This window comes from Vigna unguiculata, chromosome 9 (genome assembly GCF_037176805.1).
Source record: "Vigna unguiculata cultivar grain cowpea cultivar isolate G323 ecotype 2 chromosome 9, ASM3717680v1, whole genome shotgun sequence".
NCBI lineage: Eukaryota > Viridiplantae > Streptophyta > Magnoliopsida > Fabales > Fabaceae > Vigna > Vigna unguiculata.
In genome coordinates, this window is record NC_140800.1 from 30,902,824 (window position 1) to 30,974,912 (window position 72,089).

General features: G+C 33.1%; 5 protein-coding genes and 1 pseudogene across 6 annotated transcripts in view; 1 reads left to right on the forward strand and 5 right to left on the reverse strand.

Moving 5' to 3' along the window:
* LOC114164334 (Chaperone DnaJ-domain superfamily protein) overlaps nt 1–8,105 on the reverse strand; it is a 10,162-nt gene extending 2,057 nt beyond the window's left edge. The window contains exons 1-5 of the mRNA XM_028048969.2: nt 7,478–8,105; nt 3,617–3,911; nt 3,362–3,394; nt 2,039–2,137; nt 315–405 (exon numbers count right to left, since the gene is read on the reverse strand). Coding sequence (XP_027904770.2) covers nt 315–405; nt 2,039–2,137; nt 3,362–3,394; nt 3,617–3,742 — 349 coding nt within the window. The 5' untranslated portion in view covers nt 3,743–3,911; nt 7,478–8,105. The remainder of the gene's footprint in view (nt 1–314; nt 406–2,038; nt 2,138–3,361; nt 3,395–3,616; nt 3,912–7,477) is intronic.
* An 8,673-nt stretch (nt 8,106–16,778) lies between these two features.
* LOC146883888 (uncharacterized) lies at nt 16,779–18,230 on the reverse strand. Its single transcript, XM_085666763.1, has 4 exons — nt 18,113–18,230; nt 17,529–17,932; nt 17,027–17,342; nt 16,779–16,789 (listed from the first exon to the last, which is right to left on the reverse strand). The coding sequence occupies exons 1-4, from the start codon at nt 18,228–18,230 to the stop codon at nt 16,779–16,781; spliced, it is 849 nt and encodes a 282-aa protein (XP_085522889.1).
* A 2,498-nt stretch (nt 18,231–20,728) lies between these two features.
* On the reverse strand, nt 20,729–21,352 carry LOC146883889 (uncharacterized). Its single transcript, XM_085666765.1, has one exon. It carries the CDS (start codon nt 21,350–21,352, stop codon nt 20,729–20,731), a length of 624 nt encoding a protein of 207 aa, XP_085522891.1.
* Nucleotides 21,353–42,879: 21,527 nt separating this feature from the next.
* LOC114162287 (WAT1-related protein At5g64700-like) lies at nt 42,880–46,625 on the reverse strand. The gene is made up of 7 exons (XM_028046118.2): nt 46,355–46,625; nt 46,200–46,262; nt 45,887–46,003; nt 43,955–44,204; nt 43,703–43,861; nt 43,457–43,608; nt 42,880–43,289 (listed from the first exon to the last, which is right to left on the reverse strand). The coding sequence occupies exons 1-7, from the start codon at nt 46,525–46,527 to the stop codon at nt 43,175–43,177; spliced, it is 1,029 nt and encodes a 342-aa protein (XP_027901919.2). The 5' UTR covers nt 46,528–46,625; the 3' UTR covers nt 42,880–43,174.
* Nucleotides 46,626–56,230: 9,605 nt separating this feature from the next.
* On the reverse strand, nt 56,231–67,108 carry LOC114162729 (WAT1-related protein At5g64700-like). Its single transcript, XM_028046692.2, has 7 exons — nt 66,814–67,108; nt 66,652–66,714; nt 66,439–66,555; nt 66,065–66,299; nt 65,783–65,941; nt 65,534–65,685; nt 56,231–56,630 (listed from the first exon to the last, which is right to left on the reverse strand). The coding sequence occupies exons 1-7, from the start codon at nt 67,005–67,007 to the stop codon at nt 56,450–56,452; spliced, it is 1,101 nt and encodes a 366-aa protein (XP_027902493.1). The 5' UTR covers nt 67,008–67,108; the 3' UTR covers nt 56,231–56,449.
* Nucleotides 67,109–71,231: 4,123 nt separating this feature from the next.
* The window catches only part of LOC114162583 (uncharacterized), a 3,583-nt pseudogene continuing 2,725 nt past the window's right edge, over nt 71,232–72,089 (forward strand). The window contains exon 1 of the transcript XR_014984468.1: nt 71,232–71,938. The product of XR_014984468.1 is annotated as an uncharacterized LOC114162583 (transcript). The remainder of the gene's footprint in view (nt 71,939–72,089) is intronic.

Sequence of the window (72,089 nt, forward strand, 5' to 3'; positions counted from 1 at the left end):
TTATAGGAGTACAATCGTTGACAACGAAATAATAGGGGCTCGCTTTTAGTATTAAAATTTATAATAAAAAAAATTATAATAAAAGGTTTTAGTAATCTATCCCTTTGCCACACGTGTATATAATATTTCAAAATCTGAATGTTCTATGTGTTTCCCCCAGAATAATTTGCTACCAGACTGTCAATTTATCACTAGAACAAGAAACTCTAACAAGCACAGACATGCAGTTGAGGGTGGGTTGAGGAAGAAATGATGAGAAAATTTGAAAAGAAATGACGGAATACACTATAAACTTGAGCTGAAAAAGAACTCACGTTTAGTTTTCTTTTGTGGCTTTCGACCAGACCGCTGACCAGACTTTGGTTGACCTTTATTAGAAGGCCTACCTAGGCCTTCATACTTGTCCTAGAAGAATGTACGCCATAAAACATTGTCATCATAAGTTGACAGTTAGCAATTGTAATAATAACAAATAGAACACAGTGTAACGTATTAAGTACAAGCAAAAGCAACTTGGAAATGCATGGAGTGGCCTTTCTTGATTAATGTAATTTCATTCCTTAACCTCACTATGATGTTAGCTAAAGAGGGAGAGAGTAATTCGGCAGCAACTCCTCGTGGCATATTAGAGAAAGAGGTCTTATTCTATTTCTAAAATGGATTAAAATTGATGAAAACAATACTCAACATGTAGGTTTCAACTAGTTTTAACAGCGACTAGAGTAATGGGCCTTGTTAATCTTCCAAAAATTCATAGAACATCAACATAAAAATACCCACCATCAAATAACCAAAACTCAATTTCAAGGGTAAACAGATCATAAAATGTTGACATTTGACACCTTTCTGGATAGTATATTAGTTTTATATTATGTTTGAATAGGGAACTTTATAATTCTAAGCAATTCAAACACATTAAATCTGAATTGCTTTCATTTCAAATTGTTTAGTTTCTCAAATAATTTGTTTGGACAAGACAGTTCAAACTTATTGAATTTTAATTTTTTTTATATAAAGTATTTTAATTACCACCAAATAATACTATTGGTGTTAGTAAAAAATCCTTGTAGACATTGATAAAAGATAACCATTATAAACTTCAGCTGAAAAAATATAACTAACATCTACCGAGAAATACTCCCACCAACATTAGTGCAAAAAACCCTAATAAACATCAACCAAGAAATATTCATGCCTTCATCAACGAATAAATAATCTCAATAATATCAACCAGAAACTAACTCCTACCAACATCAATAACATTAGTTGAAAACCAGTTCCCCCATGGTTTGTTGAGAAAACCCTTATTAACTTTGATCAATAAATGATTCTAACTAGGATTCTAATCGACGTTAGTTGAAAGACAACCTTGACTAACATCAATTAAAAATAATTTTGATTGACGTAGATAAATATGTTTAACATCAGTAAAGAAAAAAAAAACTGCTAATGTTAACAAAGAAAACTATAACTATCTAACTAAAGTCAGTGAGAAATAACACTGACATATATAAAATAAACTTAGAAATGGAGAGAAAAAATTCATGATAGATTTCAACTTAAAACAAACTCCTACCAACATCAACTGAAAAAACGATAGTGAGCCATCGGCACCCCGGCCTAGAGCTAATTGATGGTATTTTAACCAAAACTGGCCCGACGATGACACAACTGAGGCTGAGGTGAAGAAAGACTATAATGAGAAGAAATATAGATTTGAAAGGGAAGTATGAAGAATTCCAAATTCTTATTTTGTAGGCAGAATTTGAAATTCTTTAGTTTTAAGTAATCAAATTACTCCCATAAATTCATAGAAAGTACGATCTAAAGAGTGCAAAAGTTTTAATCCAAAAAACCAGCTTGTTCACGCACTTGCAGTGCATCCCTCTTTCTAATCCAGACTTTCACCACACAAATCCTTACCCAGAAAATTTTAAGCAAACACAGGGACAGTAACAAATAAAAAGGAATTATTAATATAATAACAACGCCAAAGAACAAAGTTTCTCAACATAATCAAAGATCTTGGAAAGCATACCTCAAATGAAAATTTAGAGGATCCACTATTGTAAAGAAGACTATTCAGAGCTTTCTTTGCATCAGCACGCTTTTGACGGGTAATGAATTTGATTTGACTCTGAAATCACTTTTCCATCATGAGTAAAGCAACTCACTAATAATTATATTGATGTCAAAGAAACAGGGTTTTCACAATTATAGCAGTATAAAGAAACACAAGGAGAAAAAACTATGTCAGTGCTAAACTACACGCTTAATAGATTTCTATCTACATTTGTTATGAATCGCATGTCGCTAGAAAATTCCACTGCATCTCATAGTTAAAAATTCCTTCAGCTTCAGAAATGAGAAATCAATAAATTCTGAGTACGAGTGAAACACACTCTAATACACACAAGACTAAATATTTGCAAGGCAATAAATGAAGCTTGCACTTAATTTGAGTCATCGGCTATTGTTTGTTTATAAATTATAACTTATATCACCACAAAAGTATCATTAACAATAACATTAGAACAATTGAATTTGAAAGTCATGGGGTTTATAAAACAGAATGCCATATCTTAACTAAGCACACTAATGTAATCAAAGAAAACAGTAAAAACTGAAGAATGTGGTACAACTTGTAATATGAATCTTTCCTCCTCTCAACCCTTCTCTGATTCTCTTTATAATTAGGACTTGAATCGATTACCTACAAAGGTTAAATGATAATAGCAATTTCACCGCATGCGTAACTTAAGGTGTAGAAAACCTTCACCTTACATAAAAAGCTTAACAGGTTCCGGTCAACTTAGGGATTAACATGTGTGAATATGTACAAATGGCATTCAAATAGAAGTGCCTAAATTGCTCTATTCATCATAAATTGTTGCCCTCCATTTGTTTAGTTCAGACTTTAGATATTTTCATATTAGGAAATTCTGTAAAACCTAAGATCTATAACTCTCACAAGCTATTTGTCATTGTCCTAAATATATGACGATTAGAAAATGATTCCAGTACTGTTCACAAGTGGAATGTACAAAAAATTCACCATTGGCTGCTGGAAACCAGTAGAAATAAAATCTTTGCATTGCAGTTAAACTTTTTCTCCAACTCAGAATGCAGGAGGCTTCATCATCATCATATTCATATGATAAAGCTTTTGACTTGTATAAAACTAGTTAAAAGGTAAACTAGCCATTCTATTACAGGAGAAATTTAAACTACCAAAATACGCTGCTTTGAATAATACTTCATAATTTTACAATCCGTAAAAGGCACGGTTTAATAAATTTCCTACAATTACCGACAAAATGCAGAAATATATGGGCTAAAGTTATATGCTCCAAATGTATACCTTTGATGGTTGATGTTGACCATTTCCTATATGCTGCAGGGGAAAATATAAAGCCTTGTATTAATTTCCAAACTTTCTCATAGGTAGTAAAGTGCAAATAAGTCGTCCAAGAAGAAACGAGAACATAAACAACACAAACAGAAAGAGATGATACATAAACAACCCAAACTCAATATAATATCGAGAAAAAGAAAAACGGAGCCCAACACGAAGAAAAAATCGTCTTTTGAAATCAGCAAAAGAAAAAAAACTCACAGAGCTGAATTTGTTCTTCCAATTTTGACAAGTACAAGGAGTGGAATGAAACTCGGAGAAATGCGTGAGTGAGGGAATAACGCGAGTCTTCAAAGACGACAAGGTTCGCCATCGTGCTAATTGCATGTCGGGGATTAGAGAGCGTCCAAAGTTGAAGGATTTGCAGTATCGACGTTGTTTGAAGAGAACAGTTCTTGGGTGTTTGATGTTAGACCACAACCGCGCCGAGGTTGTCTCGCTGGCCTCTGCCTCCCCTGTATCGCAGGAATCACGGAATGCCCAAACAACACATGCTCTGAAGAAAGTTTATGGGCCCTACTATTAGCACCCCTTACTTTTTAATATTTAAACTTCCTAATCAAGTGAAAAAAAAAACTATATTCTCTTTATTTTTGTTTTTGCAGATCATACAGAAACCTGTTTTTTGCATTACAAACTATTTTCAACCACAAAAAGTCTACTCAACTAAGTGAAGACAAATATTTAAATGTATTCAGTAATATAAATTTAGTTGTGGATATTAGACTTATAAGTCAATGGTTATATACCTTAAATAGGTTTGGAATTTGTTAAATTTTCAAATTGATACATTTTTATATATAATTTTCAAAATGAATAGATATAATTATCTTAATCCAACGACCGTAATTTCTTTTAGTATTAAATGGTGTTTCGGTTTAACCTTTGAGCTAGAATATATAAGACAATAACCACTCAAAAGGTCCTTTGACATCTGAAAACAATTTAACACAATTGGGTTAGGAAGACTATATTTATTAATTTTTGGGTTAAATGTGTTTATAGTATTTGAACTTTTACACGAAATTGGAATTCTTCCTTGTCCGAAACTTTGACACATTTTGGTTCTCAAACTTTAAAAATAAACAGTTTTAGTTGTTTACACCATTTAACATGTTTCCGCTTCATTGTTAGCTGGGAAACACGTTTGATACATAAAAAAAGTTTAACGTAATTGGGTTAAAAGGACAATATTCATTCATTTTTAAAGTTTGGGATCAAAATGTATCAAAGTTTTGGATATGGACTAATTATAATTTCATGTCAAAGTTCAAGCAAGGACTAAAAACACATTTAACCCTTTATTTTCAAAAAGGAAAAAATCGCAACGAAACAACGAACATAAAAGAAGCATCTTTTTAAAATATAATTTTTATAAAGGGAGTTGCTACCATAGTTTTGAAAAACTATGGAAAACCTGAAAAATGTTCTGCGAAACCGGATTAGGTTCAAGAGTCGGTTATGTATGGGGAAGATATTAGCATCCCACACATCTGTCCTAAGACAGCAGTTACCTTTAATCAAGTGTACAAAACTAATGTAATTTTAATATATTTATTCTTCTCAAAAATCAAACAAAACATACTAATATGAATGAAGAAAACATTTTTTGAAATTTTATATTTGGGTCCGACAAGGTGTTTGACCTTACTCTTACGTATTCTCATTCAACATGAAAGATCAAGGTTACATAATTCTCTTTAAAACAAATTAAAACAAAACTTCAATTTGATTAATAACTTTTCTCAAATTTAAATTTTAACGTATTTGTATTATTTATCAAGTGAATATGACACTCAACATGATAAAGAGTTACCAACAAAAAAGTCTAAAACTAGACATGATGATTATTTTTTTACTATGAAATATTTAATTATCAAGTAAGTCTGAAACTTAACATAATAATTAATTTTATTTAAGAATTTAGATTTAACTATCAAGTAAATCTGAGACTTAACATGATAATTAATTTTATTTAAGATCGAATAAAAATTATAATTATCGAGTAAGTTCGAAACTTAACATGATAATTAAATCTTATTTAAATCGAATGAAAATTATAATTATAAAGTAAGTCTAAGACTTAACATGATAATCAAATCTAATTTAAATCGAATGAAAATTATAATTATCAAGTAAGTCCGAAACTTAATACGATAATTAATAATTTTCGATTTTTAAAAAAATTGAACAAGCAAGGAGAAAATGATTTTATATAAAAACATATATCGTCAACGAGGGTTGTAAATATCAAAATAGGGGTATGAAGAATATAAATCTTTAATTAATGATAGAGGGTGCAAGCATGAACCCAAGTATAAATGTAATTCATAAAAAAATGAGATGTAGTAAGATACTATCCCACCCAAATTAAAACGAAAGAATAAAGCATATATTGTAAAAATAGCGGTGTAAAAAAAATAATGAGTCAAATCTATGTTTCACTAACTCCTATTTTCAGAAAAAACATTTCATTCTTCTTTTAAATTTTTCTTAAACATGATAAAAGAACGAAAATGATATTCGAACATTTTTTTTAAACTCAAATTTGACATGACTGGCACGACATTTTTAATTCCTACATTAACTTTCTTTTAATGTAAGGAAACCGTTGTACGTGGGGGAGTTAAAAATTATTTTTTGCCAAAACCAAAGGATGCAGAGATGGAGAGAGAGAAAAAGCACAATGAGTAAAGTGTTGTTGTGAGAAGCAAAGTAAACAGTTTCTTTCTCTGTTTCTCTAACACCAATACTTTACTCACTGTACCTTTTCTCTCTCTGTCTCTACATGCTTTGGTTTTGGAAAAAAAAAAAAAATTAACTCCCACAGGTTTAGCAATTTCCTTACATTAAAAGAAAGTTAATGTAAAAATTAAAAATGTCGTACCACGTCGGCATGTCAAAGTTGAGTTAAAGAAAATGTTTGAATATAATTTCCATATTAAAAAATATAATCACCCTCCACATCCATTGATATCTCTCTTTCATTCAATTTTCTTTTCTCAAATGACAGTAAGTACAAAATAAAATATGAACATGCATCCAATAAATATCTACAACCATGAATTCCAAATCTACAAATAAACCCATAAAACTCATCATGCAAAATAAGGAAAGTTAAACTATGCAATTGTATATGACAGAACAATAATAGAATCTACGTTCTCCATTCCAATAACCCATGAATACTGATCTTAACCACAAAATTATACGATCATGTATTATTCTAAGACAAGTCTTACGGTAAATACATCTATAAACCATGATTTAATATAAGCATGAAAAGAACCAAAAATAGAAACTATAATTCAAGTGCATACCGGATGTTTCTAACAATCCTTCTCATCTTCCTGCCTTAACTAAACAGTCCGCAAAAAATTTTAAGAGACAAAATAAACATCACACAATTCAATTACTCAAAAGTTCAAGTTCCAAGAAATTAAAATTTCATATACTAACTTTCCTTTTCTTGTTCCAGTTTCAGCTTTATAATATCATAACATAATCCAACAATCTCAAATGCTAGAACTACATTCGTAACATCAAGAACATAAACCATCATCGAATAGAAGGTGTCAACAAGAATCTAAAATCAAATACTTTGAAACTTAAACTATAGTCACCATCGCATTTCAGTTTTAACAATTCTGATAATAGTCAACAATTCAATTAACATCCTCACAATAAAACCCAATTTTCACGTCCGATCTAACGCCAGAATACAAAAAATTAATCAATGTCATCATATTCATCTAAATTCGTGTTCAAACCAAATGCAAAACGCCAACATACTCAACGCATTCAAACCATAAAACCATAAACAACATCCAATTAAATCCAAACAGAGGTTAGGTTGTACGATTTCTTCAACCCCAGAATTTCAATCATCAAATCCAAACTAATCTATAGACACATCAATTCAATTTGGTTCCAACATCTCCTAACTCAATCAAATACAATCTACATCGAGAATTAAATCCAAATTAACACAAATAACTGAGGAAGAGGGAAAACCTCGAAGGCTAACAACAAGAGTTTAAGGTTGTGCTCGTAGTGACTTACATGAGGGAGTTCCAACGGTGAGAACGACAGCCAGGTTCGACGAGCGTTTGGAGGTGAATGCCAGTGGTCGCGGCTGGTTAATGATGGTTCCTGTCAACAACGCTGGTAGGGTTCCAAACCTCGTCAACGCCAATGGCCTCGCCGGAGATGCCCGAGTGGTTACGCGCGGAAGATCGAAGCTAAAAGAAAATTGGGGGAGAGGACTTGCGTGGAAGATCCCACTCTCTTTCTCCTTTCTAGTTCTGCTTCTCCTTCTCCTTTGTTTTCTCTTTTTTTCTCGCTTCTCTCAGAATTTTTTTCTTCTTTTTTTTTTTTCAGAAATCCCCCCACTAAAAAACTATGAAAACCCCTTTATAAAGCCCCCGGTGAACGTGAGAGGGTCCTTGAATTTCCGCTGGTGAATGAAGCGTGCGTGTGTTTCGTGAGATGAGTGTGCGCTGTGAGTGAGATGCAGTGCGTAGTTCAATGAATTAGTGTGTTTTCTGTTAAGTTTGTTAGTGTAGGTTAGTGTTTGTTAGGTTAGTTAGTGGGTGCGTGTTTTAGGGCATCAGGTGAGAATAAATGGTGTGTGTAGTGCGTGGAATGCAAGTGTTGCGTGAGTTTAGTGCAGGTGTGGTGCGGTGTGTGCGTGAGTTGTGTAAGAGAATGAAGTGAGGTGTGTGTGAGTTTTGTGTGCAGTGCGTTAGTGGTGTGTGCGTGAATGTTAGGCGAGTGATTTGTGAAGTGTGTGATCCGTGAGCGTGAGGTGTTGTGGTGTGTGCATTAGTGGTGCGCATGTGAGGTGAGAGGTGAGTGTGTGCGGATTAGGTGCGTGAGTTAGTGTAAGAGAGTGAGGTGTGTAACGTGGGAACGTGAATAGTGGGAGAAAAAAGGGTGAGCCAAGTGTGTGAGCGTGATTGGTTTTTTTTAGAAAAATGTTGTTAGTTTTTTTTTTTTTGAAAAAGAGGGGTAGGAATAGAAATGAGGGTGTGAGGAAAAAAAATTAACATTTTTAACAAAAATTGGGCCAAATAGGTCCAAAAATGATTTTTTTTTTTAATTCCTATTCAACTTTGTTTCCAATTTTTAAACCTCCTCTCTACATTTTATTCCACTTTTTTTTTTTATCATTTGCTATTTACTATTTTTCTTTAATTTTTTTTTAAAAAACACATTTTATTTGACCGGACAAAATCAAGTGTTGACACACATTTAACCCTTTATTTTTAAATTTTGAAGACCAAATTATATCAAAGTTTAGGATAAAGACAAATTCGAATTTCATGTCAAAGTTTAAGGGTTAAAAACATATTTAACCCTACTTTTAATTATGCTTTTAAATTTAGTCAAGTAAACATTGTATTGTTGATATATGTAATTTTATCATAGGAATTTTTTAATGTAGTAATTGTGTTTTTGTTTGTGTATAGGGATGGAAATGTAGGCTGGTCCACTCCATTTTGGCTCGCCTTGCATTTGGCCCGCAAAATGCATGTCGAGTTGGTCTGCCTCGCATAAGGAAAACGAGTTAATTTCGATGGCCCGCAATTGTATAACATTTGGTACACAGGTTTGTGGCCCAACATGCGACCTGTATATGAGTTTTAATAACTTTTATTCAATGGTTACGCAAATGCATACATGGCTGGTGATGTGGATAGGAAATCTACTTCTAGTTATATGATGACTTTTGTAGGGCGAGCAGTGCCATGGAAATCTAGATTACAAAAATGTTTGCTCTATCTTCTATAGAGACAGAAAATATTGATGTTATAAAAGTTGTTAAGGAGCACTTGGGATGCAAAAATTCCTATAAGAATTGGGATTATCACAGGGAAAATATGTTTTGTATTATAGTCAAAGTGCAATTCATCTTAACAAGAACTTAACTTTTCATTCAAGATTAAAGCATATTGAAGTCTGATATCATTGAATATGGGATGCATTACAGATTAAGTAAATTATTAGAGAAAATTCATACTAATGAAAATGGATCAAATATGCTTACAAAGATCTTACCTGCAGGAAAATTTGCTATCTGCAAGGAGAAATCTAGTTTGGTTGACTATGATCCCAATTAATTGGCGAGAGGGAGATTTATCATATGTGTTGTAAGACTTGAGAAAATTAAATAATTAAATAAATAGTTATTTAATATAAATGCGGCTGATGGAATTATTATGGCATTTAATGCGAATAGTTTTGACAAGGAATAATACCAGCTCAAGTGATTGAGAATAGTTGAATGTATTGAGAGGACTTGAGTGTATGCCATCAGTGTGTTAATTTAATTGTTTATTATTTTTAATAATATGCTTGATCATGATGAGTGATAATATTCCTAGATGTATAGGAATTATCACGAAACATGAATTTGGTTGATTGATTGTACATTGACCTAAAAATTGGGTGGTTGTGTGTTTCAACCTTGGCTTATGCAAAATAAGTTCCTTTTTACTAGGGATGGCAATTAGGGCCTGGCCCGCAGAAAAAACGTGAGGCGGGCCAAGGTAGTGAGCTCGCAGGCCCACGCGGGCTCGGCCCACATAGGCTCGCGGCCCGTGCGGGCCGACCCGCAAGCCCGCATAAAAAAAAAACTTGTACTTGTGTATATTAATTACTTCTTTTATGGAATCTTGCATTAACGTTTCAAATTCTTGTATAACTGGAAAAGACAAGTATTATGTAATTTTTAATGTGCTAAAATTTAAAGAATACATTGTGTATGTCATAGTATGAATATGATGAAAATGTTGAATTATCAATTTATCATCTAATTCTCCAACGTCTTTACTTAATTTTGTGAACTTCTTAAAGTTTCCCAATTTTTAAACATTGAAAGTTTTATCATAAAAGTTTAAAAAAAAAATTAAAAAAAAATTAAAAAATAAAAAAAAAAAGCGGGCCGACCCGCGAGCCCGTGGGCCAAGGAGTATGCGGGGCGGGCCAGTGTTTTCAGCCCGCATAAAGTATGCGGGGCGGGGCGGGCCAGCCCGCATTGTATGGGCCTTATGCGGGACGGGCCTAAACGGGACGGGGGCGGCCCGCATTGCCACCCCTACTTTTTACCATGAATGTGAAGGACCAAAAATCCCTAGCCGTTTAATAGGGGCAGCTAGAAGGGGTTGGAAAACCATCTTATAATGGTCATTTAATAACCATTAAACCCATTTTAATGTAAAATTCATTTTAGCCACTAAGCCAAATAAAAGTAGGGAAAGTGGGATTAAGGGTAGAATTAGTGAGAGGAAGAGGTTTACTAAAGACCAACAAACTACACTGGAAATTGAGATTGAGAGTGAATTAGGAGGCCAACTGCAGTGGATTGGAGCCAACGAAATGGGTCACATTGCTAACACCAAAGGAACTCTAGAATTTTCAATTGGAGCAAGAATTTCTAGGTTAAGGGAGTTGAACCTCGTAATTTTTATGTTAGTTTATGTATTGCATGATGTATGGTATAATTGTGCATGATTCCTCGTAATGTTTGTTATTATTGCTTTATTTTATTATTATTATTATTATTATTATTATTATTATTATTATTATTATTATTATTATTTTATTAATATTATTATTTTATTAATATTACTGTTTTATTATTATTGTTTCATTTCATTTTATTATTATTTTTATTTTTAAAATTTAGTTTTATTATTATTATTATTAGTATTTATATTATTATTATTATTTATATTATTATTATTATTACTACTATTTTTATTTTTATTATTATTATTATTTTCATTTTATTTTATAATTATCTTTATTAATATTATTATTTTATTTTACTATTATTTTATTATTATTGTTATTATTATCATTGTTTTATTTTATTTATGATTTTATTATCATCATTATTATTATTATTTTATCTTATTAGTATTATTGTTTTATTATTATTGTTTCATTTTATTTTATTATTATTATTATTTTTATTGTTTCGTTTTATTATTATTATTATTATTATTATTATTGTTGTTGTTGTTGTTATTGTTTTTATTATTTTATTATTATTATTATTATTATTACTTTTTTATTGCCCGTGCGATATTTTGGGGCAATGGTTATGTGTTGTTCCTTGTTTGTATATTGTTTGGTTGTCTAGGATTGTGTATTGGGTATAACACTTTGTTTTGATGGTTTTATGTGAATTTATTGTGATTCTCCAGGATGTATAAAAGCAATGATATGGTTGTGTTTTATGTATGACCATGTGATATTGTGTACTTGAGTTCAACTTAAAGATATGAAAGTGTATTTACTTGTCATGGATACTTTTTTTGCGTGAATTGAGTATCTTGTGTAAATAGGTTCATTGAAACCTATTATAGAGTGCCAAAAACTAGTGAATTACCAGTTACTAGTGTGGCGTCTGGCGGAATGATGTAAACCGTCAAGAGATAGGCCACAAAGTGAACTCTGGAGCAAAACTCGAGAGTTGGCGCTTGGCGACGTAAGTGGTCCCGCCAGGTTGTGTGTTGTAGAGCTAGGTCTGGACCAAAATCTAGTGGGTTGGCGCTCGACGGCGCCAAGTGTCTTGCTAGGTGATTGGGAACCAATTTTCGCCAGGCGATGTGAACGAGGTGCCAGGCGGTTCTAGGTGCTAAATTGGACTGCGAGGAGGATTCTACACAACTTTGGATGGAGGTTTTGATGCGATGCTTTATTAGGGGCCCAATTACGACTGCAACTTGTATTGGGGTATCACATGGCCACTCGAGGTTATAGCCTGATGATTTTGGAAGTCAAGTGGAGTGTTTGAGATCGTGGCTCGTACGGATGAGTTCCGGAAGATTGCCTTCCTCGGTGTTATCCAATGAGTTTGGTAGTCTTGGGACAAATAAGACTGCGGTTCATATTGGGGAACTCCACTTGGTGTTACAGATTGTGGTCATGACAAATTTATTCCCGCATGTGGACTATTAGGTGGTGGCCTACGGTCGGAGGGGCGAGTAGACACTCGTGGCAACAAAGATCGATCAATGTAATCATCAAAGGGTGGAGAATCAAAATGCGTCTAGAGGAAGATTTGGAGGTTAGGATTAAGGGTTATGGCTTGTGAGTCTTAAGAAAAGCAACGCTCTTACTGGGTTTTGGTGAACAGGTAAGGGTAGTGCTCTTGCCGGGTTTTTGTGAGCAGACAATGGTGGTTGCTTGTAAGTCCTAAGAAAAGTAATGCTCTTACCGAGTTTTGATGAACAAGTAAGGGTTGTTACTTGTTCTTCCCAAGAGACGTTGGGGTGCAGGAAAAGAAACTAGTTGGTTATGAGAGAATAATATACTATGTGATGAGACTTGGGACTATTAGAAGTGTTGTAAAATAACATAATTTCATTAGTATTCACACTTTTAATTTATTTAGGGAGGATGTTCATTGATGTAGCTTAAAGAGATGTCTTTTTCTTTAATAATAATGATTTAAACCTTTGATGAGTGTCAAGTTTGATGTATTTCTTAATGCTATAGAGACACTTATTAGTGGGTAGTATATATAGACCACGTTCTGTGGGTAATACATATGAACTACTTTTCGTGGTTAATTTTTCACCACTCCAATTTTGTGGATAAAATTGGTTTATCCACCAATTGTCATCCTTAGATAATTCCTGGGTCCAAATCCTTGAATAACAATATCAAAATACATTAAATTAAAATACAATGTAAATAATCCAAATCCAAAATCAAATTAAAATACAATCTAGAATCTAAAAGTTGTGATCCAAATACCATGTAAATAAAGTTTTAAACATAAACAAAATAAAAAGTCACCATGTAAATCCCGTCAGGATATTACGAATTTAATAAAATAAATCAAAGTAAAATAATTGCACTGCATTTAATAATACCTCATTTCCCAAAAAACACGGGAAATTTAAAACTTTAAATATACGAGTTATAAAACCAGGAGTCCATAATTCATAAAACTGAAATAAGTCAATGGCTCCTGCCAAGTTTACATAATGTTCACAAGGATAAAATAATAAACATAATACATATGTATCTACATAATATCCCATGCTAGCCCTCGCTCCGAGTCTAAGCATCTCCTGGCCCACTTGTCACATCATCTGCTTCCGGATAACAGGTTACCCGATCATCGCCATACACACAGAGAAAGGGTGAGCTATGCACAACATATATAAAGAAACATGAGTATAAATATGTTTCCCAACCCAAAATAACAACTAATTTCATATTTCATAATCACCCAACCATGACCTCATAGTCCTTCATGATTCATATGCATGAACTAGGTCTTCCCTGTGCTCCCACGAAACTAACCCATTCGTGGTCCAACCCTATGAGCCTATCCCGCTCATAGTCCTGCCCTACAGACTCCTCGCCTGTGTATAAACATCCAAGTCTCATACTTGGACCCTGACACGCACGCAATCACCATACTATGGACTCCTCGCCCAATAGTAGCCGACGGGAACATCACAGTTCCTTGCCCATCGTGTGCCTGACACATGCAATCACCATACTAAGGAATCCTCGCCCATTAGTAGCCGACGGGAACTCAACCAATTCCATGCCCATCATGTGTCCAACCATCGAGCACATCCTAGACCCCTAATGGACTTAGTCCTTCAAGCCCACACACCACAACACATGCATATACAATCTAATCATGATAAACAACCAAAACACACATGAACCATAGTAACTTGTATAAATTCGCTTAAGCTAGGGACCTCTCGCCCAAGCTAAGCCCTTAGTCTCGCTTAGGCTAACTCACTTCGTCTGAGCGAACTTAAAACAGTGACCACAGCACGTTATCTCGCTTAGGCGAGAACCCCTCGCCTTGGCGAGATCATCTCTCGCCCAAACATCTAAAACAATCTCGTCTGAGCTACAATCACCCAAAAACATCACACATGACCTCGATATCTCGCTTAGGCGAGGTCGTCTCGCTTGAGCGAGACCCTGGTTCGCTCAAAAACCATAAATTCCTCGCTTGGACGAGAAGTCGTGCTCAATACGCGCAACTCCCTCATTATCTCACTTAGGCAACCCTTACTCACCTGAGCGAGAACCTGTGTCGTTCAAAACTCATCCTCTTCACCTGAGTGAGAAGCTCGTATGGCACTAGGGTACGCGTCTCTGCTAATCTAGCCTAGGCGGGCCAAGCTCGCTGTTAGTGAAAAAACAACACGGCAAGTGACCGGTCACACATAGCAAGTAATAAGTATGTTATCGTTCTCTCCTAAGGGACTTGTGCAACACATGACAACTCTCGCAATTCACGACTCAATTAGACACAAAGTTTCACACAAATAATATGGAAACTCTTTTTGTATTTTATGAAACAAATGGTGTGCAACAAGAAATTAACATAGTGTATTTACAATTTGTCAAGATTAGACTTCAACCATTTCATTCTCATGCATTCTAAATTATCTCAATTCCATATTCATGTTAAAATCAATTCACAAGAATACTCAAATCCTATTCCTAGAGCCTTTGAGCCTATGATTACTCATCAAGTTTCAATTCCTTGAATCCTCAACAAGTGAAATCATGCATTAGTTTCAAGAATCTAAGATTACTAATGAACCAAGTTCTATTCCTAGATACAAGCATCCATTAGGTATTTAATTTCAAATCTAGATTCTAAAGATGTTTCCCAACACCTCAAGAACCACCAACAAGCCATGGGTGATTAAACCACAACAAGCATTAAGCATGGAAATCAAATACTAACATGAATTGGAAAAGCATATAAATTAACAACACAATTTTACACAAGAATACAATGTTTTACATCTAATCTCAACAAATAGAAATTGCTCTCCATGGTGGAGAACCTAGGGTTTTACAAAATTGAAGAATAAGGAAGAAATTGGAACCATAAAGTAGAAACAATCCCTCTCCCAAGGTTCTTGAATACTGCTCATGGTTCAATTGCGCCTCCCATTCGCATCTCTGCCTTCAATTTCGTAGCCCATCATCCTCTCCAACCCATAAGGGGTAAAACCTCCATGGATGAAGAAGGAAACCCAAGAAGGAGAAGGGAGAGTTTCCCAACACCCCTAATAGCCTCCAAGAGTCTCTCCCAAGCACCCAAGGTGTTTCTATTTGTGAAAAATGAGGAATCCCCTAATACTCTCGTAGAAACATGATTAAATAACCATATTCGCGTATTGGGGTCGATATTCTCGCCTAGTGGCTTCACACTCGCCCAACGAGGCCTAAAATCGATGTTCTCGGACATGCAACTCACTGGGCGAGCCACATTTTCGCCCAGCGACTCGAATACTACAGTTTTGGTCTGTCATTTTCGCCCAGCGAGCCACCAGCTTGCCCAACGAGTGACCTTGGCGCCTAATGATCGTTTTTTGGCCTTCCAAGGGTTATCCAAGGCAGTATATACATATATAGGTGAGTTCTTTCTCCATGTTTGCAGTGCTGGACTTGATCTCGGTGCCCCTCGACATGATTATTTGTGTAAAAGTCAATCTTTCATGTCCAATCATGCTTCCTTGAGCTTTAGCTTGTTTTCTTCCACCAGAATTGTTTCCTATTGTTTTATTTCACACACTCATAATAGAGATTAGAAGTAAAAAAGCATAAAACAACTAAAATATGAAACAATGTAAAAGCAACATAAACTAGAGGATTAAACAAGATAAAAGTTATGTAGGAGTTGATTTTATTCACAAAACTTAACATCAATAAAAGGTAGAAAACAATGTTATCACTCGCCTGAGCGAGAAATGCAGATTCTCTCACTGATCACGCACTCGATTCACTCCAAACATGTCCAATTCGCACCACAAAACACACCCAACAGTATTCGAGCATACCAAACAATTTACACATTACAAAACAATCACATTGGCATAGTATAGACCCCTTAAAGTCCCCAAATTTCCAAATCCCATTCCATTCCCGCATATACCATGTATATACCCCTTTTCTCATGCATTATTCAAAAATTCAACACACAGCAATACCAATTTCTCCACCCCCAATTCCCCTAATATGCATCACGAATTTCAGCACACATTTGCTTCAGCTCTTACCCTCAAACTCAGTTCACTCTCTCAACTCGTACGAGTTTGGGCTTATAATTCCTCTTCAATGTTACTTAATTGGTAAATTCCCAGCCCCCTTGGCTGCCCCATTATGCTAGGCTTTTCTTTACCCCTTCACATTCATACCACAACTATTAGTTAGCAAAAATAAAGCTTATTCTTTGCCCACCAAGGTTTGAACCCATGACCTTCCACTCCTAAGGCCAAAGCACAACCACTATACCAATTCACATTTAGTTATACTCACAAATCAACAATATCTTACAATACTAATCACATACTCATACATATCCTTAAAAATCAATAACAAAACAATCACACATAATTGGCATACATAGGACTTGAACCCAAGTCCTCTCACACAAACCAAGTACTCTCAACAACATGAGCTAGTACTTTTCCACGTCACATTAAACAACAATTAATGCCATAAAGGCGGCTTCTAACCGCATTTATTAATTAATTAATTTTCCCGGGTCTTACATTACCCCGACCTTTTAAAGTTTTCGTCCATGAAAATAAGACTTACCAGTAAAGAGATGAGGATAAGACTTCCTCATGAGGTCCTCCATCTCCCACGTCATCTTTTGGGTTGCCTCGTCCCAGAGGACTTTCACAGTCCGAATCTCCTTCCCTCTGAGCTGTTTGACTTGAGAATCTAGAATCCTCATCGGTCCAACTCCAAGAGTCAGGTTCTCACGCACCTGAACATCATCCTGCTCCAGCACATGAGTAAGATCCGCCACGTACTTCCTCAACTGTGATACGTGGAAAACATTGTGCAGGTTTCCCAAGTGAGGTGGCAATGCAATCTCATACGCCACCGGTCCAATTCGCCTCGTAATCTGATATGGACCGATGAATCGAGGAGTCAACTTCCTCGACTTCAATGCTCTCCTAATACCTGCTGTAGGTGTAACTCTGAGAAATACGTGGTCCCCAACCTCAAACTTGAGTGGCCTCCTCCTCTTATCTGTGTAGGATTTCTACCGACTCTGAGTTGCACGCATCCGTTCTTGTATTACCCTTACCTTTTCAGTGGTCTGTTGTAAGAACTCTAGACCAAGTACCACAGCTTCCCCATCCTGCTGCCAACACAAAGGTGTTCGATACCTCCTGGCATACAAGGTCTCGTACGGTGCCATCCCGATGCTGGAATGGTAGCTGTTATTATAAGTAAACTCCACTAGTGGTAGCACATCACTCCAAGTCTCGAGGTGGTCCAGAACGCACGTTCTCAATAAGTCCTCCAGAGACTGTATGGTTCTCTCGGACTGACCATCCGTTTGAGGATGATATGCCGAGCTCATCCTCAACTGAGTACCCAAAGTGTTTTGCAACGACTGCCAGAACCTCGAGGTAAACCTCAGATCTCTATCCGATATGATACTCTCAGGCACACCGTGTAATCTGACTATCTCCCTGACGTACAACTCTGCCAGCTTATTTAGGAATATATTTTGATTAATAGGTAAAAAGTGAGTGCACTTCGTCAATCGATCCACTATTACCCATATAGAATCATGCCCCCTCACTGGCCTCGGTAGATGAGTAACAAAATCCATGAAAATGTTGTCCCATTTCCACTGAGGAATCTCAAGAGGCTATAACGTACCACCTGGCCTTTGATGCTCAATTTTTGCTTTCTGACACACTAGACAAGACGCCACATAGTCTACCACATCAGTTTTCATACCAGTCCACCAGAAAGTTGCCTTCAAGTCCTTGTACATCTTAGTCATACCTGGGTGTATGCTAAGACGACTCTTATGCCCTTCATCCAAGAGCATTTTCCTCAGTACCCGACTGCTGGGTATACACACCCTCTCTCTGAATTGCAGGATGCATCTCTACCCATCCTGAAGTCTTTTCTCTTCTCTGTGCCAAACTCATTAATGATATGCTGCAATTCCTAATCCTTACCCTGTTCCTCCCGAACCTCATCCAAGAATTCATTAGTGATCTTCAACATGCTGCATCGTATGTGATCTGTCTCCATATCTAATCCCAGATTCATATCTCGCAGCTTCTCGATCAACTCCAACTCCTTGATCATCATGGCAGACACATGAGATTTCTTCCTGCTCAAAGCGTCTACTACGACATTAGCCTTACCAGGATGGTATAACAGCTCAAAGTCGTAGTCCTTCAAGTATTCCATCCAGCGCTTCTGCCTCATATTCAATTCTTTCTGATCAAACAAGTACTTCAAGCTCTTGTGATCACTGAATACCTGAAACTGTGCCCCATACAAGTAGTGCCTCCAGGTTTTGAGAGCAAAAACCACCGCCGCCAATTCTAAATCATGTGTAGGGTAGTTTTTCTCATGCACCTTCAACTGACGAGAGGCATAAGCAATAGGCCGTTTCTCCTGCATCAACACACAACCCAGACCCTGGTATGAAGCATCACAGTATACCTCAAACGTCTTGGCGGTGTCAGGAATAGCCAATATGGTTGCAGTAGTCAATCTCTTCTTCATATCCTCAAAGCAGACCTCACACTCGTTTGTCCAAGAGAAAGGCTGGTCCTTCCTAGTGAGTTGAGTTAAGGGACTCACCAGCTTGGAGAACCCCTCCACAAACCGCCTATAATAACCCGCCAGACCCAAGAAGCTCCTCACCTTAGTAACCGTCAGTGGCATTTCCCACTTCACTGTTTCAATCTTCGCTGGATCCACCGATATACCTTGGGCTGAGATTACATGACCTAAGAACTATACCTCATCCAACCAAAACTCACACTTTGACAGCTTCCCATACAGTTTATGCTCTCTGAGAATTCCTAGCACCACACTCAGATGATCTGCATGTACATCCCGATCCTCCGAGTATATCAATATGTCGTCAATAAACACGACAACAAACTGATCAAGGTACAGTCAGAATATTTTGTTCATGTAGTCCATGAAAATAGCAGGAGCATTTGTCACCCCGAATGACATCACTACATACTCGTAATGACCGTATCGTGACCTGAACGCTGTCTTCTGCACATCCTCCGGTTTGACTAAGATCTGATGGTATCCAGACCTCAAGTCAATCTTAGAGAACACTGCGGCTCCCCTCAGTTGATCCAACATATCATCTATCCTCGGTAACAAATACTTATTCTTTATGGTCAGTTTATTCAACTGACGGTAGTCAATACACAACCTGGAACTGCTATCCTTTTTCTTTACTAGCAGTACCGGTGCTCCCCAAGGTGATGCGCTCGGCCGAATGAACTTCTTCTCAAGCAAATCTTCTATTTGCTTCTTCAACTCTGCCAACTCTACGGGTGCCATTCTATAAGGCGCCATGGATACTGGGCTAGCCCCAGGGATGAGATCAATGGAGAAATCCACATCCCTACTCGGTGGTAACTCGGTGGCAACTCGGGTATTTCATCTGGAAATACGTCGGCATACTCCCCCACGACTGGAATCACACTGATCTTCTCGGCGATACTATTCTTTTCTGCATGAGCCACTATCATAAAGTAGGTGGCTCTGACTTCTACTTCATTTATCGCCCTCTAAGCCGAGATTAACTCCAGTCCTTCATGTTCTAGGAATACCAAACTGCGCCGTCCACAATAAATTATGACGTGATTGTTAGATAGTCAATCCATCCCCAAGTTTACGTCCAGTCCCTCCAAAGGCAAGCACACCAAGTTCACCTTGAATCTGCGACCTGCCACCTCCATAGAACACCCAACGCAGACTGAACTGGTAGCCACTTGACATGAGGAGGGAGTTGAAACAAGCAACTCACATCCCAAATCACGTGTCACCAATTGCAATTTCCCCACGCACACATTAGAAATAAAAGAATCGGTTGCCCCAGAATCAAACAACACCAACACTAAATTACCAAACAATACACAAAGTTCAAGAATAAGATTACCCGACTGTGTAGCCTCTGTGGTGGTCAGGGCAAAGACATTGCCCGCTGCCCTAGCTCGCTCTGCTGGCGATGCTGCAGGTTTCTTCGTGCCTAGACTCTTCTTTTCTGGGTAGTTGTTGGCGAAGTGTTCCGGTTTGTCGCATATGAAGCACTTGCGACCCTCCTACTCCACCTGCCAGCTGTGGACAATTTCTCTTCATGTGGGGTCCACCACACTGGTAGCAACTGGGACCCTGAGATGTCTGAGGTCGGCTATACGGCTTTTTCGTCTACCTAGCCTTCGCGACATTCTTCTGATGTCGGCTCATAATAGGACCATGGCCCTTCTCAAGACTCTCAGCACTCTAGGCCTGCTCCACCAAGATGGGAAATCTCCTCTCTCTCAGAGGGGTTACCACCCTCTTCAGCTCAAGTCTGAGACCTCGCTCAAACTTTAGACACTTCCACTCTTCCGTAATGTTCTGGGAAGAATACCTCGCCAAGTGTTCAAACCTATTCACATATTCCTGCACTGTCATGTCTCCCTGCTGTAGTGCTAGGAATTCAGCCTCTCTATCCTGTCTCACCGTATCTGGAAAGTACTTCTCCAGGAAACGAGCTCTAAAGTTGGCCCAAGTCACTGGCTCTTCACTATTCTCCATCTGTTGTTGCATGCCAGCACACCAGTATTCTGCATCCCCATTCAGCAAGTACGCAACAAACAACAATTTCTGTTCATCTTCGCAGTTCATCACTTTGAAGATTTTCTCACACTTGCGGAGCCATGCATCCGCTTCATCGGGGGAAGCCTGACCAGTGAACTCAGCTAGCTTGTGGCGTAAGAAATCTTCCACTGTTGGCACCCTGACTGGTGCAATCGCCATCCTAGGCTGTGCTGCTACGGGTGGCTGCATCGCATCCACCATGCGGTGAATCGCCTCCGCGATGTCATCAACGCCAATACTCCTCCTCCTCTTGTTAGCAGCCATAGCCTGGATACGCCACATTACAACTGTTAAAAATCAGTCGTTTAGTCAAACAAAACCACACATTTTTCACATTGAACACACAACATATCACAATAAACACATCGATAAGCTTACTCCTCACTAGCCCCAAAATATTTTAAAAATATTTTCAAAACTTTTGCTCTGATACCATTTGTAACATCCCATCAGGATATTACAAATTTAATAAAATAAATTAAAGTAAAATAATTGCACTGCATTTAATAATACCTCATTTCCCTAAAAACACAGGAAATTTAAAACTTTAAATATACGAGTTATAAAACCAGGAGTCCATAATTCATAAAATTGAAATAAAAGTCAATGGCTCCTGCCAAGTTTACATAATGTTCACAAGGATAAAATAATAAGCATAATACATATGTATCTACATAATATCCCATGCTAGCCCTCGCTCCGAGTCTAAGCATCTCCTGGCCCACTTGTCACATCATCTGCTCCTGGATAACAGGTTACCCGATCATCGCCATACACACACAGAAAGGGTAAGCTATGCACAACATATATAAAGAAACATGAGTATAAATATGTTTCCCAACCCAAAATAACATAACTAATTTCATATTTCATAATCACCCTACCATGACCTCATAGTCCTTCATGACCTCATTTCCCTGAGCGAACTTAAAACAGTGACCACAGCACGTTATCTCGCTTAGGCGAGAACCCCTCGCCTCGGCGAGATCATCTCTCGCCCAAACATCCAAAACAATCTCGCCTGAGCTACAATCACCCAAAAACATCACACATGACCTCGATATCTCGCTTAGGCGAGGTCGTCTCGCTTGAGCGAGACCCTGGTTCGCTAAAAAACCATAAATTCCTCGCTTGGACGAGAAGTCACGCTCAATACGCGCAACTCCCTCATTATCTCGCTTAGGCAACCCTTACTCGCCTGAGCGAGAACCTATGTCGCTCAAAACTCATCCTCTTCGTTTGAGCGAGAAGCTCGTATGGCACTAGGGTACGCGTCTCTGCTAATCTCGTCTAGGCGGGCCAAGCTCGCCTGAGCGAGAAATGCAGATTCTCTCACTGATCACGCACTCGATTCACTCCAAACATGTCCAATTCGCACCACAAAACACACCAAACAGCATTCGAGCATACCAAACAATTTACACATTACAAAACAATCACATTGGCATAGTATAGACTCCCTAAAGTCCCCAAATTTCCAAATCCCATTCCATTCCCGCATATACCATGTATATACCCCTTTTCTCATGCATTTAGTCCAAAATTCAACACACAGCAATACCGATTTCTCCACCCCCAATTCCTCTAATATGCATCACGAATTTCAGCACACATTTTCACCAAAACCATGCAATACGCACAACAACATGAACTTTTGGGTTCAGCTCCCCTAACCTGGAGTGTGTGATCAAAATTTTGCAGATAGGATCCCTTGATACAACAATCTCCTCTTGCTTCAGCTCTTGCCCTCAAACTCAGTTCACTCTCTCAACTCGTGCTCCTCTCGAAAGCAAATTCCAGCACTGCCAAAACCCTTCCCTTTACCTAATTTTTGGCTTTTATAGGTGCCTTTAAGGTGGGTATTAAAAATAAAACGAGTTTGAGCTTATAATTCCTCTTCAATGTTACTTAATTGGTAAATTCCCAGCCCCATTGGGGGCCCCATTCTGCTAGGCTTTTCTTTACCCCTTTACATTCATACCACACCTATTAGTAAGCAAAAATAAAGCTTATTCTTTGCCCACCAAGGTTTGAACCAATGACCTTCCACTCCTAAGGCCAAAGCACAACCACTATACCAATTCACATTTGATTATACTCACAAATCAACAATATCTTACAATACTAATCACATACTCATACATATCCTTAAAAATTAATAACAAAATAATCACACATAATTGGCATACATAGGACTCGAACCCATGTCCTCTCACACAAACCAAGTACTCTCAACCACATGATCTAGTACTTTTTCACGTCACATTAAACAAAAATTAATGCCATAAAGGCGGCTTCTACCCGTATTTATTAATTAATAATTTAATTAATTAATTTTCCCGGGTCTTACACACCATGTTATCTAAAAGGTAGCGGACAACAAATTTCTCATTTTTGTTACATGCAAAGAAGACCTCTAACAGAACTACATAATCAAAACCCATTGCTTCAAGCTAAAAACAAACATTACAACTTAAATATTATTACAAATTACAGACTAATACAAGAGCTAATTTACCCTAATGTTCCTCAAAATGTGCCCATTAACAAGACATAGTAATAGTTTGACAGTGTTCAAAACAAATGCTCAAAGAGCAAGACAATACATGGGCTACAACCCTAAAAGAGAACTCGAAAAGGCAAGATCCGACCCAAGATGAGTTAAACAGCGAAATCTCCATCACCCTGATGACCACGAGGAGTTCTCGCATCTGCTCACATTAATAAATTAATGATCATCGCAAAAGGAGAAAACCACAGATAGAACATACAAACAAGCAGAAAGGGTAAGCTAGAGTAAAAAGGTTTTTATCATGCAATTGAACATACAATTTAAAGGTCAAGCTTCCATACATCCACCAAGCATCTAATAACCGACAAGCAATACACTAAGACTCAAGACACGATTATCCGAATACATATAAGTAGTCGGATTCACTTGATGCTTGGACTTGTGGTGGCCTCTAATGCTCTATAGAGCCAATTGCCAATGGGTTTCACCCTACCACTCACAAGGTTAGCCTTGAAACATCTAAGGCCATTATCCTGCCAAATACTAGGGCCTCATGCTACTCTCACCACTCGAGTCCGTACGCTCTACGTTAGACTAACTGACTCTTTAGAGTGTTAGGATGTAATCCTTAATTTAATCCTTACTAGATTATATAATGAGGCACCACCACGAACCTTCGTGGAATTATGTCCTAATCATGAGGCACCACCATGACCTCCCACTAACAGGGGTATGGAATTACGTCTTGACCAATGAGGCACCACCATGCAACCATCGTGGAATTACGTCCTGACCAATGAGGCACCACCACGAAACCATCGTGGAATTACGTCTTGACCAATGAGGCACCACCATGAGATCTCACCTAGAAATTCATGGAATTACATCCTAAACCACACCACTGTCATGTCTCACCAACCAAGCATGAAGTTATCATGCATATTGTAAGACCCGTGAAAATTAAATAATTAAATAATTAATTAATTAATAAATGCGGGTTGGAAGAACATTTATGGTATTTAATTCTGGACTTTTGGATAATTACAATCTTATTTATACTTATTAATTTTGGTTTATTGTGAAAGTAATAAAAGTTTTAATTTTCCCGCGTTTTGGGAATATCAATTATAATAAATGAAGTTTTATTATTTACTTCATCATTTTTATTATTTAAATCCGTAATATCCGGTCGGGATGTTACATTTGGTATTAGAGCCATGGTTTTCAAAAGATTTTTGGGGTCTATGGGGAGTGAGCTTATCGTGTTTCGCTTATGAGTCAATGTGTTATTTCCTTTGTGTTAAACCTTTTCGTTTCATAGTCATGACTTAAGTTGTGTGGTTTCAACCAGTTGAAATGTGACGTGCACAAGCTTTGGCAAACAGGAGAAGAAGGGATAATACTGGGGTTGATGAGATTGCACATGCGATTCATCGGATGGTGGACGCAATGCAACCTAATGCAGCGCAACCCAGAGCCAGAGTCGCACCTACTCGTCCCGTGACTATGGAAGATTTCATGAGGCATAGGCTAGCTAAGTTCACTGGCAAGGCCACTCCAGACGAGGCGGATGCATGGTTGAGGGAGTGTGAGAATATATGTCGAGCGATTGGGTGCACTAATGCACAGAAGTTGACCTTCGTCACATTCCTTCTTGTGGCAAACGCTGAGTACTAGTGGGTGGCGATGTAGCAGCTGATGTAGACTCGCAAAGAGCATGTGACTTGGGTTAACTTCAGGGCACGATTTTTGGAGAAATACTTTCCAGACAGTGCCATATATGAGAGGGAAATGAAGTTCCTTACTTTGCAATAGGGGACTATGACGGTGCAGGCCTATACTGACAGGTTTGAGTACTTGGCGAGGTTCTACTCGCAAACTGTCAATGAAGAATGGCACTGTAGAAAATTTGAGGGCGGTCTAAACAATAAGTTGTGTCGATTCCTCGTACCTTTGAGGATCTGAGAGTTCCCTGTTTTGGTGGAACAGGCAAAGATGGTGGAACAACTAGAGAGGGGCCCAAGTCAGGTCATGAGGGCACATCCTAAAAAAAGTATCAGCGGTGAGAAACGACAAGAGAAACCCTACACCAGACCTCAACGTGAAGGACAGGGGACGGTGAAGTGTTTCTAGTGCGGAGGAGACCATTTTCAGCGAGTTTGTTTGGAACTTTCAGGAGCAAAGCTGGAAGAGAAGAAGTGTTACAATTTTCGCAAGTCAGGTCATTACGCGAAATCTTGCCCTGAACGTGGGAATCTGAAGTGCCACGACAACAATAAGGTAAAGTCCGAATTGATTATTTTTGGAGTAGTAAAGCATGTTATGTTAGTTTGTGTGATGTATGCTCGAAATTCGTTCATACCATTGAAACCAGGTTGTACTTTTACTCAGAAGACTAGAAAGAGTCGAGTAAAAGGAGTTGTTATTTTACCCTTAGGACTTTGGAGAGTCGGGTAAAATGGAGTTTTGGGTTACTATAAGACTTTGATCTAAGTTTAGTAACAATGTCCTTGCTATGTTTTGTTGAGCAGGCAAGGAATGTTGCTTGTGAGGCTTAGGGAAAGTTATGCTCTTATCGGGTTTTGGTGAACAGGTAAGGGTGGGACTCTTGTCGGGTTTTGTTGAACAGACAAGAGTTGTGTTTGTGAGACTCAGGGAAAACAACACTCTTATTGGGTTTTGGTGAACAGGTAAGTGGTGGGCTCTTGCCGAGTTTTGATGAGCATGCAAGGGTGGTTGTTGTGAGTCTTAGGGTAAGCAACATCCTTACCGAGTTTTGGTGATCAGGTAAGGGTGATACTCTTGCTAGGTTTTGGTGAGCAGGCAAGAGTTGTTGCTTATGGGTCTTAGTGGAAGCAACACTCTTATCAGGTTTTGGTGAGCAGGTAAGGGTGGTACTCTTGCTGGGTTTTAGTGAACATGCAAGGATGGTTGCACGTAAGACCTAAGGAAAAGTAGTACTCTTACCGGGTTTTGGTGAACAGGTAAGGGTTGGGACTCTTGTCGGGTTTTGTTGAGTAGACAAGAGTTGTTGTTTATAAGTCTTAGGTAAGCAGTACCCTTACTGGGTTTTGGTGAACAGGTAAGGGTGGGACTTTTGTCGGGTTTTGTTGAACAGACAAGAGTTGTGTTTGTGAGACTCAGGGAAAATAACACTCTTACCGGGTTTTGGTGAACAGGTAAGTGATGGGCTCTTGCTAGGTTTTGATGAGTAGGCAAGGGTTGTTGTTTGTGAGTCTCAGAGTAGGCAACACTCTTACCGGGTTTTGGTGAGCAGGTAAGGGTGATACTCTTGCTGGGTTTTGATGAGCAGGTAAGAGTTGTTGCTTACGGATCTTAGTAGAAGCAGCGCTCTTACCGGGTTTTGGTGAGCAGGTAAGAGTGGTACTCTTGCTGGGTTTTGGTGAGCAGGCAAGGGTAGTTTCTTATAAGACCTAAGAAAAGTAATGCTCTTACTGGGTTTTGGCGAGCAGGTAAGAGGTATTACTTGTCATTTCCAATGCGCCGGTGCGCAAGGGGAGAGGTTCCTTCCAAGAAGCATTGGTGCGCAGGGAAAGGAACTTGTGAACTAGAAGTATTAAGAACAGAAAATGTCTTGGTAGAGTGATGAGGGTGCACACTCATGACTATATCTGAGATAGTTTCCTTTCTTAATTCTAAAGGTTTTGGTAAAAAGGGACAAAAGCGATAGGTTGAGTTTGTCTCCTATACCTTTCTTATTAGGTTCGTTTGTTTTGTGATATCTGTGTGTTATCTGTAGTGGCTGACTATAGAATCAAGGTCAAACTTGATATGTTGTTTTGCAAGGGTTAAGTAGGACCTTTGAGAAAATCTTTTGATCAAAGATGCGAGTACGCATAAGGAAAAGTGGGGAAACGTATGAGGTGAAGGCTAAAATAAAAAGGTAGGGACCAGAAAGGAAAAATTTCAAGATAAAGGGAGTTGAGGCAGTCCTACTTGCATTTTGATGGGTGACCTCAATTTTCGAGGATGAAAATTTTTTAAGGTGGGGAGAATGTAAGACCCGTGAAAATTAAATAATTAATTAATTAATAAATGCGGGTAGGAAGAACATTTATGGTATTTAATTCTGGACTTTTGGATAATTACAATTTTATTTATACTTATAAATTTTGGTTTATTGTGAAAGTAATAAAAGTTTTAATTTTTCCGCGTTTTGGGAATATCAGTTATAATAAATGAAGTTTTATTATTTACTTCATCATTTTTGTTATTTAAATCCGTAATATCCGGTCGGGATGTTACACATACCAATCCCATGCCAACATTTATAACCAACCATCCATTTATGTTCCATGCCAAGATCATACCAAACCCATCAATTCTAGCCCATAAACCATTCAATACATGCAAAATCACTCATTTCATGCTTTAACATAATAATCCAACCAAACATGTGACAATCATCCAAGAACATAGGAGAAAATAAGACTTGAGCACATTCTCGCCTAATTCTTGCTCAGGCGAGAGGGTTCTCTCGCTCAGGCGAGCTCCTTTCGCCTAGGCGAGAGCTCAAAAAGTGGAACAGTAGTGCTGTCGCGTTCTCTTGCTTAGGTGAGACCTCCTCGCCTGAGCGAGATGGCTTCTCGCTCAAAACTAGAGCTCGTCGCCTGAGCGACAGCTCGCACAACACCTATGAGGGTTTCTGATACTTTCGCTTAGGCGAGTCCCACTCACTTGGGTGAGATTATCATATCTCCTCCACTATTCACGCAGACCAACACACAAATTCATTCAGAGCAAAGCACAGTACAGATTCATATCATGATAAACATCATATAATCACCAAAAACACGGAACAAAGTCGAAAAACATACAATATACATTAAAAGTGTGAAACCCTAGCTTCCCTTACCTAGACAGAGGATAACTAATAACACGAGCCCACTACAGAGGTGCACCACAACTCTAGGAACAACTTGGTGAGCTAAAAATAGTGGAACCAAAGTTTGTTCAACTAGCTTGATGAAGAACGGGGCCAAACCCTAGCAGAGCTCATGAAGCAGCCAAGGGAGAGGGAATGGGAAACTGTTTCTAGAGAACGCAAGAATGAGGGGGTTAGGGCTAGTTTAGGGGTTTTGGGCACCTTATGGGCCAACCCTTAGGCTCAAAAGTTAAGGTCAGGTCTTTTAACATAAGACTAGAAAAAATGGGTCTTACAATAACTACAAATAATGTAATAATATCTCATTTTTCTAAAAACTAATTTTTGTGAATAAATAAAAATTAGCATATTTCATTTGGCTACACATTCAGGGATAAGATAGAAAAATTGTAATTTTCCATGTCATGTTCCAACCCTCAATTCTTTTTATTAAAACATAATTAATTCTCACTTTAGACCAAGTAAGCATGCATTATATATATGGAGTTTGGTTAAGCGATCAAAGGACTTAGACCGTGTTCCTTTCAAGTCTTGTGTATGCCATTAGTGTGATGTTTTAATTATTTAATTTATTGTGGGTGCATATATGAACATGTGGCATGATGTTATGAGTAATATATGTGCATGTTATGTCAAGAAACATCTATAGGCAACCAAAGGGAAGTGTTTGAGGGGAGAAGGTGAACTCAAGTATAGGAGAATATACCTAAGGCAATTTTGGGTCAAGAAGGGAAAGTTAGACTTATGATTATTATTATTTTTATTATTATCATTGTTTTATTTCAATGATGATTTTATTATCATTATTATTGTTTTATTATTATTGTTTTATCTTATTAGTATTACTATTTTTTTTTTCATTTTATTTTATTATTATTTTCATTATTATTATTTTTATTTTTTATAGTTTCGTTTTATTATTATTTTTATAGCTTTAAATATTATCATTATTACTTATATTACTATTATTATTATTTTTATTATTATTACTATTTTGATTATTATTATTATTCTTATTATTGATTTCATTTTTATTTTATTTTATAATTATTTTTATTAGTATTATCATTTAATTTTATTTTACAATTATTTTATTATTATTTTTTATTATCATTGTTTTGTTTTATTGATGATTTTATTATTATTATTGTTTTATTATTATTGCTTTATTTTATCATTATTATTATTATTTTAGTATTATTATTTTATTTTATTAATATTATTATTTTTTTATTATTGATTCATTTTATTTTATTATTATTTTTATTATTATTATTTTTATTTTTAAAAGTTTGTTTTATTATTATTATTATCATTATTATTATTATTATTATTATTTATATTATTATTAATTATATTATTATTATTAATTATATTATTATTATTACTATATTTATTTATTTATTATTATTATTTTAGTTTCATTTTATTTTATAATTATCTTTATTAATATTATTATTTTATTTTACTATTATTTTATTATTATTGTTATTATTATCATTGTTTTATTTTATTTATGATTTTATTATCATTATTGTTTATTATTTATTATTATTATTTATTTATTATTATTATTATTATTATTATTATTGTTTTATCTTATTATTTTATCTTATTAGTGTTTTTGTTTTATTATTGTTGTTTCATTTTATTTTATTGTTATTTTCCTTGTTATTATTTTTTATATGTTTTCGTTTTATTATTATTATTATTATTATTATCATTATCATTATTGTTATTTTTGTTGTTTTTTTATTATTATCATTATTACTCTTTTATTGCACGTGCGATATTTTGGGATAATGGTTATGTGTTCTTTCTTAGTTTGTGTATTGTTTGGTTATCCAGGATTGTGTGTTGGGTATAACCGTTTGTTTTGATGGGTTTATATAGATTTATTGTGATTCTCTGGGATATATAAAAGTAAGAATATGATTGTGTTTGATGTATGACCATGTGATATTGTGTAGTTGAGTTCAACTTAATGATATGAAAGTGTATTTACTTGTCATGGATGCATGTTTTGCGTGAACTAAGTGTCTTGTGTAAATAGGTTCATCGGAACCTATTCTAGAGTTCCAAATACCAACAAATTACCAATTACTAGTGTGGCTTCGGGCGGAACGATGTAAACTGCTAGGAGATAGGCCACAAAGTGAACTATAGAGTAAAACCCAAGAGTTAGTGCTTGGCGTCGGAAGTAATCCCGCCAGGCGGTGTGTTGTAGAACTAGGCTTAGACCAAAATCTAGTGGGTTAGCGCCCGACAACGCTAAGTGTTCTGCCAGGTGGTCTAGAACGCGAGTTAACCTAGCGATGTGGATTTTGTGCTAGGCGGTTTTGGATACAGTGATGGATTACATGAGGGATTCTACACAGCTTTGGATAGAGACCTTGATGGGGGCCCAATTACGAGTGCAACTTGTATTGGACTAACACGTGGCCATCGAGGTTGTAGCCTGGTGGTTTTGGAAGTCCAGTGGAGTGTGGGAGATAGTGGCTCGTACGGATGGTGTAAGACCCAGGAAAATTAATTAATTAAATAATTAATTAATTAATAAATGCAGGTAGAAGCCGCCTTTATGGCATTAATTGTGGTTTAATGTGACGTGGAAAAGTGCTAGCTCATGTGGTTGAGAGTACTTTGATTGTGTGAGAGGACTTGGGTTCGAGTCCTATGTATGCCAATTTCGTGTTGTTGCTTTATGATTTATTTTAATAATATGTAAAAGTGTGGAAAGGGTGGGAAAGCCCTAGAGGTAGTGGGCACAGCCAAGGGAGTTGGAAAAAACAGTTCATAATAACTTATGAAAGGTAATAATAGGCATTAAAAAAGTCAATTTTCGTTTTATTCTTTTTTCCCACAATTGGGAGTCATATAAAAAGGGAGAATTAGGCCATTAGAAGGGTTTTGGAAGTCTGAAAATTGGAGTGAGAAAGGATTACGAGTTTTGAGTGCAAAAGCTAAGTGGGATTGAGAGCAAAGTGGTGGTGGTTGAGAGAGCAAAAAGGGAGGGTTCTAGCAATCACAAAATCAAGGATTAGGCAACTTTTGGAAGCAAAGATTCACATGTTAGGGGTGCTGAAATTAATTGTATATGAATTTTGTGTGTGTTCCCGAATTGCTGTGGTCAAATGAATACTCTGTGGTATGAATTGATCTTATACGTGTGTTGAGATTGAGAATTGGATACTTGATGTTGTTGTCGAGTCCTTATTGTTTAGCATGTGTTGGATGAGGGTTTTGGGGTATGGTGTGGTTCGTTTGGGTAATTTTCGAGTTGAGGTATCTCTAATGGGTACAATGCATGTTATATGGGTTTAGTGTTGCATTAGAGTGAAGGGGAATGTTATACATTGTTTTGGAATGCTTGTACTGTGTTTTGGTATGGTTGTGCAATATCATAATGAACTGTGCGCGTAATCAGACTTGAAACCCTGCAAGTCTCGCCCAAGCGGGTCCATCTCGCCTAAGCGAGAGTTGCAGAGTCGCACATTGAGTTCTGGTTCGTGATTTTCGTCTAGGTGACCAAGAAGGGGTTTGAGTGACATGGTCTCTCGCTTAGGCGAGAAGCACTCGCCTAAGCGAGTTCGCGAGGAGAACTTGGAAGTTTGAGCGCGATTTCTCGCCCAGGCGAGAGGCCTTGGAGTTTTGAGCGATTGACACTCTCGCCTAGGCGAGAGTGGCTCGCCTAAGCGAGTTTTCGAGGTGTGTTCTTGTGTGTTTTGTTGAATACTCGTCTAGGCGAGGTTTTGTTGTGGTTTTAGGTGAACGGGTGGCTCGCCCAGGCGAGGTGAGCTAGCTTAAGCGAGGCTGAAGGCTTAGCCTGGGCGAGGGGTCCCTAGCTTAAGCGAGTTTAAGTGGATTGCTATGTTTTTCATGCCTTTGAGAGTGTGTTGGCTGTTTTATTCTAATGATAGGATGTGTTTGCATGTGGTTGGTGTTTGGGCTTGAAGGACTAAGTCCAATAGGGGTCTGGGATGTGTTCGGTGGTTGGACACATGATGGGCATGGAACTGGTTGAGTTCCCGTCGGCTACTATTGGGCGAGGAGTCCTTAGTATGGTGATTGCATGTGTCGGGCGCACGATGGGCAAGGAACTGTGATGTTCCCGTCGGCTACTATTGGGCGAGGAGTCCATAGTATGGTGATTGCGTGCGTGCCAGGGTCCAAGTGTGAGACTTGGATGTTTTTACTACAGACGAGGAGTCTGTAGGGCAGGACTATGAGCGGGATAGGCTCATAGGGTTGGACCACGAATGAGTCAGTTTCGTGGGAGCACAGGGAAGTCCCAAGACCTAGTTCATGCATATGACTCATGAAGGACTATGAGGTCATGGTTTGGGTGATTTGGAAATTATGAACTTAAATATGTTATTTTGGGTTGGAAAGCATGTTTATTTCACATACATATGTTTATATTTTATTGTGCATAGCTCACCCTTTCTGTGTGTGTGTGGTGATGATCGGATAACTTGTTATCCGGGAGCAGATGATGTGACAGGTGGGCCAGGAGATGCTTAGACTCGGAGCGAGGGCTAGCATGGGATATTTTGTAGATATATGTATACGTTTACTATTTTGTTTTTGAGGATATTATGTAAATCCGGCAAGAGTCGTTGACTTTTATTCTAGTTTTTATGAAATCATGGATTCCTGGATTTATGGATTTTATTTGTTAAAGTTTTAAAATTTCCCGTATTTTTGGGAAATAGTTCATAATTAATGTGGAATTTAATGAAGTTTCGAATTTTATTTATTTTATATCAGTAATATTCCTTAGGGATGTTATAGATGGGTTCCGGAAGATTGTCCTCCTCGGTGTTATCCAACGAGTTTGGTAGTCTTGGGACAAATACAGACTGCGGTTCGTATTGGGGAACTCCACTTGGTGTCATGGATCGTGGTTGTGGCAAATTTATTCTCGTTTGTGGACTATTAAGTGGTGGCCTGTAGTCGGAGGGGCGAGTAGACACTCGTGGCAACAAAAATCGATCAATGTAATCATCAAAGGATGCAAAAGCAAGAGGCGTCTAGAAGAAGATTCGGAGGTCAAGGATTAAATGTTGTGGCTTGTGAGTCTTAAGAAAAGCAACACTCTTACCGGGTTTTGGTGAACAGGTAAGGGTTATGCTTTTGTCGGGTTTTGGTGAGCAGGCAAGGGTGGTTGCTTGTAAGTCCTAAGAAAAGTAATGCTCTTACCGGGTTTTGGTAAACATGTAAGGGTTGTTGATTGTCCTTCCCAAGAGGCGTTGAGGCGTAGGAAAGGAAACTGGTTGGTTATGAGAGAATAGTATACTATGTGATGAGACTTGGGAGTATTAGAATTGTTGGAATATTGTATGGTTATTTATTATATTGTGTAGAGTAGTTTTATTCTGTTGTGCTCACCTTATCTGCTTGTATTTGGCGATGATCGTGTAATGCGTTACATGGGAGCAGATGATGTTGTAGGTGGTGCTGGTGAAGCATAGATTCAGAGAGGGGCTAGCTTGAAGAAAAGCCTTTATGATGTTTTCTTGTTTTATGAATTTTAAACGTTTTGTAATCATTTATCTTACCAGACTCAGAGTTTGTAATCGACAATCATAGTTTGTGGATTTTGATTTATTACGGTATAATAAATGTTGAAAAGTTTCTCGTGTTTTGGGAAAAGGAATTATTATAAATGCGATTTTATACTTATTCCTATTTTAATTATTTAAATTAGTAATATCCGGCCGGGATATTACACTATTCATGGGTAATTGAAGGCATTGATTTAAAGGATATATTGCATTCTTTTGTATGGAATGCAAAACGGGGCAAAGCATTGATTTGTAGGATTTCTCTCATTATAGCATCCCGCTTGCCACATGAGATTTGGGAGTGATTCTCACCACTTTACTAAAATACCCCTATTATTTTATGAGCATTGCACCACCATAAGCGACCCAAGATAACCCACCGTTGCACCATGTCCATCCTTGACACTGAAGATAACAATAACAACCACCAACAACAACGTCTAACAGAGGCAGAGGCAGAGACATCCTTCAACTCTGTTGTAGTGAAATGCTTCAACGCCTAACATAACAACAACTTCCTGCCACAAAAAATGCAATAAAAAATTTGGAATAGGTTCCATAAAAAAGGGAATCGGGTAAAAGAAGCATGCATGAAAAGGGAACCAGTTCCAAATGAAAAGAGAATAGGTTCCAAAATCAAAGTAACTGGTTCCATTGACGTCTTCAATTTTTTTTTTTACAATTAATAAATATTATGAATAATTTTATTCATCATCAAAAAATTTTCAAAATTAATTACAACTTATCTAAATATCATTTTATATTACTTTTAACACCAAGGACAATTTTGTAATCTTATATTTTCATCAATTAATTTTTTTTATTAGTCATATCAGTCAAATCCTTTACAAACTTTCACCAAATTCACCCTTAAATCAACTCCAGTATCACCTCTAAATCCCTTAAAAAGAACAACATAAACTTCACTCTCAAATTCACCCAAATCAATCATATCTCTCTCCCTCAAATTATTCCTCCCAAAAGAACACACCCTTAGGGTTTTCAAACATTTTAGAGATATTTGGGAGGAAGATTAAAACAATTTTATGTTTTTTATTTTGTTCTTTTTATTTTACCTATGGACCAAAAATAATGATACCCATGGATTGTCTTTACCCGTGCACCCTTCATTCGTAGCTAAATCATTCTTTGAGAATCTATTTCTTTTTTTTTTTCCTTATCAAATCTACCATCATCCGTAGATAGTTTGGTGGGTAATAATAATTTATATACAAATTTTATTTCATGTGTAATTATATATGGGTAATTTAGCATTTTTTTTGTAGTGGTGGTGAAATATTTTATTGGACTAGATCCCATGGATTTTCTTCCATATTGAAGTTTTTCCACGTTAAAAAAGTTTTCTGCTTGTTGGTTCCTCTCATATCTACTTTATGCAGTTTATCATTTTCATACTATTAATATAAGGAAGATTCAATCTGGGTTTTGCTTCTAATTGTTTATTTAATATTTTTATTATCTTCCTAACATTTTTGTTTGTATCTAGGGATGAAAATGTGGGTCGGTCTACCTTATTTCGGCTCGCTTTGCATTTAGCCCGCAAAATGTGAGTCGAGTTGGCCCGCCTTGTATAATAAATGCGAACTAATTTTTTTAGTCCACAATTATATAACGTTTGATCCACAAGTATACGGCCTAATATGCAACTCACATTTGAATTTTAATAACTTTGTTTTTTATTTAATTAAATTAATAAAAATAATAATTATTGTAAGTTCATTTCTTAAAATATGTAATATTCATGATTTTATAATTATAATTTTGTGTACAAGTCAATTGAAAATGGAAATGCCTTGTGACCTCTAACTACACTGACTATTTCGTGCATTCCAGCAACTTGAAGAACGAGAATGGCAACATCATTGCAGAGATTTTTGCCATTCCACAAGATGTCGAAGTCAACCTTGAAGTTTACCTTTTTTTCGAGGGATCACCACCAGAGAAGTCATGGTAACACTTTGTAGTATAATGAGTTCTACTTGGCCAAAAGAACACAATTACTCACTGAGAAACTAAATTAAGAAGTTGTGTAAAGGGAGAAGTGTTAAATTAAAAGTTCAGTTTGTAATTATTTGCAATATAATATATAAAGAAGTGTACATTAGTATTAGTTCCTCTAGATATTATTTATTTTGGTCCTTACACATGCAAATTCTTTTAATAGTTCATGTACATACACTTTTCATTCTATTTTAGTTTTTATGGTTTATGAACGTCAGAGACTAAAATTATTGGACTATTTACGTATATGTGAAATTGTTTTCATACACATCTTAAGTCAAATGCGGACCACCCGATCATTGGTATGCATGGTTGTAGATTATGTGGGGTGAGTAAGTGGGATATAATACTCAACTCACATCACACATTTTCTTACGAGCATGCGGATTGACCCACATAACTCGTCCCATGTTACCATATTTATTTTTGTGAACATATTGTTATACTCATAAGTTTCGAGTTATAAACTAACTTATTAAATTACACTAACATTTAAATTAGTTAGTAAATGTAAAAATACACAAAAGGTATACCTATATATGTTTTATTATATAAATTGAAATTTTACTTTTCAAACACAAATAATTTTTTATGTAATTATAATTTTAAAATTTTTAAAATAATTAAATTATATTTAGTACTTTTATCTATTTATTAAAATTTGCATAATTTTTTTATTTAGACAAGTCATTTTATTTAAATAATTTGATATAATAAACATATTAATCAAATTTAATTTTATTATATTTTAAAAATTAAAATTTTGTATTTATCAATTTAAATTACTATACGACTGAATTTGTTTTTTGTACAATTTTCACACTATATATGCAATCCAAAAATTACTTTAATTTATAATATTAAATTCCAATTATACTTTAATTTCAAGCACATATCAATTTAAAAAGTAACTAAGCAAATATTAAATATGTAATGATTATTTGTCTTTATAATATTCAAATAATAATAATGATAATAAGCATTATAATAGATAAAACGAATAAGAATAATAAGTACATTTATAAATTTGAAATGACTATAATAATAAATAAGAAAATATATTAAAATTTAAGGAATAGAAAATAAAAGGAAATTAATTGAACTAAAAAGTGAGACATGTATATTTGGTTCGGTCTATAGAGTTAAAAGGTCTACATAAGAAAAATCTCATAAAGTCAAATGTCGAATTGAGTTAGCTTGGGGTTAAAGGGTTGTTTTAGGTTGTGTGAAAAGTCGAGTTGAGTTGGTCTGGGCAAAGATTGAGTAGAGAAGGTTGAAGGTTGTCAATCGGATCAAAGGTCGAGCTAAGTCGACCCGTATTAAAGGTTGAGCTAAGTCAACCCAGGTTGAAGGTCGAGATGAATCAACTTTGATTGAAAGTTGATCGAGTAAGACAGAGTTGACTTAAGAGTAAAGCAGGTGAAACATTCACTTTAGGCCTCTAACAAAAAAAAGCCTAAAAAAGTTGTTTTAGAACTAATATTTTTCTATTAATTAATCATAAAATTATGTTTAAGAAAAATGGTCTCAAAAAATATTTTTAGTACTAATATACCTCTATTAAATTAATTATAAAATTATTTTTATAACAAAAAAGGCCTAAAAAAATATTGGTACTAATATAATTCTATTAAATTAATTATAAGTTTATGTTTGAGAATAAAATTTAATTAAATTATTATTAGTGTGTGTAATTTTTATTTGTATTAAAAATGATATTTAATGAGTTAAAACCTTTTTTTAATAGATTATAATTTTGCTTAGAAAAAAGAGAATGATTAGTTATCTTTATTCTCTTATAATCAATTTTGAATTTATTTTTTTCTTTTATCTCTATGTGATATCAATTATGATTCTATTTTTTTCTTTTATCTTTGTATGCTTTAATTTTAATTCTATTTTATTCTTTTATCTATATGTGACTTTAATTTTGATTATATTTTCTTCTTTTATCTCGATGTGACTTCAATTTTAATTTTATTTTCTTCTATTTTTGCGTGACTTCAATTTTGATTTTATTTTCTTCTTTTATCTCTTTACGATTTCTTATCTACTAATTTCACTCTCGGTCTCTCTTTATTTTCTTCTATCTAGAGTTCTCTTTTGAGGGTTTTGACATATTTCATTTCTTGAATCTCATACTATCTGTATGTTTTTATTCTCATGATCATTTATAGTATGTTTTTTCTTTCTATTTGTGTTGATGTTGTTTTTATTCTATTTATTGGATTTGTATTAGGATTATAAATGTGTTTCTATTTCTTAATTTTGTTTAGGGGTCTAACGAAGAAGAACAATATGTTATTAATTATTTTTATTAATGATTAATCTCAAAATAAAATTTTAATTTTTATGAAAAAGTTTACACTTGAGAAATAAAAAGAAACTTGACACTTCAGGATAGTACAAGTTTACACAAGTAGGTTTACTTTCTTGACAACAAGACCCAAATTTTGTTGTTTTAACTCATTCTTTTTGTATACTTATTTTTAGTAATGTTTTATATATTATAACTTTTTATTTCATATAAAAATATATAGATATGTCAACCAAAAAAATTGAATCTGGCTATTAAAAAACTAGAAGAGAAAAGTTGAGACTTTAATTCCATCACAAAAAGAAGGTGTGAATAAATTTATAAAAATAGATTATAAAAAGGATTTAGAAAATACAATTGGCTCCTTGAATGAACAAGATAATAACAATATAGATATAAGTGAAATCAATAATAGAGAAAAAATAGTTAGTGATGAGGATAAGTGTCATTCTCAAACGATAATGATTAAAAATAATTAAAAATAATGATAATGATATTTTGACCCACTTTTTTTGATCAACTTTTAACCCACCACTCCAATCCCCCTTACATTATCACATCACCACTAAAAAAAATTAAAATAGATAATTGAAGGATGATGGAAGTGGTAGGTTAAAATTGGTTAAAAAAAATGGGTCAAAATATCATTATCCTAAAAGTATATAAAAAAAGTGAATTAACTTTATTATCTATTGGAAAGGAAATGTTAAATAGAATTGATTTTGACAATTTAATAAATAATTTTCTATAAAAAAGAATTCAAAAACTAAATTTTAAATAAAAGACCCCATTTTTAAGTTTGTTTTAGGCCTCCCAAACTCTTGAGTTGCTCATAGAGTCAGCTTGTGTCGATGGTTGATGTGAATTGGTCCAGGCCAAAAGTCGGCTCAAGTTGAAGATTGAACTGAGGAAGTATAGATCAAAGGTCGAGCCAAGTCAACTCAGATCAAAATTAAAGCCAAGTCGTCTTAGATCAAAAGTCAAATTAAATTTGTTCAAAATGACGGTGAAGACAAATATTTTATAAAATATATTTTGAAATTAATTAAATTCTTATAGTCAAGTTAATCTGAAACGAAACCAGAAAGTCATGCCATATTAAAAATCAAACCGAATTCGTTCAAATTGACGGTGGAAACAAGTATTTTATAAAATATATTTTAAAGTTAATTAAATTCTTAGAGTAGAGTTAAATCTGGTTTAATCCTAATCATAAGAGGAGATTTTGGAAGTCGAGATTATTTACGGGTAGGTTAGAATTTACACTTCTGTAAGAAAAAAAAAAACTAAATAAAATAGTTTGTTTCTTATAAAGTTAAAGTTAAAGTCACTTGTATATTAGTTGAAGGTTAAAACAAAAACTATTTTAAAATTCTTACCTAACACTTTAAAGTAAGTTATAAAGTTTGTCAAACAAGTGAGTAGATAATTTATTGATTTTTACCGAACACGTTCTTAATGTTATGATTTCCTAATCAATGTTGAAAATTTTATTATTATAGAGGAGGAAAGGGAAATTTAAATTCCTCTATGCTTTTTTAGAGATCATTAGAAGTTTATGTAGCATAAAGCCAAGTATAAATATTAAAAAAGAAAATAACCTATTGTTGTATTACAATGTTTTTTTAAGTAATTCAAATTTAAACCGCTAAAAGGTTGAATTGCGTGAAAACAAAACTATATTTAATTTCAATCATTTAATATAAAATAAAGAAGTGACAGATATCTAATTGTAAAATCTCTAAGCTTCTTTATTAATACTAGCAAAAACAAACGATATGTGTTTGTATTTTTTAATTTTATAAAGAAATTTAAATTAAGATTAATAATATTTATTTTTATAATATATAATTAATTTTTAAAATAGTTGTTAAATAAAATAATTGTTATAAATAAAAAAGAATTGATAAAATAACGATTAAAAATAAATTATTTATAAAATAATTAATTTTTAAAATAATTATTAAAAATAAAATTGAAAAAATAAAATATGAATACATAAAAGAAAATACTTTTCGTTATAAATTATCTAGGTAACACTCTGTAACCAAAAAATATATACATTTAAAATATAAATTTCAAATCTTTAATGTTAAACACACGCACATAGCTATTGTTAGTTCTTGTTCATGCAGAGAACAAATAACATATGTCAGACACAAGCGTTATCTTACCTCAATCTGCAATCTTCTCATTAGGCTTCCCTCCGACTGGTATATGCCATCTGTAAGTATCTCGGTTTGGACCCAAGAGGGGTTACCTGCGGAAGAGAATCTGATGCTCAAGTCAGCAAAAACTCTCAGAAAGTCAAATATCGTAATTAAGGAAGTAATGAATACATACCTTTAATTGCTGGGGTCCATACGTATTTATAGATTATTAATTATGTCTAGTCATGTCATGGGCTGGGCCCTGTTTGGGTCGTAGGTGGGCCTGGGTCTTAGGTCAGGCCTCCTAGTTCGATTATCGTGGGCCCTTTGGGGCCTTGCTTGGTAGTGCTCTGAATTTGTCAAATTCTTGCTTGATTATCCTAAGTTATCGGCTTAGGCTAGTTACCCTTTAGCGGCTTAGGCGAGATACTGTTACTCGTTCATATATGGTGATTATATGCGTCTTTGGAAGCTATGTAGACGGGTTTTACGGCTATAATCAGACTAAGCCGGCTAGGTATGGTACACTAATTTCTCAGTCTTTGTCAGTATAATTATAGCGGCAAAAGATAAGAAGTGTGTTTAGCTAGGCCGGCTAAATGTGGTACAGTTATTAATTACCAATCTTAGTCATTAATCAGTGTCTGAAGGCAAAACCAATATGCAGGGGACGTTTTTGAAAATATTAGCAGGGCCAGTTGCAACTTGTTCCTTATTAAATTATGACCTTTGGAGAGACAAAAAGAGATGCTATATTAAAGATTTATATAAAAAATATTATAGTGCTTACAGAATAGATACACCACTGAGATTTCAAATCAAACTGTAGTAATTCACCAAAGCATACTCTCACATTTCTCATGCATCCATTTCATTTTGGCAAAACCAATCTCAGATTACTGTCGTTTATGTCCTTCATTATGAAAATAAAGAAGGGCAAAAATTAATATATTTTCAATGTCAAATGTGAATTAAAATCATTACTTATATGATTAGTAATTGAAAAAGAAAAGGTATAATTGAGATATAATCAAGATTTTATTCACTATAAACTCAAAAAAAAAAAGTTAGATTCCAATTACTTGATTAAAGGTATATTGACTATCATATATTGCCTTGGATGATCATAAAATTAATTAACTATATCTTATTTCAAATTATCTTTTTTGTTTTTTGATATTTGAATTCTTGAGTACCTTGCAATTTGTTGATCAATCAAAGAAAAAAAGATGTTTATTATTTTCTTTAGAGTGTCATAATATTTTGCATATTTTAAATTATTATTAAAACTAAATTTTATTGAATTACAAAAGTATAAATACAGGTAGAAAATAATAAGTAATTAAATATCAAAATTATGACAATCGATAATGATGCAGTTTATCTAAGAATTAATTACAATAGTGACAGTTAAAAATGTCATAATAATAGAATGATAATAATGTTAGTCCCAAGCGTCATTTTTTTTTATTGAATTTGTTTTTTAGTAAAAATATTATGTTTGTTTTAATTGACGTTATTTGCCTTTTTTAAATTGTTACTCTATACATAGTATAAAATGACGGTTCTTGCGGCGATTAATTTTAAACCGTCATATTATACTATGTGACAGCAACAATTACGATATTTCAATAAATCGTCACTCAAGTAAAAAACAACAGTTAAAAATGACATAAATTACAAAAATAACTGTCGATATTTACATGTTTTCTTGTATGATAATTTAACTTTTCTAAAATTTATCATTAGCATTATTTTTTTAATGAGAAAATATTGTCATATAGATGCGTCAAGTTAAGTCAAAAGAATTTAATCAGCAAAAGGTATTAAAAAAAATAGGTGTAATTCATTTTTATATAACTAATTTGCAAGTTATTGATTTTATTTTTAATTAATTATTATATCTCATTATAGGATAAATTCTGAAATTATATTAAAAATAAAAGTTCAATTTATTCCAGAACTAACTTATAAAGGAACTTATAGATTATTTTAGTTTATCTAAGATCTCCGACAAAAAGCATAAATGAATATTGATATGCACTAAGATTTTCCGACTAATTAATTATGGCTTCCAACCAAGAATGTTTTTTATGCTGTTCAACTAGTAAATATATATATATATATATATATATATATATATATATATATATATATATATATTATCCTCTAATCCGATAGCATTACAATTTGCAAGCCATTAACTGAATAATTTGAATAAAATACTGCATTTTGAGTTTTGTATATAAAATATATATAATTAAAATTAATATAATTTTCCATTGATAAAGATACTCCTCCTATCTTTTCTAAAACATGATGAGAATGTAAAGTTCATTTATACTATTTCTGTAAAATAAAAATTAAACATCAAAATACTAAAAGGATAATTGAAAATAAAATAAGCCCTTACAACCTAATAATGAAAAGATAATTGACCCTTGTTTTTTTGCCAAAAGGGTCGCTGAACATTTACATATAAATCTACTCTTTCGTTACATATTCACAGGCTTAAAGCACTGTGATGTTATGATCAATGGTATATTATAGTTGTTTGCAAAATTCTGAAGCTAGCATGCGCATCTTCATCTTCACAAATGGCAATTGCGATCTCATTTTGCAGATGCCTGTTGTTCCACGTCTTGTGTGCCTTTTGGCATATGTTCCCTACTCTTTCCCCACAACACGCTGTACAGTCCAAGAATCAACACGAATCCTCCAAGAACACTGATCAAACCAATCATTCCATTAATATCAATCGTGGTTTTGGTATAAAGAAAACCAACTTTCTCACCTTTTTAGATTATTGATTATATTCCACCACAAAAAACAACACATGCCAAAGTCTTTTGTGCATGTGCATCAAAACTTAATGCATCAATCAAAATTTATACCTTCCCAAACTGATAATCTCTCCAAAGATAGTTGCAGAGGCCAAAATTGTAATGATAAGAGCCAGTGGTGTTGACATGGCTAGAAACACAGGTCCTTTTTTCTCTATCACCCATGTTTGTAAGTAATATGTCACACCCGTCACCATAATTCCCTGGCATATCACAAATTCAGTGCGATGAGTCATACAATATGTGTAGAGATAAAACTGCATTAACCAAATTAATCATGAAGATTAAGAGAATTACACAGTATATTACTGCCACGAGTCTGATATTCCAACCCAACTTCCATTGCTCAAAGTCCCTTTCTACGGCCAAGGCAATGACCAAAGACTGAATTGAGCTTAAGAAACACTGAATAGTTGTGAAGAGTAGCTTTGAAGGGTACCCTTTTATGATAAAAGCCTGCATATATATGAATAAGATATATATAAATATATATTAAGTAATTAAGAATTATGTGTTGTTCATCACTGAATATAAAAGTATTAAGATTACCTGCAGTACAAGCCATAGCCCGAAAAAAGTGTTGGAGAGGAGCATGATGAAACAACCCTTTATCCATGCACCCGATTGAGCATGACCTTGATGTTGTAGGCCTTTGTGATAATCCAAAAGGTGAAAATGACTTAAGAATTTTAAGGAAGGACCTTTGTAAAAGGCAAGGGTTGCTGCACCACCCAAACATGCCACAATGCCTATGGACTTAGCAATCCCTGAGGTGGTCTTCATTTTCAGACTCTCAATCCTGAAATGCAAAATTCACTTCTTCATTAACACCATGCTATCCACAAAGACCAAGGATTTTATTACGAGGTATCACTGTCGCACATGATCTTTTGTTATTGCATGAAAGTCTTAAATTCCTGTGAACATAGTGTGTTGCTTCGTGAAATCTCAGAACCGCAATTGCAATACAAAAGCGAGTCCCACTCTCTCTAAAAACGGGATATTTTTCTCTTTCCAAGGAATAATTACTTAATCTAGAAGAAAAGGAAAAGAACAATCATCATTAAAATAAATATGTGTAGCAGACCATGTTTTAAAACTTTAGTTTTCACTCTAACATCTTATTTTTCCTCGTAAAGCAAATCTCTCAATTAATTAACCTAAATATGAGCATGTAAATTTAGACACGGAAACCTATAATTCTAATCACTGGTGGAAACCAAAAGATACCAAACACACTCCAAAAGTTGAAAAAGAAATGGTGTTACCTAGTAAGTACTTTGACTTTGCCACAACATCTAACAGAACATGTCTTTTCACAAAAAAGAAAAAGTATCTAAGCATAGACGAAACCAGATATAAGTTTAGGGGGGCTAAATATAAAACTTAAAACTTGGAGTTGATTTAAAAAGCATACAACATTAAATTTTAATTAAATGTTTATAAACTTGTGTTAATATATAGAAGAGTGAGAAAACTATTATATAAAAAAAAAAAGATAACTATTCATGCAAGCAATTTTTGTATTTAAACTATATTCGAAGTGAGCAAAACTTATGAACCTCTTCTTCAATTATACAGGATATAAAAGATGCTTCAATCCATCTTATTGGTTTGATGAAAGTTAAAATTGGAATACCCTTTCAACCTCCATGTGTGGAATCAAAAATATCTCACCAATTTCTTCTTAAATATAGCATCCATTAGTGATGAATCTCGAAGTCAAACTTTGTCATTGGTCATGACTAACCTTTCTAATACAGTTACTTTTAAAATTTTCAGAACAACTATTTGAATCCTATAACCTAAGACATGTAGGATTTAGTTTGGTTATTATAGGATCTTAGCAATTAGGTACACAACGCTAAAGGCCAACTCAACCTTCTGATGATACCTACGCACAAACCATAGAAACATTATTAATGCCAAAAAAAAATGAAATATAGCAGGTAAGGGGAATGACTCCAGAGATTTACAGGTTAAAATATAGATGGAATCTGAAATCTGATATGTCTTCTTTTTCAGTGCTTTATCTTTATCTTTTTCTGCTTTTGACGTCAATCGTCAAGCAGGTACCTTCATATGTATTTAAAGTATATACTTGTCAAGTTCTCTTTGTCGTCCAAATGCTACATATCCACTATGATCGCTCACATGAGCACATGCGCTAAATTAATCGATTCACGCTTTCACCACAGAAGAGGAATATGAGTAATCAATTAAAATATTAGGTGCGCTCCGAGTGTAATTCATGCAGATGCAATAAAATCTCAGAACCGGAATCTAAACCACCTTTAAAAGATCACTAGTGGTTGAACAGTGGCCATAATTTTGATTAAGTTTTGTTATTTCTTTGAATTGTTTGGGAACAAGATGTGCTCCAAGTTAGATTTGACTTAAAAGGTGGAAATAGTTAACCATGAATTGAACAAAATGCAAAGCAATATCATGGGTCCAGCATGATCTGATGTAGAACTTTACCTTAGTAGGAGTGCCAAGAAGAAGGTGATAGCTGGAAGACAGTTTGTGGTAGCAGCAGCTAAAGTTGCTGAGGTGTAAATAAGCCCGATACCATATACGTCCAAGCTTAAAGTGATCCTGAAATTTAGGATCACCAACACAACTTTAGTGAAGGGAAAAAGCAAAAGGAAAACGAAAATTTGTGTAGTTCCAGGTATAGTTTGAATCATATACATATAATTAAGATCATGTGAACTTGTAAAGTACAAACTTCAAAGTTCTAAGGTTTCCTACTTTAATGTATTATGTGAATGAATTCAATATTTTGACATACCCAAAGAAAGAAAGGAAGAAAATCTTGCAGAAGGTGGAAAAGGGCATAGGAGGTGCTGTTTTCCTACAGAGAAAATGGGTTGAGTTAGAAACTGAGATTATAATGTGAAAGTAGTTGAGTACATGAAAGAGATGATAAGTGACATTTGTACATACCATTCGAAGAAGAAAGTGAAAGGGGTCAAAAAGATGGTTGCTATGGCCTGTCTATAGAAGACGAAGATGAAATTGTTCATGCCATGATCGAATGCAGCTTTTGAGAGAAGAAACATGGCAGCATAAATGGCTTGTATAAGAATCACAACCAAATATGGATTGTTTCCTTTCATTTTGTTTCTTCTTTTTTTGTGTATGGCTTTGAGTGAGAGTGTGAGATATAATGAAGTGGTGGTGAGTGTTTCAAACCAACACAAACGTGTATATATATATACACACACAGTATCAAAGCTTTGCCTTTTAAGCACAAATAATGAAAGGCATTGCTTGAACGAATGAAAAGGATGTTACCTCTTCTACGCGGACGTGTGTGAGGAAGATGATATGCTGCTTTATCCTTGGGACCACCTTTTTTCTTTATAAGTATTATACTAGAAGATTGCACAACACTTATTTGTTGCAATCAAAAGGAGAAACTAGCTAGTCAAATTAAATTCAAATTTAAATTTTGAGAATGGAAAATATATGATTAAAAGGAAGATTCTGTTTAAAATAGTTCATTAATTAGTTTTTGGTAAAGACTACTTGTCCTCACATTTAATATATATTTTGGTATAATATTGTAACATGATTATGAAATAAAGCTAATTTTCTATATAATTTCCATGCATTATTCATAGGAACCTTCATGTTTGTTGCCTTTGGCTAATTGTTCGAATATGTTAACGAGGGACCTTCTTTGTTTTCATCACGTGCCTTTTTAAATTTTTTAATTAAAAAACCTGATTTTTGTGCTTGTGTTAGGGTTAAGGAAAGGAAAAGAGTGAAAGTAACAAAGTTATATTTCATACTTTTTTGCACCACAGAAATTTATATCCTTATCTCTTCACAAAAAGAGGACTGGTGGGGAACTTACATTTTGAAGATTTGTTCGATTAAATACAAAACCACCACTCTTTGGAAGAGTAAACAAGAAATGGAACCTCTCAATATGTATCTTATACAGTTCTTTTAAAATAATATTAAATACTCGTGAATCTTATAAAAGTTAATTTGTCATGTTTTATTTGATTTCCATTTCCAGATGATATATTAAACAATGATTTTATGAGAATAAGAAAAGTTTTAGCATTTAATCAGAATATATACTAACAAAGATTTTGTAATCTTAATTTTCATTCATAGATGGACATATATACACAATTTAAAAAATAGTGAATTTTATAATAATATTTGAAAATAATAGTAACTATTCTTTTTATATTTATGGTAAAAACTGTCTTTTATAGTTTACATTTGATTTAACTTTTAAAATTATCTGACATGTTAAATTAAATTTGTCATAAAAAAAGTACCTTAATATTGTATAGATTTTTTGCATTCTCATCCAATAGCAAATAATCCTATTTTATAAAAAAAAAATTGGTAATAATTATTATAGACAAATAGTTTTGAAATTCTTCAAGAAGTAATTTCTATATTTAATACAAATAGAATTAAATGACTAGATTGTTAAAATTTAATACCACCAGATGTACATGCATTTTTTTTCCTTAACCTTTTACATGCAATTTAATTATTATTTTTCTTTTGAAAAAATATAAATTTCTTTCTAGAAAAAATATAAAATAATATTTAAAATTATAGAAATATAAAATTTTGTTTAGAAAAAAATAGAAATTTTTTATATTTTGTTATAGAAAATTATATAAAAATATCAAATTAAAGATATAACAAAATATCAAATTTTTTAATTGAAATTTATGAAACTTTTAAAATAGGAAAAGTGTATAACAAAATATAAAAAAGTTCATATTTTTTTTTCTAGATAAAAGTTTTTTCAAAACAAAATTTCAATATTTCTATAATTTTAAATATTTTTTATATATGTTTTTAAAATAAAAATTTATATCCTTACTTTAAAATGTATGTGGGTCTGATGATGGTAATAAAAATACGAAAGAATCTACTTTAAAGAAACAATTTGCACATTGTGTGCAATATTTATAAAATTTATAAGGATGACGGATAACATGATTTGTTTATACATAATTATTGGGGATCTTTTGAGAACCGAATTGTTACTTTCAATATGATCGTTCTGCATCGGAAAATCATTCGAAATCTGGGTTTCCAGAAACCAAATTTTAAGCTAAATTTTTAAATATTTTGTTATTGTTCAAATTATTTAAAAAAGAAGGAAAACAAATTTTATAATACTCAAATTTTTTAAAATTAAAAAAGAAAATTAATTATTTTGCTATATTTAAATAAAATTTTATTGCTATATTTAAATATATTGTGTGAAAGAGTCTAATGCATGAAAATTTTCTATTATTTCATTCAGCAATTTGTATGTATTAAAATTTATTGATCAACATTAAATTAAAATATATTATTAAAAACACATCATGAGTATTAAGTATTGTAATATTTTTGAATTATTTAATATTTCATTACGTAAATTTAATTTAAAACAAAATATTTTTTTTTTGAAAATTAAACAAATATCAAGTATTTACACAAGTACAAATAGTTTATTTAAATGATTGATGCGAGATTATAGAAAATTATAATAATTGGAAAATAAATAAATATTTTAAATAAAAGATAAAAAGGTTTAACAATTATTTAATTAAAAAGATAGTAGATATGGTTAGATATTATGAAATATCCTTAAATATTGTTATATGTGATCATATGTTTCTAGGCAAAGTTAGGACTATGAAGTGTTACTAGATATTAAGAGATATTTTTATTGTTATAGATATTAATAGGTGATAGTTAATTATTTTAAAAGGATTTATTTAAAAAATTATTATAGAAGATTTAATGGTTTATTAATTTAGTTTATTTAAAAGATTATGAGAGATATAATGGATTATTAATTTACAAGATTTTCTAATAAATAAAGGATTTGCTAAATAATTATTAATATAATATTAGAGATGTCAAAATGAATTCTAATTCATGAGTAATATGAGTTCGACTCAAAAAAAAATTTCATTTTTCTCATAAGTGAATTGAATTGAACTTAATTCACTTAACCCACAGGTGGTTAAACGAGTTCAAGCTACAACCCACTATCAACAACACTATTAATTTATTTTATAATTTTTTTCAAATTAATTATAATTATTTACTGCTTCTAATTGTATAATTTTACAATTTGATATTTTTAATACTATAATGTTGCACAATAATATTTAAATAGTTTGAATGTTTAATTGATTTGTTTGTCAAGCTATATAAGTTAATGTTTTAATTTTTAATTACTATCTTTATAATAATATTTCGAGAAACAAGTAAACATTTTGACTCCGCTGTTAAAAAGATAAAAAGTAAATTCACTCGCATTGTAATGTAATAAATATATAAAATAAATTAAAAAAAATCGTAAATGAGCAAACCCACTAATCCAAAAACCTATGGTAGTTTAGGTCGGGTTACAAAATTTTTGGCTCACCAAGAAGTGAATTGGGTTGAGCTGACCATTTTTTAACTCAATCTGTAGAGAACCAATCTGTGTGAACCATGTTGACTTAATTTGACATCTGTGATTAATATGTTCTCTTAAAGATAAAAGTCATTATTATAATATTAGTGGGTTATATATAATGATTATTCCTTAAACAAATTTATTAAAAAGATATAAAATTTATTATGTGCACAATTATCATTTGCAAGAGATTTAAAATGATTATATATCTTTTAGAAAATTTTCAAAGTGATATTGAGAATATATTTATTATGGAAATTGTTATTATAATTAAAGGTTGACTGTCAAAGAAAGGTTTCGTAAGAAACTAAGGTAAATATTGATGTATAATATGAATATTTTATATAATTCTTTAAAGATAAAAGATTTGATAATATAAGAATAATAATTTTTTAAAAATTATAGTGTGCATGAGAAATTATCTTTTAAGATAATTAATTTTCTTATCTCATGTACTCTTAATACTTGTTATCATTATAACATATTTTATTCCTGAGTAAACAATTAAAAAGTCTTATGCATATAGATCTCTTCTCTAATTGTATTTAGTAACAAGCCTACCTCCAAGAATAACAATTCCATCTCAAAAGCTCTTTGACAAATTTTGAGATAAACAGTTAAAAATAATAAAATTCTAGAATTTCACAACTCAAGAAATATTTGGAGATTTATAAAGTAAAATTAAACTTACCCCATTTTAAATTTCAATCGGGTACATATGTTTTTTACCTTGTTATTTTGTATTATAAAGTGTAATATCATGATAAAAAAATAAAAAAATAGTCATATTTAGAGAGAGAAAAGAAAGAAAAATGTATATACTTAGATTTTTATTTTGAAGAAACAAAAAGAGTTAAATATGTTTTTATCTCTTAACTTTCAATGAATTTTGGAATTTGTCCATTTTGAAACTTTGGAACAATTTAGTTTTTCATCCTTCAAAATATATGGATTTAGTCCTTTTAATTAAGTTTTGTTAAGTTGATTTGATATTTCAAGCGTATTTCATAATAATATTTGACTTAATATTAAAGCAAAAATATGTCAAACAGTATAAACAACTCAAATACAATCTTGAAATGCGTATGAAATATCAAATAAACCTAACAAAATTTGATTAAAATGACTAAATCCACATATTTTGAAAGATGAAGAACTAAATTGAGGTAAAATTTCGGAATGAACTAATTTCAAAATTCACTAAAAATTAAAAGACAAAAAGAGATATTTAACCCAAACAAAAATACAGAATTCTTTGAAATAGGTATGTATGAAGTTTCACAATCATGTTTTGCTAATGTATTTTTGGACAAATCAGAAATGATTTATATTATAATTTAATACTCTTTGATTACATATATCATAAATTTTATTCACTTATGAAAGAACACGTATGTATTAACCTTTATCTAAATCTTCTCACACTTCTATTTTATATCTCCACCACATATTTCAACCTTCCTTTATCATTTGCTGCATACTTTCTCGATGGTGTGATATTAGAGTTTGTTCAACATAAAGAAAAAAACAACTTTGAAAGTTCAATGGATTTCCTCGAACTTCCACAACCGACCATTAATTAAACCTTTTTATTGAAATATTTAATATAGTTAAATATATTCAATGTAAACTATCACATGTTAATAAAATTAAAACTACTTCATTTAGTTAATTCACATATCGATGATAATATCAATCAATTTTTTATAATTATTTCATTAATATAAATATTTTATTAATCTTGGATTAATCTCTATAGTTTTTGAATTTATAAAAAAAAGAGGATAATTTATAAATATCACTCTAGATGAAGACGCAGCCTTTTTTACACACCACATGCGACTGCGAAGACAAGTTTAAAATATGTTTCCAACTTGCCATCAGAGACGGCTTCTTCTTTTCCTTAGTTTAGTATCCATTAAATGTTTTTTCTCTTTTTCATTGATTACGATTTATGACATATCTTTCCGACCAAAAGTAAAGCAAACATAATGAAAAAATAATTATAGAAAAGAAAAAAAGCTAATAGATGCTGATACGCCAAGAAGAGCTAACTATATCTTCTAAATTCAAGAATTACCATTTATTACGTCTTCTTCCCTAAACAAAAACAATCCTAAATAGTTATACAAAATCCATTTACATTTTATTTTAACTAAAAAACACTGTAACTTAGAAACCCTGTCATTTTTGCATCTTTTTTTTTTTTTTTTTTTTTTTTTTTTTTTTTTTTTTATAAATGCTACTACTCTACACTAAGTGATTGGAGGGACTGTAATGGTAACAGAAAATAAGAGAAAATATGCACTTTGTAAAAAAAATATTACATTTACAAAAAAAAAAAGAGAGCCTACAATAGATTTTTTTAATTTGTTTTTTACGTTATTTTTATATTATTTAAAAATATTCATGATCAATGATAATATTGACGCTAAGTTAGTGTCTGAATGACATTAATATTGATTTAAATATATGAATCATATTAAATAAAAAATAAATAAAGAAAAAAAATTAAATCATTGTTATAAATATAGAAATAATATTAAACCTATGTAAATTGTGAGATTAAAAAATACGTCACACAAAATTTAAGAGTAAAATAGTAAAATATATTGGCAAAAATAAAAATTGAAAATCTTATATTTTATGCAACATGGGAAAACTTAAAAGAGAAAATAGTATAGAATTTCAAAATAAAATCTTACAAAAATTGTCTACATACAGTGAACGTACTCAACTCCTTTTTTCTTTTTGTACATTATTTTTGTTTTATTCAAGTACAGACACATTTTTCATTTTGTTCTTTATATACTAAGCTCATCATTATTAAATTTTTATAAAAATTCTACTTAAGGTGTAGGTAGTCCCCATCCTATGTGTAAGTGCTTTCTAATCAATGGTGACAATTTAAAGCCACAATTTATGCTGCAGAATGTCTTTATCATTTTCAGTAATAAAATATAATAAATAGAAAAACACGATTAATAACAAATGACCATTTGCTTTTGGGGATGAGACAAAAAAAAAAACAGTTTTAAAGGGAATTATAATTGAAAAAAGATGTAAATTAAAAATATTTAAATTATTCAATTAACCATTCCGTCTATAAACCCAATTTTTTGGATGATGTTCGATCTTTCATTTATTATCAGGTTAGATGATATCTTTTTGATTCCTATTTTTGGATGATGATTAAATTTAAAAAAAAATAGAATAAATTGAGATAAAATAAAAATATAAAAATTAAATTGAGAATCAGAAAATAATACATGACCTAACAATGACACGTGTCACTATATCTGTTATATTAGACTGTCATTGTCACGTAATACAACATTAGTCAACAACTTTTTAATTTGAAAAAGATAAAGTAAAATTAAAATTAATTAAAAAAATAAAATAAAATCACGAACGGTCACGTTACACTTCTTTAACGTCGTTGGTAGAGTACTAACAGAAAGGACCTTATTGTATTAAATTTTTTAAAATTGGAACCAAATTGAGACAATAAAAAAAGACCAAATTAATATATTTTTAAAATAATGGTGACAAAAACATAATTTAACCTTTAATTTATAGAATGGGTGGATATTCAATCAAAATTTGTTATAATAAAGAAATGAACTATTTCATCCTCAACTATAATGAATTTAAGTGCACATATTCACACCATCCATACCATGTTCTTATCATATATGTTTGGAGAACGTTAAACAATGTCTTTAAGGTGTAATTAATGAATATTAAATTTTATAAAAGTTCATAAATAATTGTAATATTAAATTGTAATATTAAATGAATCATAACTTTAGTAATTATCAATGTACTTTTACTTTATTTAGACGATAAAAATATTCATTAGTGTTATATATTTATAATTGATAATTTATTTAATAAAAAAATTAAAAACTAATATAATTATATTTTAATATTATTAAAAATTAAAATATAACTAAATATAAAAAGAAATTAATAAAAAAGAAATAGTGTTTTTTTAATATAGAGAGTATTATGTTAATTATTTTTTATTAAAAAATAAATAATATTTTATTTTCTGTTAATTTAAACTTTTTATGTTTAATTATATTTTAATTTTTAAAAATATTAAAATATAATTATATTATTATTTAATTATTTTTTTTTATAACAAATAAATTATCAATCATAGATATATAAGTATTTTTGTGCTTTAAATAAAATAAAAATATACTAATAATTATTTAAGTGAAAATTCATTTAATATTTCAATTATCTATAAACTTTTACGAAATTCAATACTCATTAATTATAACTTAAATAGTATAGACATTGATTAATATTACCCTTTATGTATTTTGTTCTTCTTTCGTTTCTATGTGAATTTTCGATATATCTAAATTTCAATTTGTTTATACATTACACAAATTGTAAAAGTATTAAAACTTTTGGGTGTTTCGATATTGTGTGATTATACAAACGTGTTGTAAACATATTAAATAGTCTATTACATGTTTTCAATTATCTATAAACCCTTACAAATCTAATATTCATTAATTATACCTTAAACAATATTGTAAGAACACTTATTATCATAACTCTTTGTGGTTTTTTTGTTCTCTTTCTATGTCAATTTTTGATATATCTGAACTCCAATTTGTTTATACATTACACGTAATGTAAAAATATTAAAACTTTTATGTGTTTCGATATTGTGTGATTATACAATCGTATTTGTAGACATATTAAAATAGTCTTTATATGTTTTAAATTACTGTAAAAAATAAATATTAAAACATTTTGTGTCAATATTATGAATTTCAGTAAAAAAATTCTGCTTCAATTTTTTTATTATTTGTTAGACAAACCTAAAAAGTCATTAGCATCCCTGAATCTAGTTTATAAAGGTTAAAAATATAAAAAAAGTATTTATTATATTAAAAAACATAAATAGTCTAATATTATTTAATTTTAAAATAATTGAAAATTTGATTGGTATACTAAATGGTCTCAATCAACATTTTAGTGCACTTATTGTTAGCATAATTCTTGACATAATTCTCTCTCTCTATGTATATATATCACGAGTTTCTCATTTAGGATATTTTCTATTTAAGAGACATAATGCATGTGGTTGAGTTTTGATAATTAGGGTTGGATATGGATGAAATGTGATGCCACCAAAATTTGCCCTCAAGTTTTACGTTGCATGATCAATCATAAGTGGACAAGAATACGACACTACAAACTCTATGTTCTCGTCCTTCGCAAATAATTTATAAACAACTTCTCACAAACACAATGTTTTAAATGTGAAAAAAGTGGAACGTAGTAATTTGCACCAAAAGCAAAATCAATATACTACTTATCAACCACTCTTGTTTATTTTTTTTTGAAACGATTTGAAGAATACATAAGCATCACGTTGACCACATTTGGAAAACCAAAAAAAAAAAAAAAAGTTCCCCTTTATATGAGTGATCTGTGTACTTCACACCAAACAACTGTTAACAAATATATCAAAATAAGTGAAGAAGGTGCGAAGAAGGTACGAAAATGTGTCCAATATTGTGCCACCTCAAAGGACCATGCTTTTTTATTTTTTTCACGAAAGCTATTTCTCGATTAAAAGTTCTTTCTTCATATATAAAATCTCAACATACACATGCATATGAAGGAAAGGAGAAAACTCCAATCATTGATTAATTAAATTTTAGTTCCTCGTGCATGAAAAATCTCACATTTTTCCCTAACAACCACAGCCATTATAAGAAAAGTAATTAGTCAATTAATCTATTCAATTTGATAATTCCCATAAATCATAATTAACATGATTCTATCTATTACATAAAGTCCTCTTCATATGCATGTTAACTTCCACCAATCATGTTTTTCAAATAAGTGGTGTTGAGGACCAAACCCGTCAAAAACTCTGCGCGTAAAGTTTTATGTCGTTAGTTTCGTCTCTTTCGTTTATTATTTTTTTCTCTCTTTTTTTCTTTTAACAAAAAGATACACGGAATCCAAAAATAAACTCGTTGCAAATGAATATTCTTTCCAATTATGAACAAAACAAGTCTAACGTTAGTGAGTAAAGTCATTCATGCTGCAAAAAGAGATAAACACGGTTGGAACTTGAAATTAATCGATTATTCGCACATGTGCAAAAACAAATTCTCCTCCACTCAGTTTTTTTTTTTTTTTTTATAGTCAAATTAAGTTGACAATATATAGATAAATTTTCAGAACAAATAAATATTTAACAAATTATTAGTTAAAATTAGTGTTTATCTATGAAATTAATTTTGTAATATTACAAAAGTTGATAGAGATTTCATTGTTATCTTAGTATGGTACGTAAATGATTGAAGGGTAGTTTGCATATATAGTAGAAGTAGGTGTGTTTGGATATCTTCCTTTCCCTTATTATTGGATAAAACCATGAAGCTATTCACATCCTTAAGCAACATCTTTTCCTGGATTTAGTATTAAGATAAGTTCCATGCGCAATCAAACACATTGTTTCCAATTTCTTGTATAGTGTAAACTGGTACAAAAAGGTCATGCTTTATTGTGAATGACATGGTTGGGTCCCAAGAAGAAAAACCAGACAGAAACCACTAATGAACATTTTTGAATAAATCATTAGTGTTACTGTGTGGTTCCATGCTACTGCCCTCAGTTTTCACCTCTGCACATTCTTTTATGGGTAAACAATTCTGATGATGACTCACTTCTTCTTTGCTTTTTGCCCAAAGAACACTATAGAGGCTTATAATCAGCACAATACCTCCCAACACACTGAAACCAAAAATTTAGAGGATTAGGGCAACGGAGTATAAAATTACTTTTCTTTTCTTTTTTTACTTTTTGCTTTTGATCACAGTGTACTTCATAACTTTTGTTGATTATATTAATGCAGATTACCTAACTTTTTTCATATGAAAGTATACTGATGTGATGTCAGAGGAATATGACAAAAAAAAAATATAATTACACACATCAAACTGGTAAACATGCAAATGGAAAGAATCGTATATTTACATTTATACATAGTAATCAAGTGTTCCAATACTTGTTCGTATATAGAAAGGAATCAATAGCGGTCAAATTCAATTTACAACTTGTTTGTTTTCAGCGATTTTACTGTTTTTTTTACTCGTGCTGTATCTTACAATTTTAGTTATTTTAATCATGTTAGAGTACTGTTTTTTAAAATATGAATTAGATATTGCTGAAGAATTATACTTTTGAAAGAAACGAAAACACTTTTATGTATTTAATATTTCTAATTTTACGATACTTATGTATTCTTACATTTGGTTGAATTGCAATATTTATTGAACCTCAATTTTGTTCATTTTTTTGGCGATTTAATATTCATATTCTAGAATAATATATCAATTTTGTGTACATTTTTTTTATATTTTTATTAATTAAGTTTTTTTTTACTGTCCCTTAAAAAGAATATGTCCCAAAAATTACATGGTTACCTTAAATGGTCGATTCTTGAGCAAATCCTATGTTAGAATCTAACTACAAAAAGAAAGACTTTAGATTAAGAAATTGTGCTATGGTCCCATAAAACCCACTGGGATGAGCAGTGATATTAAAAGTAGACAAAGTTACAAATAAAAGAATAAAAGTAGATAAAGCACCTAAAGAACTATAAGACACGTACCTTATTCTAAATCATACAATAGTGAAGGTGTACGAGTGTTAAAAAAACAAACTCAACAGAAAAAATAGAATTGAACTAAATTAAATTGCATACAAAAATTAAATTATTTTTTATTGAGAATTAAACTATTTATTGTAAAATCCTCTTTTATTCTGTCTTAATTTTTAAAGTGTTGCCCCTAATCTTATGGGTCTAAGGGCTGGCCCATAGGGTGTCCAAGGCCCCTAAGGCAGCCAAACCCCTCTCACTTCTGTCATTCTTGCAGAAACAGTACTCTCACACTCTCCTTTACCCCACAGAGGCTCTGCTAGGGTTTAGCCCCAATCTTGGTCAAGCTAGCTCTAAACTCAGCTCGTCTTCACTTCTTAGATCTGCTCTTGGAGCTACCAGTCCCGTTGGTGTAAGAGTCGAAGCCCGATATTAGCTCCTTCCCAGGTAAGGGAAGCTAGGATTTTTTTTATACTTTTATAAATAATGTGCCTGATTTGGTTCTATTGGGTGCTCTTGATGATTTGATTTGTTTTTTATGGTGTGAAAATAATTTGTGTATTATTTATGGATGGATTTTTGGCTTGCCATGCGTGAGAGCAGGTGAGATCTGCTATGCTCGCCTAAGTGAGCTGTTTTTCGCCCAAATGAGAAGCTCTCGCCTAAGCGAGCAGCTCTCGCCTAAGCGAGAATGGCAGTAACTCGCCCCCCTTTGGTCTCGAGTGCTTGAGCGAAGGCCTCTCGCTTGAGCGAGATGAGCTAGCTTGAGTGAGAACTCGAAGTGCTCTCTGTTTTCAATCTCGCTTAAGCGAAAGCTTTTCGCTTGAGCGAGAGACCCCTGTCGCCTGAGCGAGGGACCCCTGTCGCCTGAGCGAGAGCTCCTTAGCTTGAGCGAGATTGACGACAGAGTTGTTTAAATACTTGTATGCTCCCATGATTGATTTGTTTACCCTTTTAAAGCATGAAAATATGATGCCAACGTTTTATGCAACGAGTTTGTGTTTTCTTTAGTTTTTGTTGTTTGAGATTTTGTGTTTTTACATGTTGAAACCAGTGAAAAGCTGTCAGTTTAGCTTAAGTGAGAGATTTTAGCTTAAGCGAGATCAGTCTAGCTTAAGCGAGAATTTCTAGCTTAAGCGAGACCAGTCTAGCTTAAGCGCGAGCAGTCTAGCTTAAGTGAGAATTTCTAGCTTAAGCGAGACCAGTCTAGCTTAAGCGAGAATTGTTGCAGAATTTTAATTCCTTACTTTAACTTGAACTTGTGGATTGATTCAATTACTTTTAAAATCATGAATTGGGCGAATGGGTATGAGTATAATGGTTTATGGTCTGTGATTGATAAGTTTAACATAACCTTAGCATGTGGCATGTATGAGATGGTTGGTAATTAAAGTGGCATGGTATTGGTATGAGATGAAATTCTACATTCATGGTTTGGGAAGGATGAGTTGGTATTGATTCTACATTCGAATATGAATGAGTATGGTTTATAAAGGTTGGTCTGAGATTATTTGCATGATAAATATTATTTGATTGTTTGAGCATGATTGGTCAAGGGTCAGTGCATAATTCCTTGAGATCTCTAGGTGGGATTTCAGGGTCGTGCTTCAGTGGTCGGGACGTAATTCCATGGCCCATGTTAGTGGGTGTCCATGGTGGTGCCCCATCTATATAATTTGGTAAGGATTCAAGGTAAGGTTGCATCCTGACACTCTAAGGAGTCAGTTAGTCTCACTTAGAGCGGATTGACTCTTGTGGTGAGAGTAGCAGGAGGCCTGAAACTCACTAAGGGCTAACCTTGTGTGTGAGGGATTGATTTATTGTAGCACTTGTAACACATAGCTCGGGGGTGAGCAGCTTGGGGGTGAGCAGAGGTATCCACCACAAGTGCAAGCATCCGCTGAATCCGACTAGATTATATGTATCCGGATGAGTCGAGTCGAGTCTTAGTGTATTGATTGAAAGTTCATAACATGCTTGGATTATGTATGTATATTGGACTGTGAAAGTATATTTGATTGCATGATAAAACTAATTTTGGCTTTAGCTTACCCTTCTTTTGTTTGTTGTATGTTCTGTGGTGTGGTCTTTTCTTTTGCAATGATCATCAACTTGTTGATGTGAGCAGAGGTGAGAACTCCCCGTAATCATCAGGGTGATGGAGGTTCCGCTGCATAGTCTGCTTGGATTGGATCTAGGTTTATTTAGACTTTCCTTTAGGGCTATGGCCTGTGTACCGCTAGTCTTTAGGCTTAAAATTTTAAATGTTGATGATTTATATTTTATACTTTGTTATGAAATCGTAGTGTGTCCTTTTCTTATTCGGATTTTCTCTTGGATAATCGTGAGGAGTAGTGTCTACACTCCAAGACTTTGTTTCTAATACTATTCCGCGTGTCATCCTTTAATTAGCGTTATTAATTAAATGGGGGTGTTACATTTATGGTATCAGAGCAGTTCGTCCTTAGGATGACCCGAGGTTGTGGGTTTGTCATACCTCGCAGGTGTGAGTAGTCATGTCTAGGCAAGTGTGTCATTAAAACCAAAAGTTTTAAGAACAGAAAAACGCCTTGATAATGTAATGAGGGTGCACACTCATGACTATATTAAAGGTTGTTTTTCCTTTCTTAATTCTACTGGCTGGGTAAAGAAGGGTGACAGACAAAAAGGTTTGGTTGTCTGTAGATGATGGAGTGTTGCTTCATATGTTCTAGTTTATCTTGTTATGCCTCTGTACTTTGTGTCTGGTGTCTATAGAAATAAGGGAATGTAGATCCAATGTCAACTTGGCCTGCTTTCCTTTACAAGTGTTGGATGAGGTCTAAGAGACAACTTCTTGCCTCAAAGATAGGAAGTTGATGTGTGATGTATACTGTTGAGCAAGGAAAGCTAAGTTTGGGTTAATAGTTTGAGAAAAGATGTTGGAGTTTAGCAACGATTGGAATAAGGGAGCTTCAAGGACAAGTTTGGGATCAAATACCGCAAGTTTTCCAAAATGAGTTGAATCTAGAGGTTAGAACATATGGGAGATATCAGTGCATGCAAGTGTAACAACGTTTAAGGAAAATTGGTTCTACATTCCGGCAATACCAGGATTCAAAGTTCTACAGATACATGTGATGTTAAGAGAAGTGTCATTAGATATGGTCGTATGGCCATATCTAGTGTTTTCTTGGATTGGTGGAAGAGAAGCAATTGGCAAAATCCTGGGTTCCAGAAAATAATGAAATTGATTGGCATCGAGCAAGCTGAGAAAGATAAAGACCATGGGGTGTAAAAAGACAACAAATCCCTAGTTGGAGGCTAAGATGGAGCAGAGCTTATGGATCAGTCAAGTGAGATGATGTTTCCTAAGTAAAGGGAAAAATAATATGTGGATAAAAATGAAGTGGCATAAAGGTTTTGTACTAGGTTGGATAGTCAGAAGGAGATGATTGGTCTTTGTAGTTGATAGAAGGATGTTTCAAGGAAAAGTAGTTCACATGAGCAGAACAATTGACCTTGGGCTGAGACCAAGAAACCTAAGTGTTGGATCTTGTAGGAATGGCAAGAACTAGTGGGGGCAAAATACACTAAAGAATGAAAGGAGAAGAAAAGTTTGAAGAAATTGAAATGGTGTATACGATAGTTGGTGCTAGAGTGATTAGCACAAATGATCAAATTCGAGGATACAAGGTATAAAAGTGGTGCTTGGGATATGGGTTCGGTTTTGTTTGGGATCATATACCTCTTGGTATCGCCCATATGGTAGAGGAGTCATGGGTGCCTGCAAGAGGGAGTTGGGATTGAGATGGTGGTTTGCTACAATTGCGATCAAGTGAAGTTTACTCGGGTGTGTTTCATGTTTCATGGTGACCAAAGGATTTAAATTCAAAGCCAATTTGAATTGTTTCCTTTGCAAGGTTGGGACATAATCTCAAGGGTGAATTGGTTGTTTTCTTAATCTCATTCTTAGGAGATGTGATCCCCAACGAAGTAGTATCCTTTGATTTAAAGAGATAAGTCAGTAGTAGTGTAACAAATGTGGATCAAACTGAAAGATGAGGGCAGGGTGTCATGTGAATCAGAGTTATACGACAACGGCAAGCAAAAAATAGATGCAAGGAATCTCAGTGGTAGAAGAGTTATAGATTTATTCTGAAGTAAATATTAGAATTTTCGCTTTGGAGTGGTGAAGTTCACTTATGCATTTGGGTTTGAAGTCGAACTTGTGTTAATAGCTTCTAATTGGAGGATTTATGCTGGGATTGTGAAGTAAAAGAAACAAGTGAAAGAGTTATTGGAGACATAATGGTATAAACTCGGTATAATCACCAAGATGACTGTAAGTTTGGTGAATCTTCAAAAAGAAGTTGTTGTGTGTCAAGTCGTTAGAGAAAAGTATTGACTAAGGTTGGAGTGACTAATAAGGAATATGGTTTTAAAAGGATAGATACATTGTTGAGAAAATGGAACGCTAAGGCTATCAAAAGAGGAGTTTAAAGGGGTTCTGCAAGTTTTATAGGGGTCTCGAGGAAGGTTTCTCAACGGCGATTGCTTCCTTGTCATGGCGGACACGAAAGGATCATTATTCTGAGTAAACAAACAAGTGACCTTGTGTATGAATCAGAGTAGCGCAGCGGGATAGTGGCAGATGATGCTTAGAAATGGTAAGAGGTGCGTGGAAAGAACTATCTTACTCATGACCTAGTGATTTCTACGACAACCAGTTCTTCATGAACGGTGAAAGTATATCTGATTGCATGATAAAACTAATTTTGGCTCTAGCTTACCCTTCTGTTGTTTGTTGTATGTTATGTGGTGTGGTCTTTTCTTTTGCAATGATCATCAACTTGTTGATGTGAGTAGAGGTGAGAACTCCCCGTAATCATCAGGGTGATGGAGGTTCCGCTGCATAGTTTGCTTGGACTGGATCTAGGTTTACTTGGACTTTCCTTTAGGGCTATGGCCCGTGTACCGCTGGTCTTTAGGCTTAAAATTTTATACTTTGTTGTGGCATCGTAGTGTGCCCTTTTCTTATTCGGGTTTTCTCTTGGATAATCGTGAGGAGTATTGTCTACACTCCAGGACTTTGTTTCTAATACTATTCCACGTGACATTCCTTTAATTAGCGTTATTAATTAAATGGGGTGTTACATTTCTTAGTTTAGTTTTTAAATTTGAAAAACTTTTGTACACTACTGAAATGATTATGAGATTTGAAAATATAATTCACGAAATTATCCACTATTTATTTCAACCGTAAATTATTTTATCAGTACAATTATAATTAATTTAAGTTGTAAGTATGTTTGTTAAAAAGTGTTTTAATGTTAAAAGTGTGTCTTAACAATGGTAGACAACAAACTTCACTTGTGAAAAAACTTTATTCAACTCTTGTGTTATTGTTGTTGTTTTCATATAATGAACAATATAATTTAAAGACTCATTTTTCTGTCCGTTGTACTCACAATGGCTATAAACGGCTAGTACACTAATTACTAACAACGGTTAGTACATTAAGTACCCACAACGACTAATTCATTAATTACCAAAAACAGTTAACTTATTAATTACTATTAAGACTCCAACGACTAATTCATTTAAGTTTATTCTAAACCTAACAAAACTCTCCAGTAAACTTAAATGTTTCTCTTATCCTTCATCTTGGTTCCTCTAATCTTCATCCCGACTTTCCACATGCAATAACTCGTCTCACATTGTGCTTGTCGCTTTCATGAATAGCCAAGTTCTTCACTTTCTTCATGACTGACTTCACTTTCACTTTGTTTAGGGCCAACTTGTACTTTTCTTTCAATGTGGCCAACTTGTTCTCTACTCTTTCATTGTTTGCATTTTATCTTAGTAGTCAACTTGTTCTCAACCAAATTCTTATCAATAGGCTGACCTCCTTTTGAGGGATCATAAAATTTTCACGTATTGTTGCGCTCAATTACATCTATCTGCTTACCATTGCAAGTCGCCACTCTTCATCTTGCACCTCCAATGTAGCTCTCAGAGCCATATCTACTTGCAACTATTTTTGCAAACTTGAGACATCTCGTTCAAGTTCCAAGTGTCACTTATGCAAAACTTGCTTCCTTCTCTCTAAACTTGTTTATAAAATTGCATTACCTCTAACCTCCTTTTCAACTCTTTGTTGCAAATCACTTTTTACAATATCTGACCTTTGGATTACAAACTCTTCAAATTTTGAGCTATCTACATGATCTATTGAGCTACCTAGGCTCCCCACTGAGCTTTTTGAGATATTCACTTACTCCATCGAGCTACTCAAGCTTTTTATATGCTCTATCGCGGTATTTGGGCTATCTACATATCTTACCAACCTCTCCAACCTACTTGGTTTACTTGCTAAGTTCTCTACTCCCTTATGCTCAGTCCTTGAGCTACATGCCACCATCAACAATTCTACTTCTTTTGTGAGGTTGATCATCTATTATTTTACTTTAGATGGAAAATTTTAGCAAAATGTTTGACCTTATCACAACTGAAACACTTGTCAGAGTAACAATCCTTTGTGTAATGGTCATACTTGCCATACTTGCCACACTTGCCACACTTGAAGCACTCAACATTTGAGGTGCTCGACCAACCTCCTCTCCATGGACCTCGTCCTCTTCCATGTCAATTTTCCTGATCAGACTGTTCTTTCTCTTCTTCTTGTCCTTGACTTCTACTTCCAGGACCGCTTTCTATGCCTCATCCTTTGCCTTGAATGTTCTTAGTTGTCTCATCTTTAATTGACATCTTCGTTTGGAGTAATTGATAAAGTGGCTCCCACCTCTTTTTTCGTTGTTCATGTTCTTCAAGAGATCCTGCAAGCTCTTTAACTGTGAGCTTTGATAGGTCCTTAGACTCCTCAATCGCACACACCACATTCACGAAGTCATAAGTCATCGACCTCAAAATTTTCTCCATAACTCGGCTACTAGACAACCTCTCCATTTCTAGTAAGTTGGTTTGTCACGGTTTCAACTCGAGTAATGTACTTGGCTACTCCTTTTGTCTCTTCATCTTCATGCTCTCCAACTCGCCCTTAAGTGTTTGGAGCCACACTTACTTCACCTGGTCATCCCCCTTATACGCCTTCTCCTAAATATCCCACACTTCTTTTGAAGATTTGACACTTGCAATTTTCTCAAAGTCATACTCATCCACAACTTGGTAAAGAATGTACAAAGTTGCCTTGTTCTTCAAATGTGTTTCTTTCAACTCTTTCAATTGGCATTTGAAAAATTTGTGGTGTTGACTGGTTCATCGAAATCATATTCAACCACCTCCCAATTATCTTGGGAGACAAAAAGGGCCTTCATTTTGAGATTCCAATTGTCATAGTTGACCGCCTTTGTCAACTTGGACAGGGGCACACTGTTTATAAGAGTGACCATCTTACTCTCTCATTTTTTCAAACACCCACACACTCAAGCTCTATCTTTTTTGTCCCACTCAGACACTTAAGCTAACTAGCTCTTGATACCACTTTGTAGACAACAAACTTCACTTGTGAAAAACCTTTATTTAACTCTTGTGTTATTCTTATTGTTTTCATACAATGAACAATACAATTTATAGACTCATTTTTCTGTCCGTTGTACTCACAACTACTATAAATGATTAGTACATTAACTATCAACAATGGTTAATACATTAATTACTCACAACAACTAACTCATTAACTACTCATAATGATTAACTCATTAACTACTGTTAAGATTCCAACGACTAATTCATTTAAATTTATTCTAAATCCAACAATAATAACTACTACAAAAGAAAAAATTGGTAACACATTAATGTGTGAAAAGATTATTTCTCACTATGATTTTTGTTTCATTTTGCAGATTAAGAATTCAACATTTGTATTAGTTTATTACATATATCATGTATAATATATATATATATATATATATATATATATATATATATATATATATATATATATATATATTACTGTTGTACATTTGATCATAAATGAAGTAATGTATAAATTTGAGTGGAAAACATCATAGTAATAATGAATCTTGTTTCTCACCTTCCCAAACGCAGGGGTTCGCCCAATAGAAATATGGAACCTGTGGTAGCAATTACAAAGCTCAGTGGGTTCCACATCGCGGGAAAAACTGGTCCTCTCTTTTGGATGGCCCAAGCTTGCAAGTAGTAGATGAGTCCAGTCACTAGTGTCCCCTTTAAGATGCACCACCATTTCAAACTTTACTCATCTAAACTTTTATTAATGTAGAATTCAACAACTACATTATATATCACAGTTTTTGATACTTACACAGTAAACAACTGCAAGCAGTTTCATGTCCCAACCCAACTTCCACTGCTCAATATCTCTTTCAAAAGCTATAGCAATACAAAATGACTGGATTGAACTCGATAAACACTGAAGGCTCGTGAACTTCAGCTTTGCAGGGTAGCTTTTAAGAATTTGAGCCTGCTCTTTTTGGGATCATAAATATAGTGAACCAACCACAAAAAACAGAATTATGTGTGTATACATGAACTTATAAAACATAAGTTGAAATATCAGAAATATATGCAACACGAGTGGATGTACCTGAATTACAAGCCAAAGGCTCCAGATGATGACGCTTAAGAACAAAAGTAAAGAGCCCAATACCCATCTTTTGGTGGATGAAAAATGATCCTCATGATGATTGTAGTAATGATGATGAGCAATCCTTAACTGTGGTCCCTTGTAAAATGCAAGGGTGGCTACACCAACCAAACACAGAAATACACTTGCTATCTTTGTAACTCCACATTTTGTCCTTATATTCACCTTCTCCATTCTGCAAGATTCGAATGCAATGAACACTCATCACATGAATCGGCAAAGAGAAATCTCATGTAATATACACCAAAGATTTTTGTATATGTTCCATCCATTCTGAAAAAGAGATAAAAACTGATACATATCACACATATTACCTGAGCAACACAGCAAAGAAAAACGTAGATGCGGGGAGGGAATTGACAATTGCAGCAGCCAGAGTGGCAGATGTGTAAACAAGGGCAATAGCTTGCATATTTAGACTCAAAGTTACTCTGAAAAGCAACATATTAAAGTCATATGCATAAGGTTCCCTCTCAGAGTAAAAACATTTTATGAAAAATCATATAGAAAAAATAACAATACCATACCCGAAAAATGAAGACACAAAAATCTTACAGAAGGTTGAAAAGGAAAGTGACACTGATACTTCTCTTTTTCCGGAACATATCATAAATAAAATACATGTCAGTGATATATTAATTACATAAACACAGTAGGAAAGAAAAACAGATCCTTAATTACACACTTACTTTTGAAGTATGAAGGCCAGAGGAACCAAAATAACTGCACCAATCACCTGTCTGTAAAATATAAACACAAAGGTATTCATTCCCCTGTTGAACACAGCCTTGGACAGCAAGGTTAGCCCTGAATATATCAATTGCACTACAAACATTGCCAAATATGGCTTTGGTTCACCCATTTTCCACATCTTTATTTTCATTACTCAAGTGCACATACACACACTTATAAATATATATAAAGTTTGGAACTGGTTGTTCACTTATTGATCCTTTCCCCCCAAATGAAAATTGTGCAGAAGAAAATGTGGATGACATGTTTTATTATGCTCTAATGAACTTACAGTTGGATTGGAAATGTGTATCTATTCTCCAAGCACTTGGATCAAATCATTATTATAGAATCTCTTCTTTCGGTTTTTCTACCAAAATATAATAATTTAGTAGGAACAACTTGCAACTTTCTAAGCCAACCTTTTCAAAGGGAGTCTTTGCTATGGAAATTTTTGGTATTCCTTTCTAATGAGTGATTGATTACGTTATATTTAATAAGTTTTTATTTTAAATTATATCAACTTTTTTAAATTATTTTTGTTGAGAAGAAAAATAATTTTTTAACAACTAAATTTTGATAATTTTCTCTAATAATTTCAGGTAACAAGTGACATTCTATTTTTTTATTTTCTCATTTCTTTATATTCTGAAATCATTTAAAAAATAGCATGTCAAATTGTAAAATAAAATTATCAAAATATCATTGTGCGAGTTTAAAACGGTATTATGAGTAAATAATAGCAATATAAAATGTCAAGATTGAATAACCAAAAGGAAAATGAGTTACTCACAAAACTTTTTTTTGACAAACTTGACAAATTTTCTATCAATATAATTAAAATAGATTAATTTTTTTAATTAAAATGATGAAATGGTACTCTTTTACTTAAATAAATAGTTTGTCATTATATTATTAAATATGGTGATAAAAAACGTAAAAATAATATTTTTTAATAATGTGGAGATAGTATAAGATACCAAATATAACCCTTTTTTTTAATATAGATACTATCCTAAACCTTTATTTATACTAAGGAGTGAAAAGTGGGAGAATAAAAGATAAAAAATAAATAATAAAAAATTTATGAATAAGTGTGATAAAATTAAAAAAAAAATGTAAATTGACATATTCATAAAATAATTAAAGTATTATTTTATTAAAAGTGAACTTTAATTAAAGATTAAAACAATATTTAAACAATTACAACTTAAGTCATATGTTAAACGAGTCATTTTAGCTTATACAATAATATAATTTTTAATTCTGTTAGTATAACTAATTGTATAAAATAATTTAATTTAATTTAAAAAATAATTTGTAAGGATATAAAATAAAGTTGAAATAAAATTAAAATTATACCAAAAAAGTCATTATAAAATGTTGGCAGAAAAAAAATAAATTGCACTAAAATTTAAATTAATTAATATTATCTTGAATAAGTAAATTATAAACTTAAATTTATGTAAGTGTAAATTTTAATAAAATAAAGGTACCCTTAATAAAATAAAAATAATTTTACAAATAGATAGAAAAACAATCAATGCGTATAAAAAATTGACATATTTCGAGTAAAAACTATAATCTTGTCTCAAAAGAAATTAAGTAGTAAAAAAAAGATAACATTTAAATTTAAACATAAGTTAAGTTACAATAATTTAAATTAAAAAAAATACTATAAAAAAGTTATGTTTATTTAAAAGAGTTTCATATTTACGACATTTTCTTTTCAATTCTCAATATGACATTTTAGTAATATCACATTGACATATATGTATATATGTATGTATGTGATAATTTATTAATTAACATATATCCTGCATTGAACGTGTTTTTTTTATGTATGTATGTGATAATTTATTAATTAACATATATCCTGCATTGAACGTGTTTTTTTTAATGTCTTTACGATATATATGTCAAAAGTAAGTCAAAATGATTCACAGGGAATGATTCATTACAAGTTGAGTTAAAAATAAGTGAATTTAATCCAGTTCACTTTATAATGAGCTAGAAATTTTGTAACGCGCTCAACCCCCACGGGTTGGTAAGTTAGGTGGATTGGGTCACCAACCCACATAAAAAATTATTTATTTATTTATTTTTAAGTATTTAAATATTTAAATTATTTTTTAAGTAACTCATGAGATGACAATTATAGTAAAATCAAAAATCAATGTTTTCATCATGCTCACCACCAATATATGATGAATTATTTTCAAGAAAGTGTCATATAGTCTAAGAAAACATGGCTAATATTACACATATTCTGTCATACTATTCAACAAAATATAAATAAAAAAACTATACACTTTGATCATAATTTAGAAAAATTTGTTTATAAGACGGTTGCTTGAGTAATTTACTATAAAGATTATAGTTAAAGATTAAAGTATCAACCTATATAACTTAATAATCAAAATAATTAAACATTCAAACTATTCAAATATTATTGAGCAACATTCTAGCGTTTAAAAATATGAAATTGTGAACCTATATAATTAAAAGTAGTAAATAATTATTAAAAAATTAAAAAAATATAAAAAAATGTTGGTGGGTTAAGTGGGTCAACCCACCTTTAACCCGACTCGAACCCGTTTAACCCGTGAGTTAAGTGAGCCAGGTTGAGTTCAACCCACTTTTGAAAAAACTGATTTTTTCTCAACCCAACCTAGCTAGAACCCATGGTGAGCCGGTTTGACTAACGGGTTGAAACTCATTTTGACATCTCTAACATTTAGGATCAAATAACATACTTTTCATTTGTCTTCTTTACAATACAAGAACAACTTAATAACAAGTGAGCATAAAGATCAACTACCAAATTTAAAATTGCAATATATGTACACAGAACATAATTATAACTATTGGATTATCTTAGTACAAATTTCCAGCAATAATGTCAAAAACTTGTTTAGTTGTAACACAAACAAAGTCATATCCATAAATTTTGTTCATGCAATGTAATAACCTATAATCTATTTGAATTTGTAATGGAAGAGTGGTTTGGAAATAACAGAATAAAACATGATTGATTAAGGATTAAATTAAAATGATAATGATAAGCGTGTTGGGGTTGAACTTCACTAATCTTCATCTACTGTACTATTACTACTTCACTGCATACAGAATTTGTTACTCAATGCTCTTGACACTAATAAGGTGTATCTAAATCAATTCCTTAACTTTAGAACTCAAACTCAATACGATTTCTCAATTCCTGACTGAAAGACTCCTTGCACTACAAACATGACTTTTATTAAGCAAAATCAGTTAAATTTATTCCTAACATCTAGCAACATTAGATGATTTGATTAGACCTTTAATTAAGATTAGTTTTTCAACTCAGTCCAATTAGTGAAATAAGATGAGTGATCAAGTCATTCAAACAAGTAAGTATTAACACATCAACACTGAACTAGAGAGTTCATTTGCTCATGGCAATGACTCTGCTCACAAGGGTTTAGAGTTGTTGTTCCTCTCACATGCCTTTGTTACAAAAGATATTACAATAAGAATAGAAGAAGTGTCTTTTAGTCCCTAAAAGCATAACATGCACTAGTGCGAAATTACTGTTCAACAACACACTAACGACATGTTAAGTGCACACGTAGTTAAAACAAACGCAGTGGCATGTTTGTAATTAGCGTGAAATTTATAACGACAATTTTATAAATAACTGTTGTTATACTGTTAAACAACTCAAAAAATGATGGTTTTATAAATAACCTTTGAGGAAACTATAAAAATAACGACGGAATTTATCTTGACCGTCGTTGAAAAAGTTGGAGTCGTGATATAATTATGATTAAGTGAAATAACTGTTGTGGAATAGTAATGTAGACACCAAAATGAGTTATCCCTTTATATATAGGTATAAATTACATTGACCAAATATTGAATTAATTTAAGGATTAAATATAATTTTGGTTACCGAAATTTTAGTGAAAAGTAGAATTAGTTCATCTTTAAAACTTTGATCTAATTTAATATTTTAACTTTAGAAATGTGTAAATTTAAGTTTATTTAATGTTTCAAATTCATGATAACATATGAGTTGTTTTCATCATTTGACACATTTTCGTTTCAATGGTAACCAAAAAATTCGTGTAAAGTGTCAAATAAACTTAATAAAATTTTGTTAAAATGACTAAATTTACACATTTAAAAAAAATGAATGAACTAAATTGATTCAAGATTTTGAAGAAAAAAACTAATTCTAATTTTGATTTTAAAATTAAAGGACAAAAAACATTAATATAATTTAACAGCTACACCATTGCAAACAATAAATAAATTCATCTGCATGCATTCAACAAAGGGAAGGAGCTAAGGTGACATTTGTCAAAGTCAGTTTGTATTTCCAGCCTTTATTTGATGAGAAAAGTGATGACAGTGAATTCTACATCGTTTGCTTCACTTCTTTGTACATTACTTAATCCAAATGCGCATACACCAGTATTCAATTTCCACATTCTTCTTTCTGAATTAAGGGGAGAACAATGAATGCAAGCAAAGGTTAATATTCAAAAGATGAAAAGGAAAATTTTAGTTTTAAATATGCAGATTTTGGTGTATAGTGAGGATCTAATTTTCCCATGACGTGATTGGTGAAGAATAAAAAATGTAAGGGTTTTAGTTCCGTGATTACTCTATTCTTCACTTGTAGACATGGAGTAACTGCGACTGCAACTCTTTCCTTTCTTGTTATCCAACCGATGAGGGCCCTTCTCCGAAACCACCTCTTCCGTTCACGTTCCCCAGCACCCACGCTTCTGCTTCGGCTTCAAGCGTGCGAATTCTCATCATCTCATTCGTCTTTTTCTTCTTCATCTTCTTCTACTTCTGCTCCTAATCACTCTCGAGACGTGAGGGTTTCGGTGTGGTGGGATTTCCAGAGCTGCGCCGTGCCAGATGACGTAGAAGCTTCGAAGGTTGCCCCCGCAATCGAGAAGGGCGTGAGGGCCAATGGGATCAAAGGTCCGCTTCACATTACCGCTTTCGGCAACCCTCATTTGCTCCCCAAACCCAAGCAGGAGGCACTAGCTTCCTCTGGCATTCAAGTCATCCACATTCCTGGCGGTTTGTTTTTTTTCTCCCTCTTCGCTAAAATTGTTGAAATATGGTCTATTATTTTCTTCTTTGTGTGTGAGACATGATTTTTGTGTTTTTACGAATAACCAGAGAAAACTGTTTTTAGTTTTTGAAGTGCAACTAAATCAAGTTGTTCAGA

Excerpts from the sequence above, each read along its gene's own strand:
- LOC146883888 (XM_085666763.1), bottom strand. The coding sequence starts at position 18,230 with ATGTACAAGGACTTGAAGGCAACTTTCTGGTGGACTGGTATGAAAACT. Across the intron at positions 17,933-18,112 it reads TGAGCATCAAAGGCCAGGTG|AGTTGTACGTCAGGGAGATA; the intron begins GTACGTTATAGC and ends ATAAGCTGGCAG. Across the intron at positions 17,343-17,528 it reads TACAACAGACCACTGAAAAG|ATTACGAGGCGAATTGGACC; the intron begins GTAAGGGTAATA and ends GGTCCATATCAG.
- LOC146883889 (XM_085666765.1), bottom strand. The coding sequence starts at position 21,352 with ATGGCTGCTAACAAGAGGAGGAGGAGTATTGGCGTTGATGACATCGCG.
- LOC114162287 (XM_028046118.2), bottom strand. The coding sequence starts at position 46,527 with ATGAAAGGAAACAATCCATATTTGGTTGTGATTCTTATACAAGCCATT. Across the intron at positions 46,263-46,354 it reads TTCACTTTCTTCTTCGAATG|GAAAACAGCACCTCCTATGC; the intron begins GTATGTACAAAT and ends TTTTCTCTGTAG. Across the intron at positions 44,205-45,886 it reads TTCTTGGCACTCCTACTAAG|GATTGAGAGTCTGAAAATGA; the intron begins GTAAAGTTCTAC and ends TTTGCATTTCAG.
- LOC114162729 (XM_028046692.2), bottom strand. The coding sequence starts at position 67,007 with ATGAAAATAAAGATGTGGAAAATGGGTGAACCAAAGCCATATTTGGCA. Across the intron at positions 66,300-66,438 it reads TTCTTTGCTGTGTTGCTCAG|AATGGAGAAGGTGAATATAA; the intron begins GTAATATGTGTG and ends CGAATCTTGCAG. Across the intron at positions 56,631-65,533 it reads GAACCCCTGCGTTTGGGAAG|TGTGTTGGGAGGTATTGTGC; the intron begins GTGAGAAACAAG and ends TTTTGGTTTCAG.